The 63641-nt window shown below is 46.6% G+C and overlaps 1 protein-coding gene and 1 long non-coding RNA gene across 3 annotated transcripts; one reads left to right on the top strand and one right to left on the bottom strand.

Moving 5' to 3' along the window:
• Positions 1-32396: 32396 nt before the first annotated feature.
• Positions 32397-40373, bottom strand: SNRPB (small nuclear ribonucleoprotein polypeptides B and B1). The gene is made up of 7 exons (XM_069752241.1): positions 40237-40373; positions 36131-36282; positions 35936-36047; positions 35695-35847; positions 34380-34515; positions 33809-33934; positions 32397-32564 (listed from the first exon to the last, which is right to left on the bottom strand). The coding sequence occupies exons 1-7, from the start codon at positions 40237-40239 to the stop codon at positions 32527-32529; spliced, it is 720 nt and encodes a 239-aa protein (XP_069608342.1). The 5' UTR covers positions 40240-40373; the 3' UTR covers positions 32397-32526.
• Positions 40374-47759: 7386 nt separating this feature from the next.
• On the top strand, positions 47760-49943 carry LOC138667604 (uncharacterized). Of its 2 annotated transcripts, XR_011318852.1 has the most exons (5): positions 47760-47887; positions 48016-48253; positions 48464-48627; positions 49172-49541; positions 49888-49943. It is a non-coding gene; the product is annotated as an uncharacterized lncRNA (long non-coding RNA). The 2 variants fall into 2 exon arrangements; XR_011318851.1 differs by having other exon boundaries at positions 47760-48253.
• The last annotated feature ends 13698 nt before the right edge of the window (positions 49944-63641 follow it).

Genomic DNA, 63641 nt, shown 5'->3' with positions numbered 1-63641 from the left:
AGTTGAAGAAAAAACTGGATGCATACCCAAGTGACATGACCAGTATGCCCCAACTTTGGAACAAGTAGAAGATTCCTGGGATCAGACTTCTGCTGAGACATGCTTGAATTGGATCAAGAGCATGCCCAGAAGGATTTAGGCACTTTTGAAAGCCAAAGGTAGATTTACAAAATTTTTATTTTCATGAGCAAAACAGTAACAATTCAGTGACGTGACAAGAATCTGTATAACTAATCGTATGAATAAGTAGTTTCAAGTCAAATTTATATATGAGGTAGCCAAGATAATTATCTATAAAATGATTGGAGTATAACGTTCTAAGCAGTAGTGGATAGAGTTGAGCGAATCTTGCAAAATTCAGGTTCAGATTACGATTGCCTGCAAATATTGTATTTTGCAGTATTCTCCGAACACAGCTGAGCGTCATTGGAGTCAATGGTACTAGAGTTGAGCGAATATGTTCGGAACCGGTCGCCAAACATAAATTCGGAAAAAATAGAGTACAAAAAATGGCACGAATATGGCAAATTTGCATTCGGCGCTTGTTTCTGAACATATTCGTTTAACAATAATAGTGGATGGTGAGATATAAAGGCTTTAACTCAAAAGTTCAAAACATTGTTACAATTTTGCTTGTCAATATATTATACACTAGATGGAGGCGGTAATGTCACGATAGGGGCAGGCTTTGCAGTATTGAGAATCCCATGTGCTCACCCACCTATCCACTCTCTTTCCCCATGTGCTGACTTCTCCCGTCTATGCTCTCTTCTTTGGCCTGTCTACCCCATGTGCTATCCCCCTTGTCTGCTGTCTTGCAAAAGACAATACTGACATTACAGCAGGAGATCGCAGATACATTTTGTGAGGTAAAATATTGTTTAAAAACAGTCAGTGAAATATTTTACCTGACAAAATGAATCCACTGTGATCCCCTGCTGTAATGTCAGTATTGTCTTTTGCCTTGCCCAGGAGATGTGGTATGCTCCGTACATGGTCAGACACAGTCAATTTTTAAAATGAACTTTCGTTCGTGGGAAATAATGTGACCGGCTTCCTCTGCCTTTAGACACGTCACGCATCTGCTGCCGGGATCAGCCGAATGATTCACTGCTCCTGCGCGGAATTCGCGCAGGCTCAGTAAATCAGACCACCACCATCTTTATGCAGACAGATAGCGGCGGTCACTTTGAAACTGCTCATTCGCTCCTCCTGTACAAAGATGGTGGCAGTCAGTGAATCATTCGGCTGATCCTGGCGGCAGCGTGTTCGCGACAGTGTTCAGCTGGTTGTACTAGGCAAGAGGCTGCGTACGGTGTATATAGTGTGTGTGGTGCGACGGTGTCCCGCTGGTGGTACCGCGCAAGAGGCTGGTACCACCAGCCAGTAGTTTCCATATTGAGACACCCATCACTTGGGTGTCCCAACATGGCAGTTGGTGAACTTCTGCCGCTTGGTATTCTGGAATCCGGACACATCTGGACGGAACAGGATGTGAAGACATTACAAGGTTAGTATATATTAAGATATACACCCACCGGTACGGTTACTTCCATTTCACAATAACACAAAGGAACTACTAGCTGCCGCCAGTCGATTACACAGGCTGATTGGACACCCCTTACAAGGCAGCATATGGCTTCAGGGGTGTGGTTCACAGAGTAAGATGAAGAGCGCTATTAAATTTTATATACTGTACTTAATCCGGAAAGGTAGGCAATGTTTAGAAAAAATATACAAAAGGTGATAAAAAAAAATAGGAACAAAATAATACAGCTTTTGCAATTACATAAAAGGGATAAGAAAAAAATGATTAAACCTGTGTCATGAAAATAGCTCAAAGCTAAGCAGAGGGCAGTACACCTTAGGAAACTAGTAAGGAACCACAGCAAGCTATACATTCCAGGACTGACAAATGACTAAAACCCAAACTTCTGCTTTTATTAGATCGAGGTTATTCCCAAATACCTCCTAAGTGAGCTCATATGGGGGCTGGTTGTGGGATGTGCTAGGTCTCTTCAAATTTTATGAGATCCCCAACTAATACAGGATGAGAGATATGATGTCATAGGTATCACTGAAATTTGGTGGGATGATACACGATTGGAATACAAACCTTGAACGCTACAACTTATTTATTAGAAACAGAATTAACCCCTTAGTGACAGGGCCAATTTGGTACTTAATGACCGAGCCAATTATTATAATTCTGACCACTGTCACTTTATGAGGTTATAACTCGGGAACGCTTCAACAGATCCTGCTGATTTTGAGATTGTTTTTTCGTGACATACTTCATGTTAGTGGTAACATTTATTCGATATTACTTGCGTTTATTAAAAAAACGGAAATATGGCGAAAGTTTTGAAAATTTAGCAATTTTCAAAATTTGAATTTTTATGCCCTTACATCAGAGATATGTCACACAAAATGGTCAATAAATAACATTTTACTCTTCGCCACGACAGCACCCCACTGGAGAGAGGGATCCGCCCCGCAGGAACAGGAAACCTACAGAGAAATAAAAGGGGGCGGTCCGCCTCTCCTCCTCAGTTTAGGTTTCCTGTTCCTGCGGGAACGACAGGACGACTACATGGACATACCTGGGCTAGCATGCCGCCTGCGCGGTATCCGTGAGAACGGCAGGGGCTGCAGCTCAGAAGCAGCGTCGGGGGAGTTCCGCTAGACGGCTCCCTCCTCTGATGGAGCGTGCAGACGGCCGGGTCCGGGGAGGGCCGCCCAGCACCATCTGCAGCGTGCGGTACGGCAGTGCGGGGAGGCCGGCCGGAGTCCAGGTAAAGGAGCGGCTGTATTTCCCATTGCGGTCCGGTGCTGAATCCCGGACCGCGCATGTGCCGACCGCCGCAATACAGGCTACCCCGGAAGTGGATGGTTGACTTCCGGGGCGCCTAGGGCGGGGGGAGCCAGCGCCGATTCGCGCATGCGCACTGCGCTGGGAAAATAAAAAGGGCGCACTATTTAAACCGCCAAACAGTAATGCGGCGATGCAGAGATGTCATCTCCAGGTGCTATGGACCCCACAGCTGGAGATCCAGTACCCCCCGCCAAAGATCACACCAGAGGATCCTCTGAGACCGCTCGTAAAAGCGACGGATCCAGGACAGGATCTCGGCCTTCTGATCCGGTACTAATTGCTTCACTGGGTGAGTTTTTAACTCTGCCTATTAAGCTGACGTTGTCTCCCTACTTTCTCTCTTTTCTCCTTCTCTCACTGTCTTATTACGCTTAGACTAAAAAGCAACAAAAAACTAAGCATAAGGAATGTGCCTTGTGTAGCCAGCCCCTTCCGGACTCATACCCCAAAAAACTCTGCAAAGATTGTTTCAAGGAAACGACACAGGGAGCAGCAGTGTCCATTACGGACTTACGGGCCATTATTAGGGAGGAACTAAAAACTATGACCCAGGATAAACCACGTAAAACTAAGCCCAAGACACCGACACCGGTGTCAGACTCCGAAAGTGACCAAACTGTACTTTCAGAAGCCTCTCTGTCAACACCACCATCCTCATCAGAGATCGAGGGACGCTCATGTTTTCCCTTAGACAGTGTGGACAATTTGGTAAAATCAATTCGGAATACCAAGGGGGGTGAGGAAACAAAGGGTGCGCAAACCACGCAGGACATAATGTTCGCGGGTTTAGCAGAGAGAAAGGAGATGTTTTCCAGTTATTCCAGCAGTGAAAGCATTAATTAAAAGAGAGTGGGAGAAAAAGGATCAGAGAAGTTTTCTACCCTCCGCCTCAAAATGAAAATATCCGTTTAGTGACGAGGAGCTTCTTACATGGACCAAAGTCCCTAAGGTCGACGCAGCCGTAGCCTCTACCTCTAAGCAGTCCACTCTACCTGTGGAGGATGCGGGACTATTTATCGATCCTTTGGATCGTAAGGCTGAATCATCCCTTAAGCGTTCTTGGGAAGCGACTATAGGAATATTCAAACCTGCAGTGGCTAGCACTTGCGCTGCCCGGTCAATGCTCATTTGGATTGACCAGTTAGACCAGTAAATTGAAAGTAAAGTTTCAAGAGAAAACTGCGGGCGGCCATCCCCTTGATACGAGGAGCGGCAGCTTTTATGGCGGACGCATCCGCCGACTCTCTCCGTTTGGTAGCAAGATCTGCAGGCCACGTGAATAACGCAAGACGAGCGCTATGGATGAAAAGCTGGAAAGGGGACGCGCAGTCTAAATCTAAGATATGCGCAATCCCATGTGAGGGTGAGTACCTCTTTGGTAAGACCTTAGACGAAATACTCATGAAGTCAAAGGACAGGAATAAAGCTTTTCCTGATTCCTCTATTCCCTTTTACAGGAGGGCCTTTTAAGAGGAGACCGTTTGGCAAAAGGAGGCAAACAGATAGGTCAGCAACATGGACCACTAAAGACAACAAACAAAGAGGTACCATGTTTAGAAGACCCAACCCCCCCCAAAAGACAACAAATACTGAGGATATACCAGTAGGGGGCAGATTGAAATTTGTCACCACCCAGTGGAAAAAAATAACATCTAGCTCGTGGGTTTTAAATATTATCCGAGATGGAATTAAACTACAATTCGCTCGTGTTCCCCACGAGTCATATATTATAACATCCCTCAGCTCGCCTGCACAACAACAGGCTCTGGAGCTCGAAATTCAAACCCTGTTATCAAAACGGGTTTTAGTCCAGGTTCCTGAAGGACAGGAAGGTAGGGGATTCTACTCTCCCTTATTCCTGATTTCCAAACCCGACGGTTCTTTCAGGACAATCATAAACCTTAAAAAAACTCAATTCCTTTATTGAAAACCACACATTTAAGATGGAATCCATTAGATCCACTATAAAACTTCTCTTTCCAAACTGTATGATGGGGGGCATTGATCTAAAAGATGCTTATTATCATCTTCCTATCCATGACAGATACCAAAAATTCCTCAGGGTAGCAGTGACAATCAACGGCAAGATTCGTCATTTCCAGTACGCGGCCATGCCCTTCGGCCTTTCTACAGCGCCAAGGATCTTCACCAAGATAATGCTAGAGGTGATGGCCTATCTTCGCCAAAAGGAAACCTTAAAGGGACTCTGTCACCTGAATTTGGCGGGACTGGTTTTGGGTCATATGGGCGGAGTTTTCGGGTGTTTGATTCACCCTTTCCTTACCCGCTGGCTGCATGCTGGCTGCAATATTGGATTGAAGTTCATTCTTTGTCCTCCATAGTACACGCCTGCGCAAAGCAATCTTGCCTTGTGCAGGCATGTACTACAGAGGACAGAGAATGAACTTCAATCCAATATTGCAGCCAGCATGCAGCCAGCGGGTAAGGAAAGGGTGAATCAAACACCCCAAAACTCCGCCCATATGACCCAAAACCAGTCCCGCCAAATTCAGGTGACAGGTTCCCTTTAATTGTGCCCTATCTGGATGACTTTTTGGTCATAGGAAATTCAGTTACTCAATGTGCTGACCGCTTGGCTCACGCAATTTCCTCTCTACAGGATCTAGGCTGGATAATCAATACCAACAAATCCAGACTTACTCCACTTTCCCGTCAGGCGTTCTTGGGATTCCATCTAGACTCCATAACCCAAAAGTGTCTTCTGCCTCAGGTAAAGATACTACTGATCAGACACAAAGTCCTAGCCGCAATAAATAATCCACGTGTATCCCTAAGACAAGCTATGTCATTACTAGGATCCCTTATCTCTTGTATATCTGTAGTGAAATGGGCTCAATATCATACCGGAACACTGCAACACCAGATTTTGCAAGAAGATAGACTGTTATTTGGTCGCCTAAATGCAAAAATAACATTGTCACAGGAGGTTTTATCTTCCTTAGCGTGGTGGCTAGATTCAAATCATTTGATGAGTGGTGTTCCATGGGTAATAACGCCATCTCATACCTTAACCACTGACGCCAGTCCTCACGGATGGGGCGCTCATATGGGGAATGATTTTTGCCAAGGGTTATGGGACATGGAGGAAAGCTGCAACTCCTCTAACGTTAAAGAACTTAATGCAGTAAAATACGCCTTATACCATTTTCTCCCACAGCTTCGGGGAAAAGACGTCAGAATCCTTTCCGACAATACCACCACAGTGGCGTATCTAAACAGGCAAGGAGGCACACGATCAGAGACTCTGATGTCTTCTACTACAGAAATCTTTAATCTAGCATAAAGTCACCTAACATCCCTTACTGCGCTTCACATAAGAGGGGAAAACAACCAGCAGGCAGACTTTTTAAGTCGACACACCTTGAGACAAGGGGAGTGGTGCCTAAACCAGCATATTTTTCAGGACATAGTATCCCTATGGGGTCGTCCTCAAATAGATCTCTTCGCCACAAGAAGAAACAAAAAAGTCCGGAGATTTGCCTCCTTATCTCCAGCGGATCATCCGGACATTCTGGACGCTCTCCAAGCCCCTTGGCAGTACAGTCTGGCATACGCCTTTCGATCATATTACTACCCCAGGTCATACGCAAAATCAGAGAAGAAGGAGCGAGAGTGATACTGATAGCTCCATTCTGGCCCAAGAGACCATGGTTCTCATGGCTGCAAACCATGTCGGTCTCAGATCCTTGGGTCCTCCCCTCAACACCCTATCTTCTCTTCCAGAGACCGTTTTTCCACCCTCAGGTGGACAACCTCCATCTGACGGCCTGGAATTTGAGAGGCAGATGCTAATATTAAGGGGGTTCTCTGAGGGATTGATTAACACACTCCTCCAAAGTAGAAAACCTTCCACTACAAAAATTTATACAAGAATTTGGAAGAAATTTCTACAATTTCATACATCTCCAAACACGTCAGAAATTCCGATACAATCTATCTTGGAATTTCTTCAAAAAGGGAGAGAATTAGGTTTAACTGTAAACATCTTAAAGGTTCATGTTTCAGCACTAGGAGCCCTCTATGGCCATAACATTGCGGGGGATAGATGGGTATCCCGATTTATTACAGCCTGCGAACGAATAAATCCAGTTAATATACCTAGAATTCCACCCTGGGATCTAAATTTAGTTTTACAAGCCCTAACAGACTCTCCATTTGAACCAATAGATTCAATACCCATCAAAAGCCTATCACTAAAAACGGCCCTCTTGGTAGCACTGACTTAGCTAGGAGAATCAGTGACATCCAAGCTCTCTCTATAGATCCACCTTTCCTGTTAACCTTTCAGGATAAGTTGATTCTTAAACCAGACCCTTCCTACCTTCCCAAAGTAGCAAAGAAATTCCATAGGTCACAAGAAATAATCTTGCCCACTTTATTCAGTAATCCCTCCACTCCTGAAGAACAGAAGTACCACACTCTAGATGTTAAAAGAGTACTGTTAAAGTACATTGAAAGGACCAGTAGCTGGCGACAGTGTAGGGCTCTGTTTATTTCCTTCCAGGGTCACAAGAAGGGTCATGGAGTAACAAAAAGCACCTTATCCCAGTGGATCAGAGAGGCTATCATACTGGCTTATTCCGCGAGGAAAGAAAACCCTCCGGAAGGCATAACAGCGCACTCTACCAGAGCTATGGCATCCTCCTGGGCAGAAAGGGGAGAGGTCCCAATTGAGACTATATGTAAGGCCGCAACTTGGTCAAATCCTTCTACCTTTTATAATCACTATAGGCTACCTAGGTCCCCCCCCCCTAGGTGATGGTCTCTGTAAGATCTCCAGTGGGGTGCTGTCGTGGCGAAGAGTAAAAAGCCGGATTACTCACCGTTAATGCTCTTTTAGTGAGTCCACAACAGTACCCTCTTACATCCCTCCCTAGATTAATATAGTACACACTATTGAGTAAAATTCTTTTAATCATACATAAGCAAATAAGTTTGAAAGATGAAATAAATGATATTTGCCTAATACTGGCGGTCCTCCGGGTACTCTGAAATCAAAACTGAGGAGGAGAGGCGAACCGCCCCCTTTTATTTCTCTGTAGGTTTCCTGTTCCTGCGGGGCGGATCCCTCTCTCCAGTGGGTGCTGTTGTGGACTCCCTAAAAGAGCATTACCGGTGAGTAATCCAGCTTTTCCCATATGTCTACTTTACATCAGCACAATTTTGGAAACATTTTTTTTTTTTATTAGGGAGTTATAAGGGTTAAAATTTGACCAGCAATTTCTTATTTTTACAGCAAAATTTACAAAACCATTTTTTTTAGGGACCACCTCACATTTGAAGTCAGTTTGAGGGGTCTATATGGCAGAAAATGCCCAAAAGTGACACCATTCTAAAAACTGCACCCCTCAAGGTGCGCAAAACCACATTCAAGAACTTTATTAACCCTTCAGTTGCTGCACAGGAACTGAAGCAATGTGGAAGGAAAAAATGAACATTTTTTTCACAAACATTTTACTTCAGAAACAATTTTTTTTATTTTCACAAGTGTAAAAAGAGAAAATGAACCACATAATTTGTTGTGCAATTTGTCCAGATTTTTTTCACAAAAATGATCTTTTCACCCCCAATTTTTTTATTTTCCCAAGGGTAGCAAGACAAATTGGACCCCAAAAGTTGTGCAATTTGTCCTGAGTATATCGATACCCCGTATGTGGGGTAAACCTCTGTTTGGGCGCACTGCGGAGCTTGGAAGGGAAGGAGCGCCGTTTGACTTTTTAATCTCTTAATTATGAGAACGGACGCCATTTTGGGTTTGTAGATGTGTCTAACAGCAGAAACCCCCCACAAGTGACCCCATTTTGGAAACTAGACCCCCTAAGGAACTTATCTAGGTGTGTGGTCAACACTTTGAACCCCCAAGTGCTTCACACAAGTTTATAACGTAGAGCCGAAAAAATTAAAAATCTTTTTTTTTTCACAAAAATTATCTTTTCACCCCCAATTTTTTATTTTCCCAAGGGTAGCAAGAGAAATTGGTTCCCAAAAGTTGTTGTGCAATTTGTCCTGAGTATGTCGATACCCCGTATGTGGGGGTAAACCTCTGTTTGGGCGCACTGCGGAGCTTGGAAGGGAAGGAGCGCCGTTTGACTTTTTAATCTCTTAATTATGAGAACGGACGCCATTTTGGGTTTGTAGATGTGCCTAACAGCAGAAACCCCCCACAACTGACCCCCTTTTGGAAACTACACCCCTCAAAGATTTTAATCGGGTATATTGAGCAATTTGAACCCACATGTACGACACAGAGTTTGATAACATTAGGTCGTCATATTGAAAAAAAATTCATTTTTTTCCACGAAAATCTTGTTTTAGACCTGAATGTCTCACTTTTTCAGAAATAACATCAAAAAGTGGACCCCACAATTCGTTACCCACTTTATTATGAGAGCAGCGATATCCCATATGTAGTCAAAAAGTTCTGTTTGGACAAATGGCAGGACTTGGACAGAAAGGGGCACAATGTGACAAATTTGGCTTTATTTGAAATTGAAGATCCATGACCCATTCAAAGCTTCTAGAGACATTGAGCAAAAAAGAAAATCCTTCCAGGAATTATTACTCACAGAGGGAGGCATGCTCCTAAAACACATTGGCTGACTATAAAATTGGTCTTGCTAACAAAACAGTTGTCCCACATTTGCGTATATTGTAGCAGGAAGAATAAACTGTACTGGAATGAAGGGCAAAATGTGTAGGAAAATGCAGCCAACTATGTGGCAAAGCGGAGTTTGTTCCAAAGATGAAAGAACACCATCAGGGCTAGAATGGCAGACACTTTCAGAGACTGGTCGTACAACGTCCTTTTAACTCCATCAATCCCTATATGAGAGACGAATGTGCCAATAGACGTGGTACACCATAGCAAGCTCCCACCCGCCAAGGTCAGAACCGCTATATGCACAAAACAACCAGTTCTCTATAGAAAGTATTATCTGGTACCAGAGGTTTGGCAAGAACCATAAAATAAAGCCCATAGTGTATAAGTACGGAACTTCCTAATTTTTTAGAAATCCTACAATAAAATGATCATGCCCGTATCATCAACATAAATATAAGTAATATAAATGGAAGCCTAAGTTTTGTGTAGCAACACAGTCGTAAAAACAGTCAAAGTTAGATAAATGGTCAAAAATGTTTGTGAGTAATCAAGTCCTAGAATTCATTTTCAGATGATCTCACTTTTCAAGATCATTTCTGGGGTCCACATTCTAACGCTAATTGACACAGGTACGTGGACGAGAATTTGTTGGAATAGTAGTTTGGTATGGGGTTGATCGAGTCCTAGAATTTTCAGATGACCTGACTTTGCAAGAACATTTGTGGGGTCCACACTCTAGAGCGTACAGACGTGGGTACGTGGATGAGAATTTGTTTGGATAGTAGTTTGGTATGGGATTGATCGAGACCTAGAATTTTCAGATGACCTGACTTTGCAAGAACATTTGTGGGGTCCACACTCTAGAGCGTACAGACGTGGGTACGTGGATGAGAATTTGTTGGGATAGTAGTTTGGTATAGGATTGATCGAGAGCTAGAATTTTCAGATGACCTGACTTTGCAAGAACATTTGTGGGGTCCACACTCTAGAGCGTACAGACGTGGGTACGTGGATGAGAATTTGTTGGGATAGTAGTTTGGTATGGGATTGATCAGTAACAACAGGCTAGATATAAGCACGCCTCCTGCTGCAAATAAAGTGGGACTTATCCCAATAGTGCCACCATTCTTACCTAACCTACAACCAGCGCGGCCCCCAGCGTCCTAGAACCCTAGTCTGCTGGACATAATGTGTGAAATAGGCCCTGTCAGAGTCCTGGACCGACGCGTATCGACGCACTAAGCGTCTTCCTCAGGGTCAGAGCATGTCATAATGGTGTGTCACCAAAACTTACCGTATTTTTCGGACTACAAAACGCACTTTTTTCCCCAAAAATGTTAGGGGAAAATGGGGGTGCGTCTTGTAGTAGCAATATACTTACAAATCATGCGGCAGCGGCGGCGGTCCCGATGCAGCCTCCCTTCCCATGCTGGTGCGGCTGTGGCTGTGCTGCGGGCAGGGGCTGTGCTGTGGGGCTGCGGTGCTGTGGCAGCAGCTCTCTGGGCTCAGTGGGGGCTCCGACGGCATTTCGAAAAAGCCTGGTGGCCCCCCGCTCATCCGTTAATGGCATGGCCATGTTGCGGTGGCCTCCGAGAACATGGGCGCAGGGGAAATGGCCGCCGGGCCGGCGCACGCTCAGATTCAAATTTCGTCAACAAGATCTCGTCTCCCGAGATCTCGGGGCGAGATCTCGGCAACAAGATCTGAATCTGAGCGTGCGCCAGCCGGCGGCCATTTTCCTGGCGCCCATGTTCTCGGAGGCCACCGCAACATGGCCATGCCATTAACGGATGAGCGGGGGGCCACCGGGCTTTGACGAAATGCCGTCGGAGCCCTCACTGAGCCCAGAGAGCTGCTGCCACAGCCCCATAGCACAGCCCCTGCCCCGCAGCACAGCCCCAGCCCCGGAGCCCAGCCACTGCCTCGGAGCCCTCACTGAGCCCAGAGAGCTGCTGCCACAGCCCCATAGCACAGCCCCTGCCCCGCAGCACAGCCCCAGCCCCGGAGCCCAGCCACTGCCTCGGAGCCCTCACTGAGCCCAGAGAGCTGCTGCCACAGCCCCGCAGCACAGCCCCTGCCCCGCAGCACAGCCCCTGCCCCGGAGCACAGCCACTGTTCTAGAGCAGAGCACAGCCCCTGCCCCGGAGCACAGCCACTACCCCAAAGCACAGAGCCTCCACCCCTGCCCAAGCACAGAGCACCAGCCTGGGATGGGATTTCCTGGAGGCCAACGCACCAGCCTGGACCACTGAAAGACCCCTGTGACCACTTCTCCACCTGTGCCGATCCCTTCACTGGTAAGCTGAATTCGGACTGTATGACGTACCGCCATTTGAAACATTTTTTTTTTCCCCTTATTTTTATTCTGAAAATTTGGGGTGCGTCTTATGGTCCGGTGCGTCTTATAGTCCGAAAAATACGGTATATACAAATTCTAAATTAATAAAACATACCAGGTGCGAATAGAAATGGCGGCGATCCAGCCGCATGTCGGCGTGTATAGGAGGTAACGGCGCACATACAGGAAGTCTCGGTAGGACGGAAATGACCGGCGCAGACGGCGCCCAGTTTGTTTAGGTTAGTTGCCATAGCAGCCAACCTGGAGCCTGCTACGCGCATGGGCAGATGCACGGCTCCAGACTATTGCGCAATAGTTTAATCAAATCCAATAAACCTTAATGGCACAGTGTGCTCGCACCGCCTGACAAGCTGTCTGCTCGCCGTGCAGTAAATGTACAAACATAAGACGTTTCATATCGGCTAATTCATGCGCATGCGCAGATGAGATATTCAGAGGATAAACTTGTGGTCATGGAGCTGCAATGGCAGCTACAAGCCAACAAAACCAACCAGCATGAGAGCGAGCCCCAGATGGTCTAAACATCACTGAGCGGCCGCTAGTGATAAACAAAGAAATCCAATAACATGCCCCAAACAACAGCCCTTTATGAATAATACGAGGCTTACCAAAACCAATTAAACAGAAGGTATTTGTCAATATATAATCCCCTATTGCGAAGAATTATATAAACTAAACAAGATTTAAATATGAGGTATTAGTTTGCTGTAGATCTTTGTTTACATCTTTATACGTAAGGCCCATACCATATGTATTTGATTAGAAGGCTGACCATATCGCCCTTACCCTAATGGAGGCACTACAGAAGGAGGAGGGGAAAAATAGGAGGAGGGGAAAAAATAGAGGGAAACAAGTGGGGGGGGGGGGGGGGAAAGGGAAAAAAAAAAGAGGAGACAAAACAATTATATATAACAAGTGGCAAGCCATATAACTTCTAACATGTCACTCTTGAGCAGTTCATTTCCCCAAATCGACTCAAAGTCAGAGTCATATAGTCGAAGTACAACAGCTGCACCCTTGATCTGAAATGAAAAAATAGAAGGAAAAAAACAAATGGAAAACACAAAAAACGACAAAAACTCAAACACAAACATAGACTCCCCCACCCTCTCAGAAATATGCAGCAATAACCCAAAACCAGTACTTCTCATCAAAGTCCAAACGAATGACCACAAATCTGTCTATCGCCACAGGTCGCGTAGGACATGATCTTATAGTCTTTTATAGAACCCGGTGTAAAGGAGTTCTTCATTCAAGCCAACCGGTGTGAGGCTCTTGAGATCATAAATCCAACGGGATTCTCTCCTTAATAATTCATCCGATAGTCTACCCCCTCTGATATTAGGGGTAACACCTTCCAAACCCATAACACGAAGAGTCCTTGGGCTGCCATTATGTTGTTCCAAAAAGTGTGTGGCCACAGAGGTCAATTGTTTCCCCTTCTCTCTGTCAACTTTGGCCATATTTATGTTAGAAACATGTTGTTGCACCCGACGGCGCAACTCTTGCGTTGTTTGGCCTACATATATTTTTCTGCAGCCGCAGATTAGAGCATATACCATGTTACGTGTCCTACAATTGAAGTACGATTTTGATTTAATCTGAAATGGTAGTGACGGTATCGAAATTCCTATTTCACCCAACATGAGCGGACAGACAGAACAGGCCCCACATGGAAAGGAACCGACTATTTTGCTACCCGTACCAGTTTTAGTTATAGCGCGTCTGAAATGGCTTCTGCAAAGGCAGTCCTTCAAGTTCCTTGCTCGCCTTGCCACCACCCTGGGTCTCTCCGGGATAATGGATTTGATCCTAGAGTCACTGAGTAATATGCCCCAATTCTCATCCAGAATATGATGGACATCCCCCCATTGATTGTGAAATTTGGTTATAAGACTCAATTGATTAGATGCCACTTTCGGTCTAGTTTCAAGAGCCTCAGATCTGGATCTTTGGCGAGAGTGTGTATAGGCCTTTGCAATGATCTTACGGGGGTAACCACGTTCTTGAAACCGATTGGTGAGTAGCCTCGCTCCTTCTTGGAAATCTGCTGTAGTGCTGCAGTTCCTGCGAAGCCGCAGGAACTGGCCCTTGGGGATGCTGTTCCTTAGGTGGCTTGGGTGGAAGCTTGAATAATGTAGTACGTTGTTCGTGGCTGTGGTCTTACGGAACAAGGTGGTGTTGATCCTGTTGTTCCGGACCATAATTTTCAGGTCAAGGAAGTCCACTGATGTAGTTGAATAGTTTAACGTCAGCCGGATGTTGTACTGGTTCGTATTCAATTCATCCATAAAATTTTCCAGATCCTCTGCTGTACCTGTCCACAACATCTATATTTAAGTCAGGCCTGGACAGACTTTTGAATAATGCTCATATGCAGAACATAATTGATAAAAAGGAATTGGACTTCCTGACAGTCAAGCACCCAATAGTCCCTACTTTCTACATGTTGCCTAAGGTGCATAAATCTGTGACGGAACCCCCGGGTAGGCCCATCGTATCGGGCATCGGGGGTCTCTTTGAAAAATCCTGTATATATCTTGACTTTTTCTTGCAGCCCTTGGTTCTCAGATTGAAATCGTACATACAGGACTCCTCATTTCTAATACAACTGGACCCTCTGGTGTTACCTGAGAACATCATCCTCGCAACCTTGGACGTGGAAGTGCTTTACACCAATATCAAGCACAATCTAGGTATTTCAGCGGTTACATATTTTTTGGACAAATACTCTACTGGATGTTAGGTGTCGAGTTCCCGCTTCTGCACAAGGGGAATCTCGAGCCATCTCCGCTGCGGTCTCCCATTCTTATCCAGCCGCAGTGGAGTCTGCTCAGCAGAGACGTCGGTCCCAGCGTCTTGCTCAGTCTCACTCTGTACAAAGAGTTACTGCTGCTTTTCCTGCTTCTGCCATTGAAGTCAGTGTTGGGCAGCGGCGAGCAGATGCTTTTGGGGCTAAGTCCTGCTTTTCTCTTTCTGAGCATGCCCAGGGCAAGATCTCCCATTGGAGATCGAGGGTCACATGCTCAGGTACTGCAGCACATCCCATTGGTCCTCCAGGAAGGTCCTGAAAGGGCAAAACTTTGGTAGCAGCTTCCCATTGGTCCTTTATTGGAAGGTCCTGAACGTGCTGCAACTATATAAGCTGCGCATGACCGCACGGCCATGCGCTAGTGTACATTTGTAAATGTGTGTGTGTTGTGAGTGAAAGTCGCTCTTTAAATAACCCTCCCTATTGGATGACTGTTCGCGGAAGGTGTATGTTTGCTATCTAGCGCCCGACTTAGCCATCAGCACGTAAACACACAATACAGCGTCTTATTGCTGTGACCGCCAGTGCGGCGCCTTGTGCTTTCACAGCGCTTTCCTGACCCAAGCCTGGGTGGTTAGTGGCGTTCGCCAGTGCGGCACTGCATGCACTCTCGTGCTTCTATTGCTGTCACTCTGACACCTCAGTAGCGGTGTCGAGCGCATGAGGTCTATGTACTCAAATCCTGTGTCTTGGGATTGAGTTCTGAGACTCGTTGCTTGCGCTCTTGGTGCGGTACCACGGCCCTGTGACGTAACAGGGTTCGCTTCCTTCACACAGGGTGAGGTTAGCCCATGTGTGTATTCACTTTGTACCGCCATATAGTCCGTCATTACTTGGCAGCAGGTTCCATCTCTGCACGGTGGACCCCGGGCTGCGAACGCATCATACTCTATCTGTCTTATTATTTGGTGCGTTCCGCTAGCCCTAACATTACACTAGCGCCAGGGTCTGGCTAGTAATGACGGACAAACAGCAATCCTTGCGGTATATCCAGCAGCTGGAGGGTAGGTTGGCGGCTCTCGAGAGCTCAACCTCAGCTGTGGATGTTACCGCAGTTGCTGTACAGGCTGCTAGCGTGGCTGCAGCAACCTTGTCCATTGCCACCACTGTTCCGACATTATCTCGCCTCCCGCTGCCAGAAAAATTTTCTGGTGATAGCAAATTTTGTAGGGGATTCGTGAGTCAGTGCTCTATTCACCTCGAGCTCCTGGCTGCACGTTTTCCCACAGAGCGGGCTAAGGTGGGATTTATAGTGTCTCTCTTGTCGGACAGGGCGTTGGAATGGGCTACGCCGCTGTGTGAGCGTGGCGATCATGTGGTGCAGAGTGCTCCGCTGTTCCTGAGCACTCTGAAACAGGTCTTTTTAGGACCTCAAGTCACCCATGATACTGCGCTCCAACTGCTGGCATTAACTCAGGATGAGTCCTTGGTCAGTCATTTTGCCGTCCAATTCCGCACTTTAGCTTCTGAGCTGGACTGGTCGGATAAAGCCCTTATTCCCATATTTTGGAGGGGCCTGGCTGATCACGTTAAGGACGCTCTGGCCACTAGGGAGATTCCTGCCACACTGGAGGAGTTAATAACTGTCTCCACTCGAATTGACCTCCGTTTTAACAAGCGGAGGTTAGAGCGAGCCCAGTGTAGGCAGAGGTTTCGGCTGGCTCCTACCTTCATCAAACCTCTGGAATCTCCGGTCCTGGTTCCTGAGTCACATGAGGCCATGGAAGTGTCACAAGTGGGATCTAAGTCCCGGACCGCTTGTGCACTCAAGGTCTGTCATGTTTGCCAGCAGTCAGGACATCTAGCCACCAGATGTCCTCAGTGGTCGAGGAAACGTCAGCGTCTAGTGGTAGTAGGTGGAGGTACACTAGACACGGCGACGTTTGCCTCTAAATTGTCCTTTAAGGGGACAATTATTATAGGCTCATTCTCCCACTCGGTAGAGCTCTGCGTGGATTCTGGGGCGGAGGGCAATTTTATGTCTTCTGCCTTCGCCCAACGTCACGCAATACCCCTGGTTATGCTAGCTCAACCAGTAACGGTACGAGTGGTGAATGGGTCGACACTGCCCTCACAGATAACACACCAGACCATCCCTTTTACTCTGTCCATGTCGCCATCTCATCAGGAGATTATATCTCTGCTCGTCATTCCTGAGGGAATTGATGAGGTCCTGTTGGGAATACCTTGGCTACGGTACCACTCTCCTCATATCGAGTGGTCCTCAGGCAGGATTCTGGGATGGGGCGAATCTTGTGGGGGTAGGTGTCAGAGGGAGTGCGTTCAGGTTGCTACTACAGAGGTACCCGCAGATCTATCCTCTCTCCCCAAGCAGTATTGTTCTTATGCAGACGTGTTCTCCAAAAAGGCGGCGGAGATCCTTCCGCCCCATCGCCCCTATGACTGTCCTATTGATCTCTTGCCTGGTGCTGAGCCTCCCCGGGGTCGAGTCTATCCGTTATCTCTCCCGGAGATGGAGGCAATGTCACAGTACATCCAGGAAAATCTGGCAAGAGGATTCATTAGGAAGTCAGTGTCACCTGCTGGGGCAGGGTTCTTCTTCGTGCAGAAGAAGAATGGGGAATTGCGTCCATGCATAGACTACAGGGGTCTTAACGCCATCACCGTTAAGAATAAGTATCCTTTGCCCTTGATATCTGAGCTCTTCGATAGGCTTCGGGGAGCAAGGGTATTTACTAAATTAGATCTGCAGGGTGCTTACAACCTGATTCGCATCCGTGAGGGGGACGAATGGAAGACGGCTTTTAACACCACGGATGGGCACTATGAATATCTGGTGATGCTCTTCGGGCTCTGTAATGCCCCAGCCGTTTTCCAAGACTTTGTGAACGACATCTTCCGGGATATGCTTTCCACCTCGGTCGTAGTCTATCTGGATGATATTCTCATCTACTCTCCAGATATTGACTCCCACCGGAGAGATGTTTGCAAAGTCTTCGACCTCCTACGGGCAAACTCCCTCTATGCCAAGTTGGAGAAGTGTATGTTCGAGCAGGAGTCCTTACCTTTCCTAGGCTACATCATCTCTGCCCAGGGATTGGCTATGGATCCTGCCAAACTACAGGCTGTGATGGACTGGCAGGAACCCCATTCTCTTAAAGCGGTGCAGCGCTTTATGGGGTTCATTAATTATTATCGCCAGTTCATTCCGCACTTCTCAACTTTGGTAGCTCCCTTGGTTGCCCTCACCAAGAAGGGGGCAAATCCCAAATTGTGGTCTGAGGAGGTGTCCAAGGCCTTTAACTCCATAAAGTCACACTTCGCTAGCGCTCCCATCCTACATCGCCCCGATGTTGATAAGCCATTTATCATGGAGGTGGATGCCTCTTCTGTTGGTGCTGGAGCAGTCCTCTTCCAAAAGGATGCTCAAGGTCGGAAGCATCCTTGCTTCTTCTTTTCTAAGACCTTCTCACCAGCAGAGAGGAATTATTCCATCGGGGACAGGGAGTTGCTAGCCATGAAGTTGGCTTTCTCGGAGTGGAGACATCTCTTGGAGGGAGCACGTTTTCCCTTCCAAGTCTTCACAGACCATAAAAATTTGGTGTACCTGCAGACAGCCCAGAGGTTGAATTCTCGCCAGGCCAGATGGTCCTTATTCTTCTCCCGGTTTCATTTCACCCTCCATTTTCTTTCTGGGGAGAAGAACATTCGGGCCGACGCTCTCTCTCGCTCTGTTGTGTCATCTGCGGAGGAGGAAGAGGAGCCTCGGCTTATTGTCCCCACCGAGAGCTTGAGAACTGTGGCCCCAGTTTCGCTAGAGTCTGTGCCTCCGGGCAAGACTTTTGTACCATCCAGTTTGCGACCGGAGGTTCTCTCTTGGGCACACTCGTCCAGGGTGGGTGGACATTTTGGTTCCAAAAGGACATCTGAGTTACTGGCGAGGACATACTGGTGGCCGCATATGGCTCGTGATGTCGCAGAATATGTTCGGGCGTGTGTCTCTTGCGCCAAGAACAAGTCCCCTTGGCAACGGCCAGCTGGATTGCTTTACCCTCTACCGGTGGCGGACAGGCCCTGGGAGATGGTCGGGATGGACTTTGTGGTGGGCTTACCCAAGTCTCGTAACTGCACCATTATCTGGGTGATCACCGACCATTTTTCCAAAATGGTGCACTTGGTGCCTCTTCCACGGCTACCTTTTGCACGGGCGTTGGCTGTCTTGTTCATCAAACATATCTTTCGCCTACACGGTATGCCAGACAAAATTGTTAGTGACCGGGGTCCCCAGTTTGCGTCTCGATTCTGGAGAGAGCTTTGTCGTCTACTCAGTATTGAGTTGAATCTCTCTTCGGCATATCATCCCGAGACGAATGGGTTGGTAGAGAGGGCCAACCAGACCTTGGTCACATATTTACGACATTTTGTTTCTGCCAGGCAGGATGACTGGGCATCCTTGCTACCGTGGGCAGAGTTTGCGCTTAACAACGCCGTAGCCGACTCCACCGGTCAGACTCCATTCCTCCTAAATTACGGCCAGCATCCGCGTGTCCCTGTGCCCATGCCTGTGTCTTCTGCTGACTCCAGGGTGGCAGACTGGGCTGTGGAGGCACGGGACATTTGGGACCGCACTCAGGATGCCATTCGGGCCTCCAAGGAAAGAATGAGGTCCTCCGCCGATGCTCATCGGCGTCCCGCTCCGACCTTTGCTCCTGGCGACTTAGTGTGGCTCTCCGCCCGTAACATCAGGCTGCATGTTGAGTCCACTAAGTTTGCACCTCGCTACTTGGGTCCCTTCAAGGTCCTTGAACAGGTTAACCCTGTGGTCTACCGTCTGGCCCTTCCTCCACGCTTGGGTATCACCGACACCTTTCATGTGTCCCTCTTGAAACCCGTATACATGTCCCGATTTTCCGAGTCATCTGCCGGGACATCGGGTTCGTCTACGGACGATTACGAGGTGAACGCTATTTTGGGGTGCAAGGTGGTACGTGGCAAAAAGTTCTATCTGGTGGATTGGAAGGGTTATGGCCCAGAGGACAGGTCCTGGGAGCCTGCTGAAAACATTCGGGCCCCACAGCTCATTGCTGCCTTCGAGCGTAGCGAGGCCCAAGGAGGGGGGGGTAATGTTAGGTGTCGAGTTCCCGCTTCTGCACAAGGGGAATCTCGAGCCATCTCCGCTGCGGTCTCCCATTCTTATCCAGCCGCAGTGGAGTCTGCTCAGCAGAGACGTCGGTCCCAGCGTCTTGCTCAGTCTCACTCTGTACAAAGAGTTACTGCTCCTTTTCCTGCTTCTGCCATTGAAGTCAGTGTTGGGCAGCGGCGAGCAGATGCTTTTGGGGCTAAGTCCTGCTTTTCTCTTTCTGAGCATGCCCAGGGCAAGATCTCCCATTGGAGATCGAGGGTCACATGCTCAGGTCCTGCAGCACATCCCATTGGTCCTCCAGGAAGGTCCTGAAAGGGCAAAACTTTGGTAGCAGCTTCCCATTGGTCCTTTATTGGAAGGTCCTGAACGTGCTGCAACTATATAAGCTGCGCATGACCGCACGGCCATGCGCTAGTGTACATTTGTAAATGTGTGTGTGTTGTGAGTGAAAGTCGCTCTTTAAATAACCCTCCCTATTGGATGACTGTTCGCAGAAGGTGTATGTTTGCTATCTAGCGCCCGACCTAGCCATCAGCACGTAAACACACAATACAGCGTCTTATTGCTGTGACCGCCAGTGCGGCGCCTTGTGCTTTCACAGCGCTTTCCTGACCCAAGCCTGGGTGGTTAGTGGCGTTCGCCAGTGCGGCACTGCATTCACTCTCGTGCTTCTATTGCTGTCACTCTGACACCTCAGTAGCGGTGTCGAGCGCATGAGGTCTATGTACTCAAATCCTGTGTCTTGGGATTGAGTTCTGAGACTCGTTGCTTGCGCTGTTGGTGCGGTACCACGGCCCTGTGACGTAACAGGGTTCGCTTCCTTCACACAGGGTGAGGTTAGCCCATGTGTGTATTCACTTTGTACCGCCATATAGTCTGTCTTTACTTGGCAGCAGGTTCCATCTCTGCACGGTGGACCCCGGGCTGCGAACGCACCATACTCTATCTGTCTTATTATTTGGTGCGTTCCGCTAGCCCTAACACTGGAAACAGGGGTCATGACTCGTTCATCTTGGACCTCTTGAGAGTCATTCTCGAAAGAAATTATTTTACTTTCGATAGAATATTCTATAAACAGGTATCAGGCACAGCCATGGGGGCTAGGTGTGCACCCTCATATGCGAATCTTTTTATGGGGTGGTGGGAGGAGACGCAAGTGACCAAGAACCGGTACTTTGAGAAAAATGTTTTAAAATGGACCGGTTCATTGACGACGTTGTTTTGTGGACAGGTACAGCAGAGGATCTGGAAAATTTTATGGATGAATTGAATACGAACCAGTACAACATCCGGCTGACGTTAAACTATTCAACTACATCAGTGGACTTCCTTGACCTGAAAATTATGGTCCGGAACAACAGGATCAACACCACCTTGTTCCGTAAGAGCACAGCCACGAACAACGTACTACATTATTCAAACTTCCACCCAAGCCACCTAAGGAACAGCATCCCCAAGGGCCAGTTCCTGCGGCTTCGCAGGAACTGCAGCACTACAGCAGATTTCCAAGAAGAAGCGAGGCTACTCACCAATCGGTTTCAAGAACGTGGTTACCCCCGTAAGATCATTGCAAAGGCTTATACACACTCTCGCCAAAGATCCAGATCTGAGGCCCTTGAAACTTGACCGAAAGTGGCATCTAATCAATTGAGTCTTATAACCAAATTTCACAATCAATGGGGGGATGTCCATCATATTCTGGATGAGAATTGGGGCATATTACTCAGTGACTCTAGGATCAAATCCATTATCCCGGAGAGACCCAGGGTGGTGGCAAGGAACTTGAAGGACTGCCTTTCCAGAAGCCATTTCAGACGCGCTATAACTAAAACTGGTACGGGTAGCAAAATAGTCAGTTCCTTTCCATGTGGGGCCTGTTCTGTCTGTCCGCTCATGTTGGGTGAAATAGGAATTTCGATACCGTCACTACCATTTCAGATTAAATCAAAATCGTACTTCAATTGTAGGACACGTAACATGGTATATGCTCTAATCTGCGGCTGCAGAAAAATATATGTAGGCCAAACAACGCAAGAGTTGCGCCGTCGGGTGCAACAACATGTTTCTAACATAAATATGGCCAAACTTGACAGAGAGAAGGGGAAACAATTGACCTCTGTGGCCACACACTTTTTGGAACAACATAATGGCAGCCCAAGGACTCTTCGTGTTATGGGTTTGGAAGGTGTTACCCCTAATATCAGAGGGGGTAGACTATCGGATGAATTATTAAGGAGAGAATCCCGTTGGATTTATGATCTCAAGAGCCTCACACCGGTTGGCTTGAATGAAGAACTCCTTTACACCAGGTTCTATAAAAGACTATAAGATCATGTCCTACGCGACCTGTGGCGATAGACAGATTTGTGGTCATTCGTTTGGACTTTGATGAGAAGTACTGGTTTGGGGTTATTGCTGCATATTTCTGAGAGGGTGGGGGAGTCTATGTTTGTGTTTGAGTTTTTGTCGTTTTTTGTGTTTTCCATTTGTTTTTTCCTTCTATTTTTTCATTTCAGATCAAGGGTGCAGCTGTTGTACTTCGACTATATGACTCTGACTTTGAGTCGATTTGGGGAAATGAACTGCTCAAGAGTGACAGGTTAGAAGTTATATGGCTTGCCACTTGTTATATATAATTGTTTTGTCTCCTCTTTCCCCCACCCCCCCACCCCCCACTTGTTTCCCTCTATTTTTTCCCCTCCTCCTTCTGTAGTGCCTCCATTAGGGTAAGGGCGATATGGTCAGCCTTCTAATCAAATACATATGGTATGGGTCTTACGTATAAAGATGTAAACATAGATCTACAGCAAACTAATACCTCATATTTAAATCTTGTTTAGTTTATATAATTCTTCGCAATAGGGGATTATATATTGACAAATACCTTCTGTTTAATTGGTTTTGGTAAGCCTCGTATTATTCATAAAGGGCTGTTGTTTGGGGCATGTTATTGGATTTCTTTGTTTATCACTAGCGGCCGCTCAGTGATGTTTAGACCATCTGGGGCTCGCTCTCATGCTGGTTGGTTTTGTTGGCTTGTAGCTGCCATTGCAGCTCCATGACCACAAGTTTATACCCTGAATATCTCATCTGCGCATGCACATGAATTAGCCGATACGAAACGTCTTATGTTTGTGCATTTACTGCACGGCGAGCAGACATAGCTTGTCAGGCGGTGCGAGCACACTGTGCCATTAAGGTTTATTGGATTTGATTAAACTATTGCGCAATAGTCTGGAGCCGTGCATCTGCCCATGCGCGTAGCAGGCTCCAGGTTGGCTGCTATGGCAACTAACCTAAACAAACTGGGCGCCGTCTGCGCCGGTCATTTCCGTCCTACCGAGACTTCCTGTATGTGCGCCGTTACCTCCTATACACGCCGACATGCGGCTGGATCGCCGCCATTTCTATTCGCACCTGGTATGTTTTATTAATTTAGAATTTGTATATAAGTGTTGGGGACACACCATTATGACATGCTCTGACCCTGAGGAAGACGCTTAGTGCGTCGATACGCGTCGGTCCAGGACTCTGACAGGGCCTATTTCACACATTATGTCCAGCAGACTAAGGTTCTAGGACGCTGGGGGCCGCGCTGGTTGTAGGTTAGGTAAGAATGGTGGCACTATTGGGATAAGTCCCACTTTATTTGCAGCAGGAGGCGTGCTTATATCTAGCCTGTTGTTACTGGTGGGGTCAACTTTGGTGCCTGTAACAACATTTATTTGCCATTCATACACCTTCCAGGTATCCTCTGCATATTGCTTAGTGCTTTGTGTGCTTTCCATTATAGTACCCATTAGGGTTATATAATCTGACCTCTTACTAGGGGGTATTACCTACATCTTTGTGGCGTTCAATTTTGTTATATTTTTACTGTGCACTATGTATGTGCTTTCTTATGTGAAAATTATTGTTATTAAGGTTTATGTGTAATATCTACCTTGTGTGACCTGTCAGTAGGGTTCTTGTGGTATGGAAATGGTTGTATAGAGCCATATTGTGGACCCGCCACCTCTACCTATTTGGTGGAGGCTTTTTAAATGTTTTTATTGTTGTTTTGTGTGTTGTTCTCAATAAATAAAAATTGTACATTTTTTGCTTACTAACAGTGTACTGGTGATCCCATTTCTTTGCATACTTGTCTTTTTTTGTTTTATGGTCTATGGTCATATGCAAAGGGTGATCCCGTATTGATACATTTGATGGTGCCCACTCTAACATATAATTGCTTGGACCTTCGATGATGTCGCGGTCACGTGACCAATCACAAGACGGTGACGTCATCGCAGGTCCTTCACACAGAGCATCTATAGGAACGGAAGCGGCAGCGTGCACCGATGAGAGGCGGGAAGACTCCGGGGTCATTAGAGGGTGAGTATATGACTATTTTTTATTTTAATTCTTTTTTTTTTTACCAATTATATGGTGCCCAGTCCGTGGAGGAGAGTCTCCTCTCCTCCACCCTGGGTACCAACCACACATAATCTGCTTACTTCCCACATGGTGTGCACAGCCCCATGCGGAAAGTAAGCAGATCAATGCATTCCTAGGTGTGCGGAATCCCCGCAATTCCGCAAATTTAATGAACATGTTGCTTTTTTTTCCGCAATGCGATTTTTGCGCGGAAAAAAATGCAACATTTGCACTAGAAATGCGGAATACACTGTAAATAATAGGAGGCATATGTAAGCGTTTTTTTCGCGTTTTTATAGCCAAAAAAACACGGAAAATACTGAACGTGTGCACATGGCCCGAGGGTACTAACAGCTAACCCCAGATCGAAGCCCTTTTGCAGGAACTCCAGTATTGGCACTATCAGGACCTCCCCTTCCCGTATTGGCCCTGAGCTGGAGAGGAATTTCTTCCATATTCTCCCATAGATGTTGGTCGTTACTGGTTTTCTGCTACTGAGCAAGGTGGATATTAAACCAGCTGAGAACCCTTCTTTCTCTAGTAACGACCGTTCAAATGCCAGGCTGTCAAATGTAGCCCGGAATTCTGCGGGTGGCTGAAGGGACCCCGTGTTAGAAGGTCCTGGTCTTCCGGGAGAACCCACCTGTCCGTCACTGACATCACTCTCAGCCAGTAAAACCATGGTCTTTTCGGCCAGAAGGGCGCTATCACAATCACTCTGGCTTTGTCTTCCCTGATCTTCCTCAGAACTGCTGGGATTAGACATATCGGTGGGAAGGCATACAGGAGTCCTGACGTCCAGTCTATGCTGAAGGCGTCTACTGCCAACGGCCTGTCTGCTGGGTTCAGGGAGCAGAATTTTTGAACCCTTCTGTTGGCTTGAGGCAAAGAGTTCTACCCTGGGTTTTCCCCACATGTGCACTATCCGTTGAAAAATTGACTTTAGGGACCATTCTCCTTGCCTCAAGTGGTTCCTGCTTAAAAAGTCTGCCTTTATGTTGTCCACACCTCGGATATGCAGGGCCGATAATGAAAGGAAGTGCCTTTCGGCTACAGACATGAGTCTTGTGGTTATGTGCATCAGTGCCCGAGAGCGTGTGCCTCCCTGGTGGTTCACGTATGCGACCGCTGTTCGGTTGTCCAATAGGACTCACATGATGCCCCGCCAAGTGTGGAAGTAATCTCTCTAGAGCCCTATTGCTAGGAGCTCCCACTCGTTTGAGGATAGATCTTTCTCCTCTTGAGCCCAGGGGTCCTGGACCCATAGTGTGTCTGAGTGAGCTCCCCACCCCCATGGACTGGCCTCCTTTGTGATTACCTTGGAGGCTGTGAATGTCCAGGAACTCCTCTGGGGATGACTATCTGTAACCACCATCTCAGTGATTAGAGTACAGAGAGTGGGAAAGTGAGCATCAGCTCTAGCTGCTCCTGAAGTTCCTGGTCGTTCTGCAGCACACACCATTGCAGATCTCTTGTATGGAACTGGGCCCATTTTACTGCCGATATGCAGGAGGTTAGGGACCCCAACACTGACATGGCTCTTCTTAAAGTCATTTCCGGCTTTTTTAATGTGGTCATAATCATCTGTGATTTTTTTCCTCTTTTTCTTCTGGGAGGCGACACTCCTGTGCCACGGAGTCTACCGTTATCCCCAGGAAATTCTGGACCATTGCTGGCTCTAGCCTGGACTTCTTGAGATTTAGTTGCCATCCCAGTGTCTGAAGAGTGTCCATCACTATCCTGACCTGCTCCTGACAGTGAGAAAAGTTCTTCCCCACTATCAGGTAGTCATCCAAGTAGGGTATTATCAGAGTGTCTTTTCCCCCCCCCCGAGATGCGCCGTGACCTCTGCAGTCAGCTTTGTAAATACCCGTAGGGCTGTTGCTATCCCAAAGGGCAGAGCCCTGTACTGGAAGTGACGCACCTGGGACCCCAACTGAACTGCCACTCTGAGGAACTGACGATCTTGTTGTCTGATTGGGACGTGATAATAAGCGTCCTTGACGTCGAGGATGGACATGTAACACTGGGGATAGAGAAGTTTCACCGCTGACTTTATGGTTTCCATCTTGAATGATGGTATTACAAGAAATTTGTTGAGGCCTTTTAAATTTATTATCATCCTCCCAGAATTGTCTGTTTTTTTCATGAGAAAAAAAAAAAAAAGGGGGAATAAAATCCTTCCCTCTATAGGAACTTCTTCCAAGACGCGTTTGTCTAGGAGTGATGTTACTTCTCCTTCCAGACTGTCTTCCATCTTGAGGGTTCCCCGTCAAGGACAGGAAACCAACTGTTGTGGAGAGAGGAGCCGCCCCTTTTATCTTGAAGGTTTCCTGTCCTTGATGGGCGGATCCCCTCTCTTGTGGTGCCGTCATGTATGATGGAAAAAAATAGGTATTAAGCTTACCGTTAATTATGTTTCCAGGAGTCCATACTGACAGCACCCTGGAGGACGTCCTCCTCCCCCTTTGCTGGGACAGGAAATACACGAGAGTTCAAAAGGGCATGTCCCACCCCCAATCCTCAGTGTTGTAACAAGAACCACCTCAAGGACATGCAAAAAAAGACTTTTAATAGAAACAATATATACATTAACTTGTCAGAAACATATTTACTCATATGTCAAATATAATATGCAATACATTTTATACCAGAACATAATACATCTTATGTCAGGCGTCTACATAGAGGATATCAGTACTACAGGGAGGGAACTACCAGTGCTGTCAGTATGGACTCCTGGAAACATAATTAACGGTAAGCTTAATACCTATTTTCCAGGACGTCCCTCCTGACAGCACCCTGGAGAGTACCAAAGCACCTCCTTAGGGTGGGATTACCGCCTGGAGAACCTTTCTCCCAAATGCCGTATGTTGACCAGACAGAACATCAAGTTTATAGTGTCTACAAAATGTATTAGCACTAGCCCAAGTGGCTGCTTTACAGATCTGCTCAAGAGATGCACCTGCTCTCTCAGCCCAAGAAGTAGCTATCCCTCGAGTAGAATGTGCGTGAAGACCCCTTGGAGAAGGAAGCCCTTCAGACTTATAAGACTCAGAGATCACCGAAGTGATCCAACGAGCAATAGAGGCTTTAGAAGCCTTCTTCCCCTTATTCTTCCCTCCAAACAAAATAAACAAATTCGGGTCGATACGCCACGAGTTGGTGGCTGCTAGGTAGTCTAGAACCGTCTGCCTGACGTCGAGGGAGTGAAGGACTCTTTCTTTCTCATTAGCCGGATTATTACAGAAGGATGGTAACACGATCTCCTGATTTCTGTTTTTTACTGATCCCACTTTTGGAATAAAGGAGGGATCCAATCTAAGAATTAGACTATCTTCTCTAATCTGAAGGTAAGGGTCCCTAGTACATAGGGCCTGGATTTCCCCCACTCTCTTAGCCGTAGTAATTGCCACTAAGAATGCTGTTTTACGAGTGAGTACCGAAATGGGCATATTATCGGCCGAGGCGTAAACGTCTTTACAGAGGAATCTGAGGACCAGATTCAGGTCCCAGGATGGCGAAATCTGTCTAATGGTAGGGCGCAACCTCTGGGTGGCCCTGATGAACCTAACTATCCACGGGTGAGATGCTAGGGGGTAGTCAAGAAAAGCGCTAAGTGCAGAGATCTGCACTTTCAGAGAGCTTGGTTTGAGACCTTTGTCAAACCCAGCCTGCAGGAAATCTAAAATTCTGGGTAAGTCGGGAGCGCCTGCCGAAACCTCAGACCTGCCACTCTCCAGACAGAAACGTTTCCAGATCTTCAAATAAATTGCCAATGTGACTGGCTTTCTGCTGGATTTTATAGTAGAGATCACCTGATCTGATAGCCCTCTTGCCTTCAGGATATTCCTTTCAGGATCCATGCAGAGAGATGGAGATTCTCTGGACTTGGGTGGTACACCGGACCCTGATGGATTACATCTGCTCTGAGAGGAAGCTCTACTGGGTTCTCTATTGCCAGATCCAGCAAGAGAGAGAACCAGCTCCTTCTCGGCCAAAATGGTACAATTAATATGACTCGAGCCTGATCCTCTTTGATTTTCCTGAGAACAGCTGGAATCAGTGCTAGAGGCGGGAATGCATGAGAGAGAGGTTCTGTGCACTCCTGGCTCAGAGCATCTATCCCTTCTGGGAGATCTTTAGGGTTCAGCGAGAAGAATTTTGAGACCTTTGAGTTTCTCCTGTTTGCAAATAGGTCTATACTGGGAGTTCCCCAGTGAAGACAAAGATCCTGGAAGACCTCCTGATTGAGTTCCCACTCCGTTGCAAACACCCGTCTCCTGCTCAGATAATCTGCTATGGTGTTCTGCGAGCCTTCTAAGTGGACTGCAGAGATGGATAGGACCGAATCTTCTGCCCAGCGGAATATTCTTCCTGCCAGCTCCTGAAGCGGATAGTGTCTTGAGCTGCCCTGATGCTTCAGGAAAGACACCGTTGTAACGTTGTCGGATAGTATCCTGACATGACAATTTCTGAGGGTGTGTTGGTTCCTTCTTAACGCCTCCCAGACAGCATACAATTCTTTGAAGTTGGAGCTGTGAACGACGTCTGCTGGCCACCTCCCTTGTAGGATCCTGCCCTTCAGGTGGGCTCCCCAGCCTCAGGCACTGGCGTCTGTAGTTACCACTACGTAGGGATTGGTAGACCATAACACCCCGACTCTTAGCTTCTCTGGTTGATTCCACCAGAGTAGAGATCTTCGTACTGGATACGTCAGCCTTAAAGAACTGTCCAGAGAAGACTGACGACGGTCCCACTTGGAAAGGATTAACCTCTGCAGAGGTCTTGAATGGAACTGAGCCCATCTTACACACGGTATGCAGGCCGTCATCAGACCTACTACCTTCATGGCCGTTCTTATTGATGCTCTGCGTTCTAATAGACGCCTGATCTGTATCTGGATCGCCTCCAACTTGTTCTCGGGTAGCCGGGATATCCTGTTTCTCGAATCCAGACATACACCCAGGAAGATCTTTTTGCACTCCGGATACAGGTCGGATTTCTGCCAGTTTATGATCCATCCTAATTGCTCCATCAGTGACACCGTTCGGGTCCTGTGATCTGACAGAATCTCTGGTGTACTTGCGATCAGGAGAAAATCGTCTAGATATGGAACTATCTTGATCCCCTGGCTTCTCAGGAAAGCGACAATTTCTGACACCAGCTTTGTAAACACCCGAGGTGCCGAGGCAAGTCCAAACGGAAGACATTGGAACTGGTAGTGACAGGTCCCGGACAGCAGCGCCACCGCAAACCTCAGAAGTTTCTGAGATGATGGGTGAACAGGGACCTGATAATAGGCACTCTTGAGGTCGAGAGTGCACATCACAGCGTCCTGATCTATTAAGAGGATTGCAGAGCGAATGGACTCCATGCGAAACCTCTTGTACTTAACCCAGGCATTTAGAGGTTTCAAGTTTATTATTGTGCGCGAGTCGCCGGAGGGCTTCATTATAGAGAATAGGGAAGAGTAATGACCCCGACCTACATCTAGAGATGGTACTGGAATTATGACCCCTGAGGAAAGCATGTCCTCTAGGTCTAACATCATGGGAGAGTTTTCCAAGACCATCGTAGGTACGATGTATCTGTCCGGAGGAGGGGAGGAAAGCTCGATGCTGTAACCTTCTGACACGGTCCGAAGAACCCATTGATTCTGGGTGACTCGGGCCCAATTCTCCGCAAAGTGGCGGAGCCTTCCGCCTATAAGGGTGGCGTCATTGTGTCTTAGGTTTTGAAGATGGGCTAAAGAAGAAACTCCTGCTTCTATTGCCCTGGTTACGGGAACCTCTACTGAATCCTCTGTTGGATCTACCTCCTCTGTAATCGGACTGTCTCCTGAAGGGAAAACCTCTCCGAAAGGACTGGCCCTTTTTTGGTTTGTCCTCTGGAAAACCTTTGTCGGAGGCTGACTCTAGGATGGTATCTAGAGAAGGCCCGAAAACTCTCGCCCCTGAGAAAGGAATAGAACAATTTGGTTTTTGAGGCGTTATCCCCCGACCAGGATCTTAGCCATACTGCCCTCCTAGCCGCATTGGATAGGGAACCATTCCTAGCTAAAAACCTGACAGATTCAGCAGTCATGTCAGATAGGAAGGCCGTAGCAGATTTCATGATAGGAAGGGAGCTTAATATATCAGCCCTGGGGGTCTTATTGGATAGGTGTTCCTCCAATTGACCCATCCAAAAGGTACATAGACCGGGCTACCGAGGTAGCTGCTATGTTGGTCTTAATTAGGGCTGCAGAAGATTCCCAAGCCCTTTTAAGCAGTATGTCGGCCTTCCGATCCATAGGATCGCGCAGATTTGAAGAGTCCTCAAATGGAATGGCTGTCTTTTTAGCAACCTTTGCCACAGGAACATCCACCTTGGGGATCTCTTCCCAAAGTTTAACTTCTTCTGGCTCGAAAGGTAAGCGAGCTTTGAAGTCCTTAGTTAAAACCAGCCGGCGTTCTGCCTCCTTCCACTCCTCCAGTACCATAGCCTTGATATGCTCGCTTACTGGGAAGACCGTTTGTTTACGTGACATAAGTCCACCAAACATCAGATCCTGCCTGGATTGAGGCTTGGATGTCTCCTCAATCTGCATCGTGGTCCGCACCGCCTGCACAAGTTCATTTGTATCCTCAGCCTGGAAAAGGTATTTTCTCTGGTGGTCCTGACTCCCTGAAGGAAGTTCCCCTTCCTCTTCTGAGGAGAAGTTATCGGAGGCAGACATGTCCTCCGAGCTATACTCTGGCTCCTTTATGTCTCGTTCCCGTCTGGCTCTCTTACGGCTGGGAACTGGGCTGGACCTCTCCGCAATACTGGACAAAGAAGCCTGAACTTCTTCACGTATTAGGGACCTCATTTCTGATAGCAGTGTCGGCTGTTCGTCCCTCATAACCTTGGAAGTGCAATCTGCACACAAGGTCTTTGCATGAGTGTCCGGGAGCTTTACGTTGCATATAGCAGAGGTCCCCAACTCCAGTCCTCAAGGCCCACCAACATGTCATGTTTTCAGGATTTCCTTAGTCTTGCCCAGGTAATAATTGCATCACCTGTGCAATGCAAAGGAAATCCTGAAAACATGACCTGTTGGTGGGCCTTGAGGACTGGAGTTGGGGACCTCTGGCATATAGGACATCTATATGTCTTCCCAGATGATTTGCCGGACTTCTTAACTTGAGGGGGGGCAGCGGGGGTTCCCTTATCCTTAAAAGACATAAGATAGGGAGAAGTAATGGGGTGCCTGAATATATGTGCGTGGATAGGGGGGACAGCGCACTGCGCACTCACCCCTTCTTCCGCTGGTGTATTTTCCATGACGATTCTCAGGTCCCCGCAGCGTCCACGATGGATTAGGAGCGATTCGGCTGCTTGTGCGTCCCACGCTGGAGCGCACACACTCTCCCCGCACTTCTACCTTGTCACCGGAAGTGACGGTAGCAGATGCCGCGAAACCGGAAGTGACGCGGTTCCCCGGGATTTCCATCAGAAGACGCTCTGCCCGACGCCGCACCGCTCTAGATGCTGCGCCGCATGGAACCGTGTCTCGGCCGAGAGCCTCCCTCCGGGAGGAGCGGCCGCAACAGGAACTCGACCTTCCTGTTCTTTGGAGCAGAGGGACCCCCCGCTGGAGGGTTTCTGCCCTGGGCCTCTTGACAGGGGGAAGGATATTGGACGAGCCGCACGATCCCCCTGAGCTCCGGTAAGCCAGCACAGCTTCTCTCGTGCGTCCCTTGCAGGGACAGGAAAAACACTGAGGATTGGGGGTGGGACATGCCCTTTTGAACTCTCGTGTATTTCCTGTCCCAGCAAAGGGGGAGGAGGACGTCCTCCAGGGTGCTATCAGGAGGGACGTCCTGGAAAAAATGCTTGATCTCCCATAGACTCCCAATCCACTAGTTACTCGACACGAGCATCAGAATTAGGAATTGCTCGGTTCGAGTAACAGGCATTTTAGTGCTCGCTCATCCCCATTACACACCTTACATCCTGAAAGACCTGCATTGTGCTTTATATCGATGTACACCAGCATCCTAAAGTGTTGCTTCCAGTTCTCATTTCCAGTAAGTCACAGTAGTCTTGTAGTTTAACCACGTTCCTTTAAGTTTGAGCATTTAACCAGTTTTCTCTGGTGTCTACTACATTATACAGTTATGTGCCCACATACCATTGCCAGCGTTGCATGGACATTTGGACACAAGGATTGCACATCAAAAGTACAGTTTTACTTGTTTATTAAAAACTCAATTTACATAGAAAATAAAAAGCTACAAAACATTTAACCAACAGTTCGAGGATGAGAACAGTCAGGGAGGTATGACAGCCGATTACAGGAAAGCAGCAGGGATCAAGGTCTGGTTGGCCTCATGCCAGGAGGTGGGGGACCTAAGAAGAGAGCAGAAATGTAAGTGAATATAGCACAAATCTTCACAGCAAACGATATCGGCGGATTTCACAATCCAACTGCATGCATCATTACATAGGACTTTTACTGATGGGGCAGGAATGGGGTCTCCGATGTTTGATCACATCAGAGGAGAGAGAAATTAAATGGGAAATATGACTTTTGCGGTCACCGTTAATAACGACGATCTCAACCCAGGGTTGTTAAAAACCCAACCCAAATCATGTTCTCTGGGGTCTCAGCTACCCCCGGCAGCCGAGACCCCAGAGAAATTCTTACTCGGGAGGGAAACTCTATACACTTTCCTCAGCACCATTTATTAACAGCGCTGTGGTTTAGTACCCTTAACTACCACCATTAAAAAAGGCATATTGGCGGTCATTAAGGGGGTTAAAAGTTATAAAGCATCAGGTTTCCTGCTTGCTATGGACAGTAAGTTCCCTCTAACGTTTGATCCAGCAGCTGCTCCGTTGGACCAAACCACGCCGACACTGCAATATAAGGAAGCTTTGCCTCTGCAGCATCGGCGGAGTGCCTAAAGTTGGCTGGGATCGGGAGTTAGTGCGCTCCAAGCTATTCCTGCCAGCTGTAGCAGTTGTGTATTACAAGAGCTATTGAAAAGTAGCAAGCAGTACACATTTAAACATTGCTGATAAGACTGCAGTAGTTAGGATCCTTGACAAGCATAGTAAAAGTCACTCCATTCTTGAGTAGATTCCCCATCCCCCATAGTTTGGCAAATAAAAAAAAAAAATAAAAAAAATTACAAAAGTTTTCCACCCAAAAGTCATCAGCACAAATTAAGCCAATTATACCTTAATGAATGGTAGTTTGCAGGGTCTAGAAAACCACTTCTATAGCTTTAGTATATACCAAAAACAGTGTAATATATTGTAACTAGTGTTGCTTGAACAGCTATAGCGCTTACCGAATAGCTGCCATAGGAACCAGAATACCCAGAATGCTCCCGATAATCAGCTGTTCGGCACCGCAACTGCATGTGTCACAGATGTGTGAGAGTCATAACATGCATGGAGAGCCCAACAGACAGGCGCTCTATGCATGTGTTATGAATGCCACACATGCAGCGGCAGTGCCGAACAGCTGATAATTGGGAGCGCTCCAGGTATCCAGGTTACAGAGTCAACTATTCGGAAAGAGCTATAGCTATTCGGATAAGCACTTATCCAAAGCTATTCGATCAACACTAATTGTAATGTCTTACCTCGCATTCCAGGAGGTGGCGGCCTCATGCCTGGTGGTGGCATTCCCATTGGGCCTCCCCTGCCTGGGGGCATGCCCATTGGTGGACCCATGGGTGGCCTCATGCCTGGAGGGGGTCCCATCATGCCTACAACAAGAAAGTCAAGTGAGTAAAAGCTCCTTTCACACATCTTTTTTTTGCCATCAGTCACAATCTGTTGGTTCGATGCAGAATGTGAAAGACTGATGCAACGGATTCGTTTTTTTGAAGGATCCGACAAGCGAATCTGGCTAATTGGATCCTAAATAAATTGGAGCATGCTCAGTTAAAAAAAAAAAAAAAAAAAAACACAGATCCGGCGGCATCAGTCGCCGGATTCGTTTATTTTTTTCTTCAAAATTCGACAGATTGTGACCGATAGCAATAAAACTGGTGTGAGAAGGGTCCAAGACACCAACAAGACATGCAATAAGTGTATAATGCATAACAGATCTCAGTGCAATCCTGCTTGAAGTATTCATCAGAATTATCAGTCTTAGATTGTCATCATTGATCTGGCCCCATAAAATAAGAGATATGTGACTGCTGTTACCTGGTGGTGGCGCGCCTCTGCCCATTGGTGGTGGTGGGCCTCCTCGGCCTCCATACTGTGTTGGCGCACCAGCAATGCTAGCTGTGGCAGCGGCTGCAGCAGCGGCCACATTACCACGGCTCTGAGGTGTCATTACCTGTAGATAAACAAATGCCATGTAACCAATGAAGACAACAAATGCAGGACACTTCCCTGTGAGAAAATCCTATTCAGAGTGGATAGGACGAAGTTTGTCACACTGCTGGGACCATCAATGACAAGATTTTAGTCCAGCGTTCACCAATTGGTGTTGCATCTGTACTTCAAGCAAGGAAGCTTACAGCCTGTAAAGACCACACGGCCACCTCAACACCATTGGAGCTAGTGCAACCCTCGACCTTCTGTCTCCTTCCCCATAATCCTGTAGAATGTAAGCCCGCAAGGGCAGGGTCCTCTTCCCTCTGTACCAGTCGGTCATTGTTAGATTTGTTTACTGTAAGTGATATTTTTATGTAACCCCTTCTCATGTACAGCACCATGGAATTAATGGTGCTATATAAATAATAATAAAAAGCATACACGACTGACAAGGGAGTTGGACTGACTTAGACGGCAAAGTCCCTTTGCCTGATGCCCCTCCATTCAGAGGTTTTACCAACACCAAATCCCCTTCTTATGAGCTGTGGAATCACTAAGCAATTAAACACCACATTCTCATGACAGGCGATGCATTTGGATATTGGAGAACCCTTATGAAGCCCAATCACAAGACTTGTACAACATGATCATGACCATTAAAAGATAACGGGTCAGTTGATTCATGCTGCCCAGACCACAGGGAGCACAACGTCAGCCAGGTATGTTTTTCTCTGAAATTATTGTTTAGAAGATCTGGGAACCATAAAAATGAGACTAGTCCTACAAGGCCCATGGCCAGCTTCTTCCTACTTGACTAGGAGAGGCATGTCAAACAAGAGTGGGGCACAGGAACGAGCTGCCCAGAGGATGGCAGCTGCAGGCCTGCACCCAGGCTTGGATTTATGCTGCCTGTGGTTTGAGCAGCATAGACCCACTGGCAAGTTCTCAGTTACTGGTTGGGATCATACTATATTTTGGGCACCTATAACAGGGAAACTGTATTCCTTACCACACCAATGTGGACCTACAACAAGAGTTAATAGTGATAATGCTCCACACAAGCATGGACGGCTAACAGCATCGTCCATTGACACCATGGCCAAACAGACAGCACTTGAGGTATCAAAAGAATGCGGCCTCCTCCACCCCTCAGCAAGAACTCATTATTTATTGTAGATATTTTGCAGCTTAAACTCACCTGTTGAGATGGACCTCCAACACCCCTCACTGGTCCAGCTAAACCAGCAGGTGCTTGTGGCATAGGCGCCCCGGCAGGAACACCTCTGCCAGCTGCACGGCCAACACCTGGTCCTCCAGCTGCTCCAGCCAATGGTACCCGTGCAATGCCAGTCTACATTAAAAAGTGTAGGGTATGATTAATATATGAACAGCATGTCAGTAAGCATTACAGCTGTGGATGCAACATAAGAAGGTCTCACATCTTTAGGAGGTGGGCCCTCCACTGTCATGGACACCAGGTTCTCACCACGAAGTAAAACCAGGCCCAGTACCCTCTTCTCTTCACGTTCCGGCTGTTTGGAGTTCTTGGGCCTGAGACAAAAGGAAGGACAGTTTCAGTATAGGTGGATACGAGTTCAAGCAGTCAGTCTGTCAGCACTCTGCTTATCACTTACTTGATCTTCCTGAACTCATCACAGTCACAGAGAATAAGGTTCATGTGTTTGTCAAAAGCTTTAAAGGTTCCAATAAAGATGCGGCCATCCTGCAGAATGCAACGCATCCTGTAGTCAATGTGCTGCAGCATCTTGCTGCTTTTCCCCACCGTCTAAGAGAAAACACAAGAGTCCAAGTGTTAAGACCGGACAGAAGACAAGGAGCAAGCACTTAAATACAATACTATTTACAAGGGCCTGTGCTAGTTCCAAGTGACAAGCTGGCTGCTCAACATACAACAAAGCTTCTATTAAGTGCCGACTCCATTTCTGGGTAGACACAAACCTTACACCATTACCCCCAAATACTAATTCTGCCATAAAGTGCTGTGGAATGATGGCACCATATGAGCATAAATATCTGACCATTGTTTTTTCTCCCAACAGTTTCCCATTCTCACATTGCACCAACACAACAGATCAGTGATGGCGTCACATGAGTCCAACAATATTACCAATATAGAACTGGCCTCACTAATCTCCAGCAGGCACACTCACTGATGAGGTGGAAGAAACAAACGGGATGTGCAGTTCTGTCCACAACCATCCTGATGACCTGGGGCATTGCTGGTACCTGTAGTAGGCTACTGTGATGGAAGGCAGCACAGTATGGACACTGGAAACCGCACCCAACATCCATGAAAAAATAGCATTACAAGTTATCGGGACTACTGGGGCCAAGACAACAAGAATGATAATGAGCAAGTCCTTCTTGATCCATAATGTACCAAGTTAAGGTACCGTCACACTAAGCGACGCTGCAGCGATACCGACAACGATCCGGGTCGCTGTTTGGTCGCTGGAGAGCTGTCACACAGACCGCTCTCCAGCAACCAACGATGCCGGTAACCAGGGTAAACATCGGGTAACTAAGCGCAGGGCCGCGCTTAGTAACCCGATGTTTACCCTGGTTCCCATCCTAAAAGTAAAAAAAACAAACACTACATACTTACCTACAGCCGTCTGTCCTCCAGCGCTGTGCTCTGCACTCCTCCTGTACTGTCTGTGTGAGCACAGCGGCCGGAAAGCAGAGCGGTGACGTCACCGCTCTGCTTTCCGGCTGACCGACGCTCACAGCCAGTGCAGGAGGAGAGCAGAGCACAGCGCTGGAGGACAGACGGCTGTAGGTAAGTATGTACTGTTTGGTTTTTTTACTTTTAGGATGGTAACCAGGGTAAACATCGGGTTACTAAGCGCGGCCCTGCGCTTAGTTACCCGATGTTTACCCTGGTTACCAGTGAAGACATCGCTGAATCGGAGTCACACACGCCGATTCAACGATGTCTACGGGGAGTCCAGCGACCAAATAAAGTTCTGGACTTTCTTCCCTGACCAGCGACAGAACAGCAGGGGCCTGATCGCTGCTGCCTGTCACACTGGACGATATCGCTAGCGAGGACGCTGCAACGTCACGGATCGCTAGCGATATCGTCTAGTGTGACGGTACCTTTAGTTAAGAACTTAATGAATTAGGTACAGGCTTCAGCTGCTGCGCACCAGAAATGTACTCCTGGACTACGTTACTGTCATAACTCGTGGTGCAAAACCATGAGGTAATTGAGCAGTGCTCTGCCCCGCTCCATCATGCCAAGCCCCTCCCACTTAGCAGAGCTGCACAAAAACAAACGTTTGTCACAAAAGGGTTTGATGCAAACGATTAGATGAACCTGCAAATAAAATCTTTACAAATCACTTAGAATGGTGCAAAAGTATAATACTCATCGATCTCACCAATAATCTCACTCCTTACTTGTCCAACCAGATGGGGCGGGAAGTACAGCCAGCCACTGGCCACAGCAAGACAGTCACTGGCCACACTGATGCTGCAAGAGGGAGCTTTGCCTCTATCAGAGAATCAGTGAGACTGAAGCATGCCGGATAGGAAGCCAACAGTGCAGCAGCCAGTTTTAAAGCAGCGCTCACAAGCTGTACAGCAGAGCGCTTGAAAGTGCCATGTTTCATGCCTAGGAGACTAGTCACCACTGCAGATTAGGCAACCAGAAAAGAAGTTATTGGTTAAGGGAAACTCACTCCATCACACTGCTCTCAGATAGCAAGAAGTTGGTGACAGAGACCCTGATGCCAGCAATTACTTACTAGGCTACTTGCTGCAGTTTTGATATCACCACGGTGGCTCAGTGGTTAGCACTGCAGCACTGGAGTTCTGGGTTCAAATCCCACCATGGACAACATCTGTAAGGCTAGGTTCAGATTGTGTTTTAGCAGTCCATTAGATGAACTGTGTTACACCAAGGCATAACGTGGTGTAATGCTGTCTGTTAAAGCAGCCATTTAGCCCTATTGCGGGCGCATCGCTAGCGCACGCCCAAAATGAGCGTGCGCTAGCGATGTGCCATTATTGGGTGACACACCCTGGGACGCAGGCTGCAACGTTTCCGGGTCCGTCACTGCTAGAGTCAGTGCCGGGTCCGACACGGCTGTCCCTCAGATGCTCTATCTGCACTAGCGATATGACATCAGCACTTGCGTTAACAATGTGAACCTAGCCTAAGGAGTTTGCATGTTCTCCCCGTGTTTGCGTGGGTTTCCTCCAGGTTCTCCGGTTTCCTCCCACATTCCAAAGACATACTGATAGGGAATTTAAATTGATGTGCGCAAAACTGTAAAGCACTGCAGAATATGTTGGCGCTATATAAAAAGATTATAGTTATGAGCTGTCAAGTTGGTATATAATGGACCAACTCCTAAAATAGGATAAATTGGGTACAGTGCAGGATGTGCTATAAATGTTTTCATAAGAATTTGGGAGTTCTGAAATGTCCTATAAATGTCTGCTGTTCCTGATCCAAGGATCTTGGCTTTAATTGAGATGAATGTGTGCTGCACTTTATGCACATGCTCAGTAGTGAGGCAGGGCTGTGGGGTCAGAGTGGTGATGAATGTGTGCTGCACTTTATGCACATGCTCAGTAGTGAGGCAGGGCTGTGGGGTCAGAGTGGTGATGAATGTGTGCTGCACTTTATGCACATGCTCAGTAGTGAGGCAGGGCTGTGGGGTCAGAGTGGTGATGAATGTGTGCTGCACTTTATGCACATGCTCAGTAGTGAGGCAGGGCTGTGGGGTCAGAGTGGTGATGAATGTGTGCTGCACTTTATGCACATGCTCAGTAGTGAGGCAGGGCTGTGGGGTCAGAGTGGTGATGAATGTGTGCTGCACTTTATGCACATGCTCAGTAGTGAGGCAGGGCTGTGGGGTCAGAGTGGTGATGAATGTGTGCTGCACTTTATGCACATGCTCAGTAGTGAGGCAGGGCTGTGGGGTCAGAGTGGTGATGAATCTGTGCTGCACTTTATGCACATGCTCAGTAGTGATCAGTGCTGTGGAGTCAGGGAAATTGAGGCGTCAGAGATTTAGCTTACCAACGCCACAACCCTGCCTGTCCATGTAGAAATTTTCGGAATGCTTAGCTCTGTATAACCCAGCACACAGCACAGACTAACAGCTGGCTGTGCATAGGCAGAAAGCTGCCAGTGCTGGAGGCAGGGCTAGACGCAGCTCCTGAATATAGAGGACTACATGGCAGCAGGTTAACTAGCCCTCTAAATTATAGTGTTATCAGTAGGAAATTGTCAAAACTACTGCAAGCAACACATCCGTGGAATTCGGGCCCCTGTATTACGTTTTCACAGTCACTACCATTATCCACCATACATAGTATACGGAGAGCTGGGCCTCGGCGCCACATACACACTGCACCTCGCCCTCACTGGATGCCGCGGTCTCCCCGTGGCCTATAGCGCGGACTGGGGGCCCCGGGTGCACGGTACCAGCACGGTGGGCGGCCATCTTCCGCCCTCTGCACCAGACCACAGGCTCTGTACCAAGCCATGGCGTGAGCGCGACCCCCAGGCACCACACACACACACTATGTGGGCAGCCTGGTGTCAGGAGCAGAGGGTACTGCCGCCATCAGTACAGCAGTAGGTTCGGTACAATAGTCGGAAGCGGGAACCGGTCCTCCCGTGGGCTCAGCCCGCCCTCCCCACATAAATACGGCCGCACTCCTACCGACAGCCGCAGGCTACATCGGCCCGGACGCTACTCACCATGGCTGCAACGTGGATGCCGCGGATTCACGGCCGATGCGGGGAATGAAAAAATTGCGCCAGGGAGACGCTGTGAGGCGGCGCTCTATATACCGGAAGTCGTGTGGCAGCCGGAAGCCGCGCGTTGTGAAACGTACAATAGAGTGAGGCTGAGTACTACTTCCGGAATGGCGCCCTCTGCCCGCAGCCCAGCAGACTGCAGGAATTCTGGAAGTGGCTGCTGGGAATGTGAAGAGCTGCGCAGCCCGAGGCTCGTGCAGGTGACATGCGCAGTTGCGCACAATGCAGAGACATGTAGCTGGCAGTGATGGTGGTCACTGGAAGCCCACCCTGATAATGTCCAGCTGACACAGCGCACCGCTAGTTTGTAAGGTCTTGTGAGCGCCTGAAAACAGAGATTTTCATCCAGAAAAAAACAGGAACTTTTCTCTACTTCAGCAATTAAAGGGAACCTGTCACCCCGTTTTTTGAGATTGAGCTATAAATACTGTTAAATAGGGCCTGCGCTGTGTGTTCCTATAGTGTATGTAGTGTACCCCGATTCCCTATGTATGCTGAGAAATAACTTACCAAAGTCGCCGTTTTCGCCTGTCAATCAGGCTGGTCAGGTCGGGAGGGCGTGGTGACATCGGTGGTTCTTCCTCAGCTTTACGTTGGTGGCGTAGTGGCGTAGTGGTGAACAAGCAGCGCGCGATCTGCGCTGTAATCCCTTGCATCGGTGGGGGCGGCCATCTTCCTGGGGCCGCGCGTGCGCAGATCGAGTGCTCTGCTGCACGGGGCTTCAGGAAAATGGCCGCGGGATGCCGCGCGTGCGCATTAGAGATCGCGGCGGCCATTTTCCCAAAGCCGAGATGCAAACTCGGCTTTGGGAAAATGGCCGCCGCGATCTCTAATGCGCACGCGCGGCATCCCGCGGCCATTTTCCTGAAGCCCCGTGCAGCAGAGCACTCGATCTGCGCACGCGCGGCCCCAGGAAGATGGCCGCCCCCACCGATGCAAGGGATTACAGCGCAGATCGCGCGCTGCTTGTTCACCACTACGCCACTACGCCACCAACGTAAAGCTGAGGAAGAACCACCGATGTCACCACGCCCTCCCGACCTGACCAGCCTGATTGACAGGCAAAAACGGCGACTTTGGTAAGTTATTTCTCAGCATACATAGGGAATCGGGGTACACTACATACACTATAGGAACACACAGCGCAGGCCCTATTTAACAGTATTTATAGCTCAATCTCAAAAAACGGGGTGACAGGTTCCCTTTAATAAAGAGACATAACTCCTACAAAAGAAACATTAGAAGATACATGGCTGCCCTTGTGCAGAATTAGGCTACTTTCACACTAGCGTCGTGCACTGCACGTCGCAATGCGTCGTTTAGGAGAAAAAACGCATCCTGCAAAATTGCTTGCAGGATGCGTTTTTTCTCCATTGACTAACATTAGCGACGCTTTGCCACATGTCACAACCGTCGTGCGATGGTTGCGTCGTGTTGTGGCGGACCGTTAGCAGCAAAAAACTTTACATGTAACGGTTTTTGCTGCGTTGTGTCTGCCATTTCCGAACGCGCATGTGCGGCCGGAGCTCCGCCCCCACCTCCCTGCACCTCACAATGGGGCAGCGGATGCGCTGGAAAAATGCATCCGCTGCCCCCGTTGTGCGGCAGTTGCACAGTATGCGTCGGGCCGACGCAGTGCGACGGCCCCGTACCGACGCTAGTGTGAATGTAGCCTTTGTCTTAGGCCGGGGTCACACTTGCCTGTGCAATGCGAGAACCTCGCACAAGTCTCTCACATCAATACCCGGCACTGCCGCCGACACTCGGGACTGGACTGTGCGGCTGCATGTATTTCTATGCAGCTGAATGCCCCGGTCCCGAGTGCCAGCAGCAGTGCCGGGTACTGAGGTGGGAGACTCGTGCGAGTTTCCTGCATTGCACACGCCACTGTGATCCCGCCTTAAGCCGGGATCACACATGCGAGAAACACAGCCGAGTCTCGCATTAATACCTGGCACTGCACCCGGCACTCAGGAGCAGAGCGTGCGGCTGCATGTATTGCTATGCGCCGCACGTTCATCTAAGAGCCGGCGACAGTGCCGCGTATTAACATGCGAGACTCGGCCGTGTTTCTCGCATGTGTAATCCCAGCCTTAATGAGAGAGCCTGTTTTCACCTTCCTGACCCGGCCAAATTTTACAATTCTGACCACTGTCACTTTAACAATGATAAATGTAAGGTTATACACATGGGAAGAAGGAATCAATGTCACCATTACACACTGAACGGGAAACCACTGGGTAAATCTGACAGGGAGAAGGACTTGGGGATCCTAGTTAATGATAAACTTACCTAGAGCAGCCAGTGCCAGGCAGCAGCTGCCAAGGCAAACAGGATCATGGGGTGCATTAAAAGAGGTCTGGATACACATGATGAGAGCATTATACTGCCTCTGTACAAATCCCTAGTTAGACCGCACATGGAGTACTGTGTCCAGTTTTGGGCACCGGTGCTCAGGAAGGATATAATGGAACTAGAGAGAGTACAAAGGAGGGCAACAAAATTAATAAAGGGGATGGAAGAACTACAATACCCAGATAGATTAGCGAAATTAGGATTATTTAGTCTAGAAAAAAGACGACTGAGGGGCGATCTAATAACCATGTATAAGTATATAAGGGGACAATACAAATATCTCGCTGAGGATCTGTTTATACCAAGGAAGGTGACGGGCACAAGGGGGCATTCTTTGCGTCTGGAGGAGAGAAGGTTTTTCCACCAACATAGAAGAGGATTCTTTACTGTTAGGGCAGTGAGAATCTGGAATTGCTTGCCTGAGGAGGTGGTGATGGCGAACTCAGTCGAGGGGTTCAAGAGAGGCCTGGATGTCTTCCTGGAACAGAACAATATTGTATCATACAATTATTAGGTTCTGTAGAAGGACGTAGATCTGGGGATTTATTATGATGGAATATAGGCTGAACTGGATGGACAAATGTCTTTTTTCGGCCTTACTAACTATGTTACTATGTTACTTTATGTGGTAATAACTGTGGATCGCTTCAACGGATCCCACTGATTCTGAGACTGTTTTTTTGTGACATATTGTATTTGATGTTACTGGTAAATTTAGGTCCATATATATGTATATATATATATTATATATATATTATAAATATATACAGTATACGGTACATATACACTGCTCAAAAAAATAAAGGGAACACTAAAATCCCACATCCTAGATATCACTGAATGAAATATTCCAGTTGTAAATTTGTATTCATTACATAGTAGAATGTGTTGAGAACAATAAAACCTAAAAATTATCAACGTAAATCACAACTAATGTCCCACGGAGGTCTGGAGTTGGAATGATGCTCAAAATCAAAGTGGAAAATGAAGTTACAGGCTGATCCAACTTCAGTGGAAATGCCTCAAGACAAGGAAATGATGCTCAGTAGTGTGTTTGGCCTCCACCTGCCTGATTGACCTCCCTACAATGCCTGGGCATGCTCCTGATGAGGCGGCGGATGCTGTCCTAAAGGGATCTACCAGACCTGGACTAAAGCATGCGCCATCTCCTGGACAGTCTGTGGTGCATCATGACGTTGGTGCATGGTGCGAGACATGATGTCCCAGATGTGTTCCATCAGATTCAGGTCTGGGGAACGTGCGGGCCAGTCCATAGCTTCAATGCCTTCTTCCTTCAGGAACTGCTGACACACTCCAGCCACATGAGGTCTGGCATTGTCCTGCATTAGGAGGAACCCAGGGCCAACCGCACCAGCATATTGTCTCACAAGGGGTCTGAGGATCTCATCTTGGTACCTAATGGCAGTCAGGCTACCTCTGGCGAGCACATGGAGGGCTGTGCGGACCTCCAAAGAAATGCCTCCCCACATCATTACTGACCCACTGCCAAACCGGTCATGCTGAAGGATGTGGCAGGCAGAAAATCGCTCTCCATGGCGTCTCCAGACTCTATCACGTCTGTCACATGTGCTCAGTGTGAACCTGCTTTCATCTGTGAAGAGCACAGGGCACCAGTGGCGAATTTGCCAATCCTGGTGTTCTGTGGCAAATGCCAAGCATCCTGCACGGTGTTGGACTGTGAGCACAACCCCCATCTGTAGACGTCGGGTACTCAGACCATCCTCATGGAGTCGGTTTCTAACCATTTGTGCAGACACATGCACATTTGTGGCCTGCTGGAGGTCATTTTGCAGGGCTCTGGCAGTGCTCCTCTTGTTCTTCCTTGCACAAAGGCTGAGGTAGCGTCCTGCTGCTGGGTTGTTGCCCTCCTACGGCCCCTCCACGAATCCTGGTGTACTAGCCTGTATCCTGGTTGCGCCTCCAGCCTCTAGACACTACGCTGACAGACACAGCAAACCTTCTTGCCACAGCTCGCATTGATGTGCCATCCTGGATGAGCTGCTCACCCTGAGCCACTTGTGTGGGTTGTAGAATCCGTCTCATGCTACCACGAGTGTGAAAGCACAACCAACATTCAAAAGTGATCAAAACATCAGCCAGAAAACATTGGTACTGTGATGTGGTCTGTGGTCCCCACCTGTAGAACCACTCCTTTATTGAGTGTGTCTTGATCATTGCCAATAATTTCCATCTGTTGTCTATTCCATTTGCACAACAGCATGTGAAATTGATTGTCAGTGTTGCTTCCTAGGTGGACAGTTTGATTTCACAGAAGTTTGATTTACTTGGAGTTATATTCTGCTGTTTAAATGTTCCCTTTATTTTTTTTGAGCAGTGTATATATATAGTTCCCAAAAAAATGAAGGCAGCACACCAATAGATGAATTACACGTGCAGTTTATTGGCCCATGTGCGACGTTTCGGTCACAAGTGTGGACCTTTCTCAAGCTTGACAAAGGTCCACACTTTGGACTGAAACGTCGCTCATGGGCCAATAAACTGCACGTGTAATTCATCTATTGGTGTGCTGCCTTCATTTTTTAGTATGCACAACCCAAAATATAGAGACAATCGGTAATACCATAAAGCAAAACACCTTTATTAAACTCCTCAAAAAACATGTTAAAAACATTTAAAAACAAATGTACAAATCCCTATACCCACCATATCCCATAATAAATGACAATCCCATAATACAATAGGAAAACAGTAATATCCTACCCTAGATGCACCTAGTCACATATGCTCTCCTGCAAAAATGTGCCTATACAGGCCGCAAAGGACTCGACCACAATATGTCAGTATCCACTGCTAATAACCAAAAAATGAAACATCCATGCAATACATGGTCCTGAGATTGGAATGTGATAGCATGCTATATAACAGCTGTGGATACAACCTGTCCTGCGTCAATTCTGGTATATGGAGATGCAGCAATGTCAAAGGGCACAGAGCACCACAAGGGTTAAATCCACATAGAGCCAGGGAACATAACAGCCCCAAAATGGCCCTGAGGTAGGAGAAGGATAAGGTGGGAGCGCACCCCACGCGTATCGCTGCCTCCGCAGCTTCGTCAGGGGAAGTGAAACTAAAGGTGCAACAGTGTGTGCTTAAATAATAAATCCAATAAGGTAAATTGCATACCGGTGTGGGAGAGAGAGAGAGAGGTAAAAGCCGGAAGACGCCGGCGACGCCATGACGACAGGAACACAATCATAATGAACGGCAATCCTAGAGCGTCCAAAGGGTCACATGCGCACGCGCAAACCGCGGTATCCGATAGGACCACGTTGCGCACGCGCCGTGCCAGCCGGCTAGATGGACACGTCATAGGACACAGGGCAAAGAGAAATGGAATAAAGCCCGAGGACTGGACTAAGCTAGCGAGGCCGGCTAGATGGACACGTCATGGGACACAGAGCAGAGGGGGTGGGATAAGGACCAAAAAGCCAGAGAGGGGGGAAGGGAGGGGAAAAAAAAAAAAAAACACAACAGGTAAAAAGAGGGCAGAGTGAGCATGTTGCAGCAAGACACAGAGGCACAAGATATCCACCCGCACCTTTAGTTTCACTTCCCCTGACGAAGCTGCGGAGGCAGCGATACGCGTGGGGTGCGCTCCCACCTTATCCTTCTCCTACCTCAGGGCCATTTTGGGGCTGTTATGTTCCCTGGCTCTATGTGGATTTAACCCTTGTGGTGCTCTGTGCCCTTTGACATTGCTGCATCTCCATATACCAGAATTGACGCAGGACAGGTTGTATCCACAGCTGTTATATAGCATGCTATCAGATTCCAATCTCAGGACCATGTATTGCATGGATTTTTCATTTTTTGGTTATTAGCAGTGGATACTGACATATTGTGGTCGAGTCCTTTGCGGCCTGTATAGGCACATTTTTGCAGGAGAGCATATGTGACTAGGTGCATCTAGGGTAGGATATTACTGTTTTCCTATTGTATTATGGGATTGTCATTTATTATGGGATATGGTGGGTATAGGGATTTGTACATTTGTTTTTAAATGTTTTTAACATGTTTTTTGAGGTGTTTAATAAAGGTGTTTTGCTTTATGGTATTACCGATTGTCTCTATATTTTGGGTTGTGCATACTATTTTTAGTCTACCCTTTCTCTTTTCGTTTGTCCTTTTCTATTTATAGACTAAGTATTGCACCCCTTGATGGTGACTGTGACATTATATATTGGTGCGCCCCTTTCTATCTTTACTCTTGTGCTAGTTGTTGCCCCGTGTCCCGGGGTGTTCTTTGGGAGCAGCACACGCATATTTTTGCGTAATTTGTATATTATTATTATATATATATATATATATATATATATTTTTTTTTTTTTTTTTTTCATATTGGTTTTTGCATACTCGGGTTTAGGGTGATGGATTGGGAGGCTAGGGAGGCGGCCTGGCTAGCCAAACCATCCAATGTGTTTGATCTTTCTGGATCGGTTGCTGTTGAGTCAGAATCAGGTTTTTCCAATGTGTGCTCAGAATTGATGAGGGCACATAAGACAGGGAATAGACTCTGGTGGAACATGAGGAGTCTAGAAGAGTATTTGAAATTAGGTTTGATACCTCGTGGTTTGAGGGTCTCCATATTTCCAGCTTGGGAACCCTCAGGATCATTTAAACAGATTTGGGAACAGGGTCTTACACGCTGTTCAAATATACTTATCAACCTATTATTGGAGCATGACAGAGACCTGTTTACGGCGACCAAGACCTCCATTAAAGAATTGGAAACCAAATTGAACACATTTGAAGGGACACAGGTGCATACCTTCAAGACCACACTTAAAGAGACCTTGGACAAATATGAGGTAGAGGTGACGAGCAGGAAGCGTAAAAAACTTCTTAGGGACAGGACTGATTTTGAGCAAAATGCAGTGTATAGATGGACGCACAGGGGTAACCCACGCCGTACTAGAACCTATGGCCTTGGTTCCGTGACAGCAGCTACAATATCCACCTCTCTACCTCGTGGTGAAGAAAGCTCTAGTGATGATTTTTTATCTTCCACCGGAAGCGAGGTAGAACACGGACCAGGCGTGGGAGGAGACGGAGGGGGAACAAGAAAACGCATAACGCGCTACAGGGACCACAATCCGACTTACCCCCACAAATACTCAACCAGACGGAAATAAATCAAGCCTCCTCCCCCCCTGATACGGAACAGACCTCTGGAGCCTCTACATCCACCCTCCAGGTAATAAATCTTTCTAAATATGAACTTACTGCGGTGGAACTTGCCGTCCTGAAGAGGGGTTTAACTTTTGCTCCCACACATACGGCCGACAAATTTACTTTAGTTAAGGACCTCTATTTGTTTTGTAGGAACCTCACATTTCAGGTTATCTACAAAAAAACGGATATTCTACAATCAATACCTGAGGATGAGCGCCAAGCCTTTCAAGATCTACTAGCCCTACTGGAGGAGAACGAATCAGGGTGTACCAGAAGAAAGTTCCCTGGCAGAAATAGATCCCTTAAAACGCCTTCCTTTTCCTTGGTACCCGCAATCAAGATATTCTTTGAGCTGGTGAAACGAGACATTCTGGCAATGCCAACACAGGTGGGTAGATCCTCTAACCTTAATCTTGCCGAAAAACGGGCCTTGCGGGACTTACGAAGCAACAAGGAATTTGTGATTAAAGAGGCGGATAAGGGGGGCAATGTGGTGCTGTGGTCAATTGAAGCATATTTAGAGGAGGCCAATAGACAGCTCACTAACCCCAGATGCCACGGCAGTGTTTGCGTCTAAATTTGACTCTTTACTCTGCAGGACGCTAAGTTTCGGCATTATCTCGCCCCAAGAGAAAAAATATTTATGGGTGGAACATCCGGTCACGGCAACATTTTATATGTTGCCGAAGATACATAAAGACGAGAAGAAACCACCAGGAAGGCCGATTGTTTCTAGCATTGGGAGTATCTGCGAGCGGGCAAGTGAGTATTTGGACTTCTTCTTCCAGCCAATAGTCACGGCCTTGCCCTCCTTTATAAGGGATTCTGCCCATTTTATTGAGGTCTGTGGACGGATAGAACTGCCGGGAGAATTCTACCTGGTAACTTGTGATGTGGAGTCTTTGTACTCTAACATCAAGCATAGTGATGGCCTGCATGCGGTTACTTTTTGCCTAGACAAACTGTCACACTCGGATCGGGGGCATGATTCTTTTCTGTTGGATCTGCTGAAATTTGTTCTTCATCACAACTATTTTTTGTTTGACAGAACATTTTATTTACAGACAGCTGGAGTGGCAATGGGGGCGAAATGTGCACCAACCTACGCAAACATCTTCTTAGGTTGGTGGGAGGAGGTGTTTGTGTACCCATCCCTGGCATATCAACATCATGTCCGGAATTGGTATCGCTATATCGATGACTTATTCTTTATTTGGTCGGGCAGCAGGGAGGGTTGTACTGATTTCATCCACAGCCTCAATTCCAACCCCCATAATATCTTTTTAACCCACTCTATTTCCAACAGTTCGACTAGCTTTCTGGATCTGAGAATTTTCGTACAAGGGAACAAGTTGGCCACGGACCTTTTCCGGAAGCCCACTGCTACTAACGCTCTTTTGGAGTTCAACAGTTTTCACCCTTGGCACACGAAGGTGGGCGTCCCGACGGGACAATTTTTACGCATTAGACGTAATTGCACTCGGGATCAAGACTTTCTGATGCGAGCTCGGGATCTGACGGACCGCTTCAGACAGAGGAGTTATCCCAAACGAGTGGTTGCCACGGCTTTCCAGCGAGCAAGACAACATGATCAGGCCTCACTTTTGATTCCTGTGGGTCGTTCCCGAGAATCGCAGACGAGGTTCATCACGGACTATAATGACAGCTGGGGGCAGGTAAGACACATCCTCACTAGACATTGGCCGATCTTGCAAACAGATATGCAAACCACACAAGTCATCAGCAATAGGCCGTTATTGACATCTAGAAGAGCCCCGAATCTGAGGCAGTTGTTGACCAGGAGCCATTTTTCTAGGCCCACGGTCAAACTTAATAGGGGTATTGTCCTCAAGGGATCATTCCCCTGTGGGGAATGTAATGTCTGCCCCTTTATGACGCCTACCCGGGACATATTTACACACCCCACGAACTCCAGCAGTCATGCGTTAAAGGCTTACATCAACTGCAGGAGCAGAAATGTTATTTATGTGCTAATTTGCCCTTGTAATATGATCTATGTAGGGCAAACATCCCAAGAACTACGTAAGAGGTTTCAAAAACACGTATCAACCATACGCCTGGCGCCTACGGACCAAGGCAAAGGTAAAATCTTGACTCCTGTGGCGGCGCATTTCTTGCTGAAACATAGGGGTTCGCCCATTGATTTGCAAGTTGTAGGGTTACAGAGGGTTTCCTGTGGCGAAAGGGGTGGCAATATATCTAATTATCTCTTGCGTGCTGAGTCCAGGTGGATTTTCGATCTTCAGGCGGTCGCACCCATGGGCCTAAATGAGGAATTGCTCTTCACGGGGTTCCTAGGATAGTTGGCGCGTAGATTCATTGGGGTATTTTTAGTTTCTGGGACGTCTGATTTGGTTCCCTTCGGATTTGGTGCCCATATCTAATTTTCCATTTGTCTCCATTCAGGGAGGCTGAGGACGCACCCAAAAGGGTGATGATCATCCCTGGAAATTGGGATATGGATATTACAAGCTTACTGTGGGGACCAACATGGATGCAGAGGTCTTTGACACATTGGATAATGAAGTGGACCCTGGAGGGTGGATGTGCGGTATGCCATTATGGCAAATGGAAGGACATTTTATGCAGAAGAGATTTTGCTCTCACAGCTATAATGCGGATTCTATGGCAAATTCCTATTATGGACCATGGGCTCGGATGCGCATTTGAGATTGGTAAGTCGGAAGGGGCTTGTGATGAAGAGTGCTTTCTCTCGTATAGATCTGGATGGTGTCGGCCTCATCGACTATGGGACTATAAGCTGGGGACCGGAAACGTCTACATAGCGGCATTGAGAGAATACTCGTACATATACTTACGGACTCAAGGGACATCAGTCTGTTTATATTTATATATGTGTGTGTTTTTTGCCTGATATTGTTATATACTGTATATGGTTGCTGTATAGGTGTTTACGTGCACTTATACCTGTGCACTTGCCAACAATAATAATATTCCTTTCTCCCTTTCAGGTTTTCTGGGTGGCTTTATATGCCCTGTCTTTTTGTGTCCTTTGGCGGTTTTGCCTTTAATTACTAGTATATGTCTATGATTGTGATATCTCCCGGTATTCTGCGGGTGGATATCTTGTGCCTCTGTGTCTTGCTGCAACATGCTCACTCTGCCCTCTTTTTACCTGTTGTGTTTTTTTTTCCCCCTCCCTTCCCCCCTCTCTGGCTTTTTCGTCCTTATCCCGCCCCCTCTGCTCTGTGTCCCATGACGTGTCCATCTAGCCGGCCTCGCTAGCTTAGTCCGGTCCTCGGGCTTTATTCCATTTCTCTTTGCCCTGTGTCCTATGACGTGTCCATCTAGCCGGCTGGCACGGCGCGTGCGCAACGTGGTCCTATCGGATACCGCGGTTTGCGCGTGCGCATGTGACCCTTTGGACGCTCTAGGATTGCCGTTCATTATGATTGTGTTCCTGTCGTCATGGCGTCGCCGGCGTCTTCCGGCTTTTACCTCTCTCTCTCTCTCCCACACCGGTATGCAATTTACCTTATTGGATTTATTATTTAAGCACACACTGTTGCACCTTTAGTTTCACTTCCCCTGACGAAGCTGCGGAGGCAGCGATACGCGTGGGGTGCGCTCCCACCTTATCCTTCTCCTACCTCAGGGCCATTTTGGGGCTGTTATGTTCCCTGGCTCTATGTGGATTTAACCCTTGTGGTGCTCTGTGCCCTTTGACATTGCTGCATCTCCATATACCAGAATTGACGCAGGACAGGTTGTATCCACAGCTGTTATATAGCATGCTATCACATTCCAATCTCAGGACCATGTATTGCATGGATGTTTCATTTTTTGGTTATTAGCAGTGGATACTGACATATTGTGGTCGAGTCCTTTGCGGCCTGTATAGGCACATTTTTGCAGGAGAGCATATGTGACTAGGTGCATCTAGGGTAGGATTTTACTGTTTTCCTATTGTATTATGGGATTGTCATTTATTATGGGATATGGTGGGTATAGGGATTTGTACATTTGTTTTTAAATGTTTTTAACATGTTTTTTGAGGTGTTTAATAAAGGTGTTTTGCTTTATGGTATTACCGATTGTCTCTATATTTTGGGTTGTGCATACTATTTTTAGTCTACCCTTTCTCTTTTCGTTTGTCCTGTTCTATTTATAGACTAAGTATTGCACCCCTTGATGGTGACTGTGAAATTATATATTGGTGCGCCCCTTTCTATCTTTACTCTTCTGCCTTCATTTTTTGGGAACTATAGTAGAGGTTTGGTATATGCCTGGAAGGTTTTTGCACCCTATTGCAATTTTTGTGCTGCTTTTTGTTTTTTATTTTTATATTTTTTTTTTTAAACACTAAATCCAGACTCATAGTGTGACCCTTACCAATTGCTTGGTCACTATGTTTATCTCCATATATCACAATACAAAAATAGGAGAAAACCATGGAGTTTTTTTAAAAATCGTACAAAATTCCTTTAATAACACATACAAAAAAATATATATACACTGAAATAACAGACAGACAATGAAAAATAATGTGTAGATACCTAAAATATACAGCGAGCCACATATCCATATAGTACCATAACAACTAATATGCGGTAACAGGTGAGAGACACCACCCACCTTACAACTCCCAAAGCAAATCAAAGATCACCCCCTCTGATAAAGTGGTCAGTGCTCTATTGCAGTAAACATAGCCCCTCCCGTTTAGGGCCTGTCAATATAGTAAACCATATTATCAACCACAGAGGTAGGGAGATAAAAGGTAAGGGGAGAAGGAGGGAGGTAAAGATGTCTCCTCACCACATGTGGCTGCGCTGACCGAATGTCCCCGACGCGCTTTTCGCCGCTTCTTAGCCCTGCTTTCTCAAGGGGAAGTACTAATCCATTTGGTATGACACATCCAGTTAAAGGTTCCTTTAAGTGTGGCCACTGTGTAGCTTGTGTTAATATGGTCCGTACAACATCTTTTTGCTCAGTGGATAGTAATGTCGGGGTCGTCACGACAATACCCTTCATTCACCAGTCATTCCAAATTAGACTATGAGCATTGGTACCGGGTAAGAATGAGTCCGACAAAGTGCTGGTTGAATCTCAGTGCATGCTTGTGCTTCTACAAGTATTTGCAACGGTCACAGCAACTGACTTTTATTTCCTAAAAGAAGAGGTGGAGGGCACCATCAAACTACTATCAAACTGGGATCAACCCGGGGTATGTCCTAGAGCAGTACTATCAAAAAGAAGAAAAGAAAACATACACAAAGCCGAGGATCACCAAAAAGGCAATTATATAAATATACTATTAATTTTAATTGTGGTAAAAAAAACAAGACACAACACATCATAAAAACATTTAAAAACCTGGATAATACATCCCCAAAAGGGGAATACCCCCCAAGACCCGAAACCAGCAAATATAGAAATATATAGTACAAATGTGCCAAAGCAAATGTATATAGATATAAAACAGATGGTAATCAACGCAAACAGTATAAACAACTGCTCAATGAGCAGGATAATAATATATATTGCCCTACAGGCATAAAGTTGTTATGGCCATAACAAGTAAAAAATTAATGGAACTCACAAGATAATAATTATAAATCTAATTCCTCACCCAATATATAATGAATAGAGCATATGTAGCCTGAACCAAAAAATTTGCCAATGGTATGCAATCGCATGCAATAGTAGCTATACAGGAGATAATATTATATCATATAACTGATCGGACTAAAGATTGGGTCCTGCATGATATATTAAACCTATATATAAAAGTGCTATACGCAGGATGTACACAGTCTGAAGTATCAAATCTGCCCACAGGCAGTAGCTAAACATTTAGACAGTGTATCTATAATAAGTCAGTATACAGATGTATCCCACATATTGCACACGCCCAATAAGTCCCAGTCAATCAAATTACTATGTGCTAACCATTGTACGGTTGTAGTATAGAATAAAGAACAATGCCCGAGCTACGTAGACTAGAAATATGATGAATACGAGTCTGCGAATACAGGTCACATAAATGTCACATCTGCCCATGGACAATGGCTAGATGGAGAAAAGGGCATGCAAGTCATGGAGGAGGCATACAAGTGCGCACAGATAGAAACATGGGAGAGCTGAAAACGCCAAATACAACCTGCCTAAGGCTAGAAGTAGCGCTAAGACGGCATGGCATCGGTCAAAAAAAAGGGGGGTAAAAGGAGCCCAATGCGTGTCGCCACAGCGTGGCTTCGTCAGGAGCAAAGTGCCAGTGTCCACACATTAACCACTATTTATGCATCTAAATTAATCAAAAGTTACATACCAGCTGAGAAACTCAAGCAAGGAGCGGGAGCATGTGTGATAATGGACGCCGAAGCGCCCGAATAGAACCCGGAAGTGTTACAGCGTCACAGACACCCGGCCAAACAGGGTGTCCCAAGATGGCGATCAATACTGCAAGGGTGCATGCGCCGGGATCGCTGACAAATAAGTAGCTACTCATTGCAGGTGCCTGAAAAAAGCAGGCACCTAACAGGCAGGGTGTCCCAAGATGGCGAACGATGTCAAAAATGCGCAGGCGCCGGGATCGCTGACAAATATATAGCTACTCATTGCAGGTGCCTGAAAAAAGCAGGCACCTAACAGGCAGGGTGTCCCAAGATGTCGGACAATGTCATAGATGCGCAGGCGCCAGGATCGCTTAGCAAGTTTATAGTCACACATTACGAGTGCCTGTAAGACACAGAACGGGAGGGGGGGCGCCGAAATAGAGACATAGAGACAAAACACACAGGCGCCTAGTAAGAAAACTGCGGGAGGAAGTCCCGTAATGAATAAACTTAGTAACATAAAACCAAACTAACGACTATCTCCCATGACAAAATACCACATGAATGGTGGGGGATGGAACAAAGAATAATGCGCCAGATGTATTCCACTAAAGGTGCAGCCATGTATATACAAATCAAACAGAGTGCATATACTAACCCAAAAACATATAAGGCAACCAACACTAAAATAGAAGGGATGCCAGGATGCACATATAAGGGTTCAGTGCATATAAATACAAATAACCAAAAAGAAAAAGAAGCACCAGCAGAACCAATATAACAAATATAATAATTTATTAGACAAATATTAAAAACACTAATCGGAACAGGAGCACAAGACAAACGACAGGGAACACATCACAAGGGGTGGCAACATGGTGACCACTAGGCAACCCTATGTATAAGAATAACAAACATAGCACACCTATAAGTACAAGGATAACAACCATAGCACACCTGTAAGTATGTATGACCCAAATGAAAAGCAACAGTGCAGAGTCTATGGGAGTGCCTAGGTACATACAAGCAACTATAAGGCACCAAAAGGAAGCTATGACCGTACAGAGAGGACAAGCACAGATGAGCTTGAAAGAGGGTTTTCCTGCGGAGACCAAGGTGCCACCCACCCCAACGCGCGTTTCGGCTCCGTGCCTTCTTCCGGGGGTATGCATATACTGTATAACCCATGAGCCAGAGAAGCATAGCTCCATAATTTACATAGTTATTAAGGTTGAAGGAAGACTATATGTCCATCTAGTTCAACCCATAGCCTAACCTAACATGCCCTAACATGTTGATCCAGAGGAAGGCAAATAAAACCCATGTGGCAAAGAGTAAGCTCCACATTGGGGAAAAAAATTCCTTCCCGACTCCACATACGGCAATCAGACTAGTTCCCTGGATCAACGCCCTATCAAGGAATCTAGTGTATATACCCTGTAACATTATACTTTTCCAGAAAGGTATCCAGTCCCCTCTTAAATTTAAGTAATAAATCACTCATTACAACATCATACGGCAGAGAGTTCCATAGTCTCACTGCTCTTACAGTAAAGAATCCGCGTCTGTTATTATGCTTAAACCTTTTTTCCTCCAACCGCAGAGGATGCCCCATTGTCCCTGTTTCAGGTCTATGATTAAAAAGATCATCAGAAAGGTCTTTGTACTGTCCCCTCATATATTTATACATTAAAATAAGATCACCCCTTAGTCTTCGTTTTTCCAAACTAAATAGCCCCAAGTGTAATAACCTATCTTGGTATTGCAGACCCCCCAGTCCTCTAATAACCTTGGTCGCTCTTCTCTGCACCCGCTCCAGTTCAGCTATGTCTTTCTTAAACACCGGAGACCAGAACTGTGCACAGTATTGTAAGTGTGGTCGAACTAGTGACTTGTATAGAGGTAAAATTATATTCTCCTCATGAGCATCTATGCCTCTTTTAATGCATCCCATTATTTTATTTGCCTTTGTAGCCGCTGCCTGACACTGGCCACTGAATTTAAGTTTGTCATCCACCCATACACGCAGGTCTTTTTCATTGACGGTTTTGCCCAGAGTTTTACAATTAAGCACATAATTATACATCTTATTACTTCTACCCAAGTGCATGACCTTACATTTATCCCCATTAAAGCTCATTTGCCATTTATCAGCCCAAGCTTCTAGTTTACATAAATCATCCTGTAATATAAAATTGTCCTCCTCTGTATTGATTACCCTGCAGAGTTTAGTGTCATCTGCAAATATTGAAATTCTACTCTGAATGCCCCCTACAAGATCATTAATAAATATGTTAAAAAGTAGAGGGCCCAATACTGACCCCTGTGGTACCCCACTGCTAACTGCTACCCAGTCCGAGTGTGCTGCATTAATAACCACCCTTTGTTTCCTATCCCTGAGCCAGCTCTCAACCCACTTGCACATATTTTCCCCTATCCCCATTATTCTCATTTTATGTATCAACCTTTTGTGTGGCACCATATCAAAAGCTTTTGAAAAGTCCATATACACTACATCCACTGGGTTCCCTTGGTCCAATCCGGAACTTACCTCTTCATAGAAACTGATCAAATTAGTCTGACATGAACGGTCCCTAGTAAACCCGTGCTGATACTGGGTCATGAGGTTATTCCTCTTCAGATACTCCAGTATAGCGTCCCTTAGAATGCCCTCCAGGATTTTACCCACAGTAGAGGTTAACCTTACTGGCCTATAATTTCCGAGTTCAGTTTTTGTTCCCTTTTTGAATATTGGCACCAAATTTGCTATACGCCAGTCCTGCGGCACAGACCCTGTTATTATGGAGTCTTTAAAGATTAAAAATAATGGTCTATCAATGACTGTACTTAATTCCTGCAGTACTCGAGGGTGTATCCCATCCAGGCCCGGAGATTTGTCAATTTTAGTGATTTTTAGACGCCGCCGCACTTCCTGCTGGGTTAAGCAGGTGACATTTAATTGGGAATTTTTATCACTAGACATTTTGTCTGCCATGGGATTTTCTTGTGTAAATACTGATGAAAAAAAGTCATTTAGCATATTGGCTTTTTCCTCATCCTCATCCACCATCTCACCCAGACTATTTTTAAGGGGGCCAACACTATCATTTGTTAGTTTCTTACTATTTATGTAGTTAAAGAATATTTTAGGATTATTTTTACTCTCTCTGGCAATGAATCTCTCTGTCTCAATCTTTGCTGCCTTGATTTGCTTTTTACAGAATTTATTTAATTTTCTGTATTTATTTTATGCCTCCTCACTACCTACTTCCTTTAATTCTCTAAATGCTTTCTTTTTGTCACTTATTGCGCCCCTTACAGCTCTATTTAGCCATATTGGTTTCCTCCTATTTCTAGTATGTTTATTCCCATACGGTATATACTGTGCACAGGTCCTATCCAGGATGCTAATAAACGTCTCCCATTTTCTTTGTGTATTTTTGTGTCTCAGGATATCGTCCCAGTTAATTGCACCAAGATCCTCTCTCATCCGTTGGAAATTTGCCCTCCTGAAGTTTAGTGTCCTTGTAACCCCTCTACTACACATCTTTTTAAAGGATACATGAAAACTTATTATTTTGTGATCGCTATTTCCCAAGTGACCCCCAACCCTTATATTTGATATGCGGTCTGGCCTGTTGGTTAATATTAGGTCTAGCAGTGCCCCCCTTCTTGTTGGGTCCTGAACCAGTTGTGAAAGGTAATTGTCTCTCATAATTGTCAAAAACCGATTACCTTTGCTGGAACTGCAGGTTTCTGTTCCCCAATCTATTTCAGGGTAGTTGAAGTCCCCCATAATAATGACTTCTCCTTGAGTCACAGCTTCATCTATTTGCTTTACGAGGATATTCTCCATTGCTTCCATTATTTTTGGAGATTTATAACAAACCCCTATCAGTAATTTATTATTTTTTCCCCCTCCTCTTATCTCCACCCACAGGGATTCTACATTTTCATTAAATTCACCTATATTATCGCGCAGGATGGGTTTTAAGGATGATTTTACATATAGACACACCCCTCCCCCTCGCTTATCTGTACGGTCATTTCTGAACAGGCTATAGCCCTGCAAGTTAACAGCCCAGTCATGGCTCTCATCCAGCCACGTTTCAGATATCCCCACCATGTCATAATTATGCTCCAACAACATTAGTTCTAATTCGTCCATTTTGTTGGCGAGGCTTCTGGCATTAGTATACATGCACTTTATGTTCCTCTCTGTACTTCTATTTCTTAAATTATTAACTGTTCTGACCCCACCCCCCATGCCACCGCCACCCCAACTTCCTTATTTGTGCCCAGGTCTCTGTCTGCACTATCTTCCCCTCCTATAAAATGAATACCCTCCCCCCCAATTCCTAGTTTAAACACTCCTCCAACCTTCTAGCCATTCTCTCCCCCAGCACAGCTGCACCCTCCCCATTGAGGTGCAGCCCGTCCCTAGCGTAGAGCCTGTAGCCAACTGAGAAGTCGGCCCAGTTCTGCAGGAACCCAAACCCCTCTTTCCTACACCAATTCTTGAGCCACTTATTAACCTCCCTAATCTCCCATTGCCTCTCTGGCGTGGCACGTGGTACCGGCAGTATTTCGGAAAATACCACGTTGGAGGTCCTTGCTTTCAGCTTGCAGCCTAATTCCCTGAAATCATCTTTAAGGACCTTCCACCTACCTCTAACTTTGTCATTAGTGCCAATGTGCACCATGACCGCTGGGTCCTCACCAGCCCCTCCCAATAATCTGTCCACCCGATCAGCGATGTGTCGGACTCGAGCGCCAGGTAGGCAGCACACCGTTCGACGATCCCTGTCTTTGTGACAGATTGCCCTATCTGTTCCCCTAATAATTGAGTCGCCCACTACCAGCACCTGTCTGGCCTGCCCTGCTCTCCTATTTCCCTCCTTACTGGAGCAGTCACTCCTCCGGCTTTCAGAGGACATGCCTGGCTGCAGCAGTGCTACCCCTGTACTGGCACCCCCCTCATCTGCCAACTTAGCAAACTTATTGGGGTGTTCCAGATCAGGACTAGCCTCCCTGGCACTCTTCCCTCTACCCCGCTTCCTAACTGTCACCCAGCTTGCTACTTCATTGTCCTGCAGCGCCATCCCACCATCCCCCCCTCATCTGTCCCATTGAGCGTCTGCTCCGTGAGCAGAAGACTCCTCTCCATATTGTCTATGGATCTCAGTGTTGCCAGCTGCACATTTAGAGTCAGAATCTGGGTTTCCAAATGCACAACGTGCTCACATCTCGCACAGCAGTATGCACCCTCGATCGGCTGCTCAAGGACTGCATACATGTGGCAAGATGTGCACTGGATGGCATTAACAATCGTGGAGCACATTTCCTAATGGGGATTGCACCAGACAGAACAGTTCAATAAAAAAAATAAAAACAAATACAAAGTATTAATAAAAATCAGACAGCAATTCAGTAATTCCTCCCTTGGAAACTCCCTGACTCCAAAGTCACTGAATCACAAGTCACACTTACCGCCGTCCACACTTACGTTCTGGTCACACTCAGCTCTAATAAAAATAAATATAAAAATAAATATAGCTATAACAATGGCAGAAGAGCCCTGACTAGTCCCAATTACCGCACATATAAACAGGATATGTAGAAAATGATTTAAACAGTTTGTAACTTTAACACCGCCATAGCAGATGGCATGTGTATATTGCACAGGCTGCATGCTGGATTGGCAAACAAGATGTAATATAAATGTCATGTATATAAAAATAAATAAATATAAATAGACCCAAAATGTGCCAAAATGGGGGCAAAGTATAAGCCACCAAAACCAATAAATCAAGCACATATGGTGCATAATGTAGCGCCGATAGTATCTAATCATAGGCATCAGTGGAAAAATGCCTTAGAGATAGTGTCAACGGCAAACCTGAAAAGGTTGATATGCTACCTAAATAACAGCAATTTTTTTGACCACAATTAAAATTAATAGTATATTTATATAATTGCTTTTTTGGTGATCCTCGGCTTTTTGACTTTTATTTCCTGATACACAGCATTATATAGTGCATTAGGGGAAGGCGTGCAATAGGCGGGGTTAGGCGGGGTTTAAGCAATATATGTCTAGTATCCGGTCTTTCTGGTTAGTCCTGACGTCATCTGGTGGATCCTCCTCTCTCCACATATCTCAAGTTTCAATTTCAGCAGAAACGATACTTAGCTTCTCAGCAGAAACGAAACTAGGGCATAGGTGAATACTGCCAGCCATTTTAAATACAGTTACATTTGCATCAGCAAGCAAAGGGGAAAACTTATTGTTTCACAGCATAAGAATATAAAAGTACAAAAAGTATATAAAGATATATCTTTTCACCTTGACAATCCCCCCTAAACACTAAGTTTTTCCCTAAAAAGAAAGATTCTTCGAGACTGTCCATGTGATGGGGAAAGGGGAGGTGGATTTCTTCATCCAGACACCTCAGAAGCTCTCCCTTTGTGAGAGGCCTCCAGGCAGCTGAACCCTTCACTAGCCTCACATGGAGTTCTCCCGCTGTCCCTAGAGTAAGTCTCTTAGCTTCATCTGAGAGTAGGGGGTATTGTCTAATTTCTTGAGGGGGACGTACTTAGGGATCTCCCCTGGATCAGTGCCATCATACTCTAGTGGGTCCAATAACCTGACACATACCACCCTGTGATGCTGTTAAGTAGTCCAGTACTACAGTGTATTGATTAGTGACTATGATAAGTTAGTTTTGGACAGCAACAGTAGTATTAAGTATATCCAATATATCCCAAATTTGATCTTCTAGATATCTGTGGCCCTAACCAATTTATCCCACATTTGTGTAACTGACAATTTTATTGGCTATACCCATCTGTACTACTAATCTTTCATGATAATGTACAAACTTATTATTCAAGGATGTTGGAGAATTTAGGCTGTCCCATGCGGTTACCAATATTATTAAATAGAAATACAAAAAACTAAAACATTATGTTCCCTTATTTGCTACTAGTCTGTTTGACCAGCTTGCAGTGCGATACGTTGATCCACGTTGGCCTTCCTTCCAGCTTTACTGACATAGGAGTAATGAGGAGGACTTGGTAGGGACCGTCATACAAGGGTTCTAGTCCGTGTTCTCTGACATAGCTTTTCACGACCATAAAACCACCAGGCTTCAAATTGTGACAAGTGTCGGTTTCTGCTGAATCTGGAAGGGAATAAGAAACTAAAACATGGGTGTTAGCAACATTTTTACTAAGCTGAATAACATATTGAACAGCACGGTCAGTTTCTTCTGACAACTACTGAGACTGAAAATTTGCAACTGAGAACCTAGCACCAAACAATATCTCATATGGGGACAGGCCATGTTTTGCAATAGGGGTAGTACGAATGTGTAAGAGCCCTGGCCATGGAGCCGTAGTCTCCTGCATCATTTTGGTCAATTGTCCCTTCAGAGTGCCATTCAGCCTCTTAACTTTCCCACTAGATTGTGGATGGTACGGAGTATGGAGGGCTACAGTGGATCCAAGCATTGTCAGAACCTCCAGATACACACGAGAAGAAAAGGCCGGGCCTTGGTCACTTTCATCAACTTCTGGAACACCATATCTGCATATAACTTCCATCACCAGTTTCTTTGCTGTGGTCTTTGCAGTCATGTTGGTAACGGGAAATGTTTCCGGCCAATTGGAGAACATATCGACAACCACCAGACAATATTCATACCTTCCAGACTTGGGCAACGTGATGTAGTCCACCTGGAGCCTTTGGAAAGGATAGTCGGGCTTAACAAGATACTTTGGGAGTACACATTGAAGTTGAGCGGGATTGCAGGTCTGACAGATATTACATGCACGGTTGAGTGCTGTCAGGACTGTAGAAATACCTGGAGCCCAGAATTTTTATACCAGGCCAAGGGCCTGGTTTTTTCCTTGATGTGTGGGCCCATGTGCCCACGTGGCAATAGCAGGGTACATCCGCTTAGGGAGACACACAAGTTGGTCCTTTTTCCAGAGACCATTGTCCATACGTGCTCCATCAGCCTTCCACTGCTTCACTTCTTCCTTTGGAGACATTCTCTGCATCGTCATTAAGCGGTCTCGCGGGGTCCGGCAGAAGACCTCAGTCTGTCCTGGATCATCAGGTTCCTGTAGAGTCAGTGTTTCTTGTAACTGTTTATGCTGAGAGCGTGTGGTCACCATAGTTGGTATGGTCAGTTCAACGGGTAGAAGAGCAGCAGCTTTTGCTTGCATATCTGCAAAGGTGTTACCAACAGTCTGTGGACTGTTCCATAGTACCGTGCGCCTTAACTTTGATAATGGCCACCTGGGTAGGTAATTTGATTGAGTCCTTGAGGGTTTTAACAGCTTCAACATTCTTCACTGGAGTCCCGGCGGTAGTAATAAACCCTAGATTGGCCCATAGAGCTCCGAAATCATGAGCAATACCAAATGCATACTGTGAGTCTGTGTATATATTAGCCCGCCTGTCTTTGGCTAGAACACATGCAGTAGACAGAGCCTGAAGTTCTACTTCTTGTGCTGACAGTGAGGGAGAGAGTGCAGCTCCGGGCAATACAGTGTCTTCTGTAGTAACAGTGTATCCGGTGTGGAATCTGCCAAACTCAGCATATCTTGAACAGTCTTTCAGGGCATTGTAGAGAGGTTGCATTATACGGGATGCGTCCGGTATCCACTGACAACAATAAGTACATAGTCCAAGAAAACGCTGGAGTGCAGTCTCATCTTTTGGGAAAGGAAGGGAGCTGACGGCTATTTATTTATTTATTTTTCTTCTGTGAGGTGTCTGGCACCCTGAAGGAGACAGTGACCCAAAAATATCACTTGACCAAGGCAGAACCGAAGTTTCGGGGCCAAAACCCGACAGTTCAGATCTGCCAGATACTTGAGGAGGCTAACAGTGGCAACAATGGCTTCCTGCTCTGTCTGTGCACACAACAAAAGATTACCCACATACTGAAGCAGCGTGACATAAGGATATTCTAACTGCCAGGGTAAAAGACAATGGCCCATATTTTTTTTGCAAACTGATTGGGACTGTTTTGGGCCCCTTGTGGCATAACTGTCCACGTCAATTGTCGTCCTTGATAAGTGAATGCAAACAGGAACTGGCAATCTGGGTGTAATGGAATGCTGAAGAAGGCATTGGCAAGGTCGATGAGTGTGAACCAAGCAGCATCCCGAGATATCTGGGACAAGAGAGTATGTGGATTAGGCACCTGTTGTGAATTCTGTAGCAGAGCTCCCTCCTGTGGTCACAAGTGGTACTTCGGCTGATTCTCTCTGTGAGCTTCCGTTAGTGGAGGAGAGTGGTACTGCGGCTTCTGAGTTTCCTTCCTCAGGTGATGTGGTGAAGTCGTTAGGTGCTGCTCTATTTAACTCCACCTGGTGCTTTGATCCTGGCCTCCAGTCAATGTTCTAGTATTGGACCTGTTTCCTCCTGGATCGTTCCTGTGGCCTGCT

This window comes from Ranitomeya imitator, chromosome 2 (genome assembly GCF_032444005.1).
Source record: "Ranitomeya imitator isolate aRanImi1 chromosome 2, aRanImi1.pri, whole genome shotgun sequence".
NCBI lineage: Eukaryota > Metazoa > Chordata > Amphibia > Anura > Dendrobatidae > Ranitomeya > Ranitomeya imitator.
The sequence above is the reverse complement of the archived record's forward strand: the minus strand, read 5'-3'. Positions and strand labels throughout refer to the sequence as shown.

Bases quoted from the DNA above. Each gene is read 5' to 3' on its own strand.
- SNRPB (XM_069752241.1), bottom strand. The intron at 35,848-35,935 runs GTGAGACCTTCT...TTTTTAATGTAG, and splicing joins AGGGCCCACCTCCTAAAGAT to ACTGGCATTGCACGGGTACC. The intron at 33,935-34,379 runs GTAACAGCAGTC...TTCTTGTTGTAG, and splicing joins CAGAGGCGCGCCACCACCAG to GCATGATGGGACCCCCTCCA.